We start from the raw sequence: 72,089 nt of genomic DNA, 5'->3' as shown, positions 1-72,089 counted from the left end.
GCTGTTGACAGTCCCATGTGGGTACCTTAAAGATTAAACTCAAAATCAGATAAGGCACACTTCACTCCCACTTGCACATTGTAGATTTGTATCTACTGCTCTCAGGCTCTGCTTTACAGGCACCTTTATTAGATTGTGTAGGCAGTCTGATATAATCCAAATGAGTAGGGAAGGTTGGTGAAAAAAGGCGTAACTTACTTCAAAGGCATTTGGAGGAGCATGTGGTAAATGTGAGTTCATATCAAAGTTTGTGCCAGGAAACTTCGCAAGGCCTCAGATTGTATAATCTGTCTGGGAGTCCCTATTAAGTCTTTGCTCCTACTAAGTGCTACCAAAAATGAGCTGTTGCATTTAACTCCCATCTTCTTGCCTTAATTCACATTGATGAAGGTCAGCAATGATGATGCTGCTGTTCCCATGCCCTCTTTTTTAGCTGCTTTATCCTATGTTGTTCATAAAGCAGGAATACTATGAATGAATATGAGTAGCCAGTCAAATTTTTCGTTGACAATTTAAGAAAACCAGAGGAAATCTATGTGGACACTATGAGAACATGTGAAACTGTACATGTATAGTAGAAACTCAATATGGAGACAAGAACCTTTCAGGTCTACAAGTCAAGTCAAGTTCATTTCTATAGCGCTTTTCAGAACAGACATTCTCTCAAAGCAGATTTACATAATTTAACAGTTAAGGTGAGTGATGTGTATTTATCCCTGATGAGCAGCCTGTGGCAAGGAAAAACTCCCTTAGATTTTAAGAGGAAGAAACCTTGAGAGGAACCAGACTCAAAAGGGAACCCATCCTCATTTGGGTAACATCAAGAGTGTGATTATAAATCTTTAAACAATACAGAACACTGGAGAGTGAGAACTAACATGAGCACTGGAATGTAAGATTATGAGTAAGTTTCTTTCTACAGTCTTTAACAGTAATTTGAGATTGTGGTACCAGTAGCTACTGAGCAACTCATAAAATAGCTCAACATTTGCGATAATCATAGATCCACCATCAGCTTCTCCATGCCAGAGCCTTTAAACACTCAAAGAGGTCCAATGTCCAAACTCCACATGAAGTGAGATCCAAATGGTGCTGGGAATCCAAATGTTACCCACTGCTCCACCATGCCTTCATTGACCCTGACAAAGGCTATGAATAATGCACCTTTGTTGATTTTTTTCCCTTTATGACTTTTATAACATTTAATAAAATATTTCTATTTTCCCTTTACAGCATTTCGCAGACACACTTATGCAGAGGGAACTGCAGAAGGGCGGTGAGGTTTCTATCGAAAAACATGCAACATTAGCAACATTCTAAAAATACCATCAGGCTAAAACCTTTGTTAGAGATGCGGCATTGCAGCCCGTAAAACAGAGTAATTCAAAAGTCTTTATGTAGATTTATTACTTGCTTTGTGGAGTGTTTAGTGAAGAAATGTATATTTGGTCTTTGTCAGAACACAGCCAGAGGAAATATACAGTGCATTTGAAAAGTATTCAGACCACCTTCACTTTTAAAAATGTTGTTACGCTGAAGCCTGATACCATAATTATTCAAATAAATGTTTTTCTCATGAATCTACACTCAGTACCCCATAATGACAAAGTCAAAACAGAATTCTAGTAACGTCTGTAATTTTTTAATTATGTGAAAGTAAGTTAAATATCACATGTACATAAGTATTCCTTTAATCAGTACTTAGTTGAAGCACCTTTGATAGTATTTACAGTCTCGAGTTTTATTTGGGTCTAACACAATAAACTTTTCACACCTGGATTGGGGGATTTTCTGACGTTCTTTATTGCAAATCTTTTTTAAGCTCTGTCACGTTGGATGGGGACCATCAGTGAACACTTTCAGGTCTCTAAAGAGATGTTTAGTAAGATCCAAGTCAGGGCTTTGGATGGGCCACTATAGGACATTCACAGTGTTGTCTCAAAGCCACTCCTGTGTTGTCTAGGCTGTGTGCTTAGTGTTGGTGTAATGTAGAAAAGGTGAATTGTCGGTCCAGACTGAGGTCCTGAGTGCTGTGGAACATGTTTTTATTTAGGGTGTCTCTATACTTTGCTCCATTCAGCTTGCTGTAACCCTGACCAGTCTTCCAGTCCCTGCTGCTGAAAAACACCACTACAGCATAATGCTGCCACTATCTTGTTCACTTTCGGGATGGTTTTGGGCAGGTGATGAGTAGTGTCTGATTTCCTCCAGACCAAATGTTTAATATTGAGGCCGAACAGTTCAATCTCAGACCAGCAGAGAATCTTGTTTTACATAGTCTCAGAGTCCTTAAGGTGCCCGATAGCAAACTCAAAATGGGCTTCCATGGGTTTTGCACTGAGGCGATACTTTTGTCTAGACGCTCTGCCATAAAGCCTTGATTGATGGAGAGCTGCAGTGATGTTTGTCTCTGAAACTTTGTCCCATCTCCACACATGATCTCCGGAGCTCAGTCAAACTGACTGAGTTCTTGGTCATCTTTCTTGCTAAGGCCCTTACTAAGAAAAGTGAATACTTTCCAGATGCCCTGCTTATTGCACCTCATTAAACGATAAGTTTGTGTGTGTATGTGCTTCCTCTTTCACATGCCTCAGCACAGGACAGGTGAACCTTTTGACCCACTAATCCCTTAATAATTATAATGGAACACTAGAACAGCAGCTAAGATATGTGGCAGCCATGTCATCGTCAGATATATGAATCCCGGTGAATATCTGGACATTGCATCTGTGTGTGCTGATTGAAGTTAATGTAGCTTCCTGAAATAAGGAAGGCTGAGCAGGAAGCTTTTGGCAGTCACTGTGCAAGCCAAGTGCAGGAAATGAGGGGTTTGTTGGAGTGAAACCGGAGACAAAAAGAGGGGTTGATATACTCCCTTTCACTCCAGCACACAACCTTTGTTATTTAGAGCTAAATAGACACATTTTGCACTTTTTGCACTGTCTTTTTAGACACATTAGCAGGAATGAGCATCACTTGCAACAAGTCAAGAAAGACTAAAAAGTTACCATGATCAAATTGGCTGGAACTCATTTCATATTCTAATATTCTGAGGGTGTTCTTTATTTACACAGGTCATATACATTGGCTGTAAAATGTCTCCAATTTACCCTGCTTCGAAACAAACCCAAACCACTCAGGTTCTTCCATTTGTGACTGTGAGGCAGTCTGTTAACATCCTCTCTTCTGTTGTTATGTAAGACAGAGAACACTTTTTGGAACACAGGTTCTTCCATACTTTTGACAGACAATATTTTATTTCTTACCATAATAAGAAAGGAATTTGTCATGGTGTGTTGGTGCTATAAAAATATAGAAACTATAAAAACTAGGAAAACAAAATAATAAAAAAAATAAAAAGAAATTAAAAATAAAGATAAACAAATTGTTCAATTAGTGCAGAGTATGTAAAAGTGAGGCAGTGCATATGATAATATTTTCCAAAGAAGTCTACAGGTGCAGGGTTGCAGTATAGTAGACTGTTCTTTGTGTTGATACAATGCATATGAAATGTTTGAGGTAATGTTAATGTTTATGTAGGCAGAAAAGAAATGAAGGAAGGACACTCAGCGATTTGTTTCCGAGATACTGGACTAAACATAGCAAGAAATAACATAAACTCAGTTAAGTAAAAAAAACAAACATTTGATGTAACTGCTAATTTGCGAGCATTACCTGGATAAACTGAAATTAGCATGTTTTCTTTTTCTAATGAACAGTAGATTAGTATCAAATAAAGTAGGTCAATGATATATTAATTTGCTGATTATTAATGTATTAACAAACTACATTGCTTTAGTCTTGTATATCACAAGCAAACTTACAGAGATCAGTCAAACTTTGAAACCTCGTGACAGTATTAGATAATTAATAAGTAATCTCATATGCAAACAAGACATTTAAATCCACATTTGATCACTGATTAAGATCATCTTAAAAAAAAAAACCTTCAAAAAAATATTTGCCTCGATACTTTTAATTTAATTAGGTAAATCAAATCAGCAAACCATTTCCCTCATAAAATAAAACATTTTATTTAAACGTTTCTCCCGTTTGAATAATTTTTTTTTTTTTTTTGCTTTCACATAATAATGATACTCAAATCTAAAATCTGTGTTCTGGCATTTACCCAGAAATTTTGTTGCAGTGGAAAGCCCCAGTACAGGGAAATGACTGCTCACATGCAAATTAAAGCCCAAAATGCTATATCTTGTTCTACATTAACACATAGTACGATCCAACACATAGTACAATTAATCATTTCACTTACAGCTTACACTTTACTTTTTTATTAAACATTCTGATAGAGTAATAGAAGGTAAGCTGTAATTATACAGTGCATCCAGAAAATATTCACAGCGCTTCATTTTTTCCACATTTTGTTATGTTACAGCCTTAATTATAAAATACATTAAATTCATTATTTTTCTCAAAATTCTACAAACAATACCCCATAATGACAACATGACAGAAGTGTGTCTGAAAATTTATTAAAAATATCACATGTACATAAGTATTCACAGCCTTTGCTCAATACTTTGTTGAAGCAGCCTTAGCACCAATTTTAGCCTTAAGTCTTTTTGAGAATGATGCTACAAGCTTGCCACACCTATTTTTGGGCAGTTTCTCCCATTCTCCTTTGCAAAACCTCTCAACCTTATAACCTGTCTTTGTGCATTGCTGCATTCATCTTTCCCTTAATCTTGAGTAGTCTCCCAGTTCCTGCTGCTAAAAAACATCCCCACAGCATGATGCTGCCACCACCATGCTTCACTGTAAGGATCGTATTGGCCAATTGATGAGCGGTGCCTGGTTTCCACCTGAGCTCACTGTCATTATGGAGTGTTGTTTGTAGAATTTTGAGGAAAATAATTAATTTAATCCATTTTGGAATAATGCTGTAACATAAAAAAATTTGTAAAAAGTGAAGCGCTGTCAATACTTTCTGGATGCACTGTAATTACACTCTATGTAATGACTTTACACACAACTAGCCAATAGAAGAACAAAAACAACTAAACAACTGACAAAGAACCTTAGTTAAGAGCAGACATTACCAATGCTGGTCTGGAGCACATAACATCTGCAAAAATCAGCAAGTAATAAATCACAGAACAATTTCTAAAATACTTGATAACTGTGTCGCTTTCACCATAAAGCCACAAGAATCTTCTAATTGGATTAGATTAGATTAGATTAGATTAGATTAGATTAGATTAGATTAGAATAGATTAGAATAGATTAGATTAGATTCAAATGTATTGTCATTGTGTTAGGTACATGTACAAAGCCAATGAAAAGCAGTGCATAAGTGGTCTATTTACTATAAAAAGCAGTCAGATAAATAGGGTATGAGGTCCATATATACATGGATGAGGGTGATTAATGTACAGAAGAGTGCAGTAGATAATAATATATGGTATATATAGTAATATACAATCTACAATATACTGTGCAAGGGTAATGTATAGACTGACACAGATATTATACTCAAATGACATGATATAGTTATGTACGTTCATGAATGTAAGTTATGTAAGTACATTATGTAAGTATGAATGTATGTATGTTACAGTATATACAGTATAAATATGGGAAGTATAATGTTATACTTCAGTCTGTTTGTGCGGCTCTGAGGCACCTGTAGCGTCTGCTTGATGGGAGAAGGGTAAATAGTCAATGGTTGGTGTGAGAGGTATCTTTGATAATGCTACACAATTAATAGTTTACATGTTTGTAACCATTCAATAATGATCAGGAATATTTTATGTTGTTATACCTCTGTGTTAAATTCGTTCAAATTATTCTGGTGTTAAAGCACAGCAACATCCATTGAAAAGATTTCACACTTTTCTTTCTTGTGTCCAAATTTTAGACTCACCAAGAGGGTGAGTCTGCCAGAAGGAGGACATGCCCTGTAAAAGTCAGCTCATTGTAAGATTTTTACCACCAAGCTTGACAAAATGGCCCACCATGAGAAACAAGGCCTTAAAAATAAGGAGTCAAATTAAAAGCACCAATCAGTCAGCTCAAAAGACCGTCAATCAGGACAGCCATTTTTACATAAACAAGTCAAAGCCATAAGTATATGAACAGTAGCAATGGGGATGTTTGTTGCTCCAGGGACTGAAATCCATCAGTGATGCCAGTGCTCTTTAACACAAGTGTTTAAACTGAGATTTACCTCAGTATCTGCCTCAAATTGTTGATTGTTGATTTCTGATTTGAACAGAAGAGGACATCAGATTGATTACCACAGATGTCCTGTTTCGAATATCTTCACCAACTAAACTATAAATAAACAGTATTTCAAATAAATGAAATGAACATTTAATTGTTGTCTCTTTCCTCATTTTGAATTAAAGTAATAATTTAATTAATAGAAAATATGATCTAAGACTGTGAAAATGAGTAGAATGACTGAAAAATACCTGTAATTCATCATCATTTATATTGTATTCTTATTTACAGTTTTATACCATTTTAATTAAATTCTTTTAGATGCATTTTTATCATGACACTGGAAGTATAAAAAAATTACACTAAATTAAAAAATCATAAAACAGGATTTAGAATTTTTATTTTATTTTTTCGATTTAATGCATTCAATGGAGCATTTCAGGTCTACCATTTCAGGTCTACCTGATTTATTCTGACGCCCTACCACTGATGGAGTTTTCTTACATTAGAGACCACTCTGTGCAGCTGGAAATCGGTCCACCTCAACAGCCCAAAGATCCATGAAGTTACTGAGCAACTCAAGAACTTTGAGAATGGATTTGGACTGTAAAATAATTGGGTTGTGTTAGTGAGCTCACCCTCATCCAACTCCATTAAGAATGTTTGCTACATTTTGAAAGTGTAGCTCAAATTTGTAGCTACATTCCCAATGTCTTAAAACACTATCACACCCTCAAGCACAATTCCCACATGACTGGTTTAATAATTGGCAGTGTCACTTATCATTAAGATTCCCATGGTGCTTATCTCAAATTCTCTGTGTAACATAAAGAAGCATGAGGAGTAGTTTTTTATGTTGTTTTTCCACTGTGTGCATTTTTAAAGCTTAATTAATAAATTAATAAATGAAATCTGTAGTGCATAAATACTAACCGAGGGTTCCTGAAGTGAGGAATCACATTTCACATAAGATTTTGACTTATTGCACTTAAAAATGAACAACAATAAAATACAAATTAAGTTTAAAAAGTAATTTAAAAATACTATTCCTCAAAACTTTCTCTGCTGTCAAAAAAATTATTAAACACTAAACAATGAAATTAATAATAAAAAATGTAATGTATTTTAAAAAAGATTAGACATTATTAATTTATTTAAATAATTAAATGTAAAATAAAATGTAATATTGCGGTAAATATATAGTGGGGTTGGGAAACTTTCTCTTGTTCATGGTTCATGCAGAATAGGTTTTATATTTTTATAGTTAGTAGCGCCTCCTGCTACACAGCTCTTTTGTGTACAACCAGTCAACAAGCTAAGATAAGCACCTGATGTTAGTGCTTGCTTACCTGTGGAGAGCAACATGCGGAGAGAGAAAAAGAGAAAGAAAGTTTATCAGATTCTCTCCATTCCCTCCAACATCTCCTACATGCTGCATCACAAGGCACAGCATTATGCTGGTTAAAGCCCCTGAGTCACTATAAAGCTCCAGAGGCTGCGAGAAGTGTGCTTCAAAGAGCATTGTAAGCTGACCCTACACACACACACACACACACACACACACACACACACACACACACACACACACACACAATTTCCAGCATTATATTACTGAGGCAGATTCTTTCTAATGTGTATCATGACATGAGAAACGTAAAAGAGCTGACTCGGTTTCTCGCTCCCAGATGTTCCAGATGTTGATAAACAGGAGCTTCAGGAATCCCCTGTAAAAAGCCACATGATGTTATGCGTCATTATTTTTTTCCGTCACCATGTAGAGAAAATCTATAATAAACCAGCATTCAAACAGTTTTTCCTTGTGATAGTGCTGATAAGACACTTGGGACACCAAGTACATCCAATGCAGTGAGCTCAAAGAAGGCTTCCATGAAGATACATTTCAGCTGCACAGGTGAGAAATGTTAAAAAATGAAATTCATTTTACACATTAAAGACTAAAGCAAATTTTTACAATTTGAAAATGTGTAATTTTACCTCTTTTGCCCTGTCAGTGTGTTTCTAATGGCTAAACAGTCATACATATGAGATCATACATATAAATCCACACCCAGACAGATTTGACCTGCTAAATGTAGGTGCACAAGTCAGCATGGGCACTATGACCTGTATCAGACAGTGATGCACTGTTTTATTATAGCCAGCATTCAAATTTTCAGCAATTTGTGCTACAATAGCTCTTCTGTACTGAACGGACCAGACAAGCTAACCTTGCTAATTACACACATCAATGAGCCTTGGTTGATTGACCATGCTGAACTGGTTTCCCTTCTTATTGTAGCAGACTATAATCAAATGTAAGAATTATATAAACACCCTTGGAAAGTTGCCTGACATTAGTCTTGACTGTTGTATAATTTCCATTCATTCAGCATTTTGACTGATAAACTTTATTTTAATGTGTAGAGAATATAATATAATCAATCAAATGGCAAACAAAAAAATAGTGTACACACTGAAGCGGCACACATGGCAGTGGTAATGCTGTTTGATTACTTGTTAACAGATATTGATATTGATTAGCGTAAAACAGATATTACTTTTCTATAACACACTGAATTGATGCTAAATGTGTTCCCTAATCATTGTCTACTTGGATTTTCTTGCATGCATTTTTTTTGCATGTTTGGTACACTTTATTGTTTCAGATCATTAAACTAATTTAAATATTAGTAAAAGATAACACAAGTTAACACAACATGCACTTTTTAAATAAACCTTTTATTATTGAGGAAAACAAAATCCAAAACTACATGGCCCTGTGTGAAAAAGTGTTTGCCACGCTGTTAAAACTGTGTTTTATCACACCTGAGTTCAATTTCTCTCGCTACACCCAGACCTGATTACTGCCACACCTGTTCACAATCAAGAAATCTCTTAAATAGGACCTGCCTGACAAAGTAAAGTAGACCAAAAGATCCTCAAAAGATAGACAGCATGCTGAGATCCAAAGAAATTCAAAAACAAATGAGTGGCCGGCCGACCAAAATTACCCCAAGAGCACAGCGACGACTCATCCAAGAGGTCACGAAAGACCCCACAACAACATCCAAAGAACTGCAGGCCTCACTTGCCTCAGTTAAGGTCACTGTTCATGACTCCACCATAAAAAAGAGACTGGGCAAAATTGGTCTGCATGGCAGAGTTCCAAGACAAAAACTGCTGCTGCTGCTGCAAAAAGAACATAAAGGCTTGTCTAGATTTTGCCAGAAAACATCTTAATGATGCCCAAGAATTTTAGGAAAATACTCTGTTGACTGACGAGACAAAAGTAAAGATTTTTGGAAGGTGTGTGTCCCATTATGTCTGGTATAAAAATAACACTGCATTTTAGAAAAAGAACATCATACCAACAGTAAAATATGGTGGTGGTAGTGTGATGGTCTGGAGCTGTTTTGCTGCTTCAGGACCTGGAAGACTTGCTGTGATAAATGGAACCATGAATTCTGCTGTTTACCAAAAAATCCTGAAGAAGAATGTCCGGCCATCTGTTCGTGACCTTAAGCTGAAGCGAACTTGGGTTCTGCAGCAGGACAATGATCCAAAACACACCAGCAAGTCCACCTCTGAATGGCTGAAGAAAAACCAAATGAAGACTTTGGAGGGGCCTATTCAAAGTCCTGACCTGAATCCTATTGAGATGCTGTGGCATGACCTTAAAAAGGCGGTTCATGCTCGAAAACCTTCCAATATGGCTGAATTACAACAATTCCGCATAAATGAGTGACCAAAATTCCTCCACAGCGCTGTAACAGACCCAGTGCAAGTTATCGCAAACGCTTGATTGCAGGTGTTGCTGCTAAGGGTGGCCCAACCAGGTATTAGGTTTAGGGGGCAAATACTTTTTCACACATGGCCATGTAGTATTGGATTTTGTTTTCCTTCAATAATAAAAACCTTCATTTAAGAACTGCATGTTGTGTTCACTTGTGTTATCTTTTACTAATATTTAAATTAGTTTGATGATCTGAAACTTTGAAGTGTGACAAATATGCAAAGAAATAAGAAATCAGGACGGGGGCAAACACTTTATAGCACTTTATAACACTTTATATATAAACCACTGTATATGTGTACAATTGCACAAGTACAATAGCTATGCTAATATAATAATGCTTGGTAAACATCCACATTTTCAAAATGCTGTTGCTGAGGCAGTGTCAAGTTTCAACCATATAAAGCTGACACAGTACACAGTGAAATGAGACTATGTTCCTTTAGGACGCTTGTGCTATATAAAACATCATTAAAAGCTCAGTAACACACAGTTGAGTAAGTTCAGTTCTGTTCTGAGATTCCTGATGGCTTGAGGGAAAAAAATGTTTCATAGTCTTGATATGAGGCCTGAATGCTTCTGAACCTCTTTCCTGATGGTAGGAGAGTAAAGAGTGTGTGTGAGGGGTGTGTGGGGTCGTCCACAATGCTGTTGGCCTTGCGAAAGCAGCGTGTGGTGTAAATAACCGCGACAGAGGGAAGATCGAGTTCCCAAACCAGGCAGCGATGCAGCTGCTCAGGATGCTCTGAATGGTCCCTCTAGTATAATCATCATCTAATGTACTAATCAGGAACTAATAATGTCCAAACCGTAACTAAGACAGGATTCCTGTTGTGTTATTCATTATGAACTTTTTTGGTTATTGCAAGAATTCACACCTTACTAACAGCTTAATTAATACTTACATGTAAACTCCATCAAATGTCTTTGTAAATATATACTAATAACAGTAACAAACCCTACTTTGATTATAACAACCTTAATATGAATTAAACATGCAGTTATTCAAGACAAAATCTGCAGCTGTGTTGGTGTTTAATATTGGTTCTGCAAGAGTGTCAATCTGGATTTGGTTATAAAAAATATTTTAAAATATAAGCCATAAAATTCAATACTGAAACAAAGACTAAATATGAAAAAAAAAAAAAAAAACTAAGAGGTAGTCCACCAAAATTCAGTTAACTGGTAAAAAAGGCATTAGTCATAGAAACATCCAAGAGGCTAAAGGCAATTTTCTACACAGTGCTACTCTCTTACTATACTTTTTTCTATGAATCCTCCAAACAGGACTTGCTATGGCTTAATATTTTTCTGCCCAACTGTGTAAAGTTTCCTGGCTATAGTTGTCATGTGAAACGAGTCTCTGATCTCAGCTGAAGAACTCTTACCTATTGATTAACTACCTTTTGATTGATGGCTTCCTGTAGGAAGAGTCACATTGTGCCATATTTTTACCATTTGTAATAATAGATTTAATAATGCTCTGCTGGACTTTTGGGGCGGTCAAGGAGTCACGTAGAGCTAAACAAGTAGAGCTACCACAGCATAACAGTTTTCCCTTTAAAGATCTTTCCTTTTGTCACCAATGTGTAGACTTAGAACTTACAGCACACACACACAGACAAAAAAAACACACACTTATTCCGCTGCTTGCCAAAGTGCAACCATCATCCCCTTAAAAAAAAAACCAGCATCTCACTTTTGCTGAGTTGGCCTTCCTAATAAATTCAGTGTTCATTCGTTTGCGTCAGGGTTTTATCTGAGCAGATGAAGGTGGTGTATTGCTTATAACCATGTTTAGAAAAAAGCTTGTGGCACTGAGGGTAAGCAGTCAAATAATGCATGCAATAATGTGCTTGAGATAATTCAATTCAAATTTATTTGTATACTGCATTTAACATTGCAAAAGTAACTCAAAAATTCTAGTAACACACTCAGAAATTCACAGATCAAAAAATTGTTATACTTATTCCTACAAACAAACCACATAAACTTGTAATCTGTTCATTTTAAGTAATACATTAGGCTGAAAATTGGCTGAATTTCAGAGAGAAAATCAGTGTGTGGCTGCATGTGGACAGTAAAATGATGTCCCAGACAAATTAATTGAGCAGTTTGTATTCATTAAAAGCTATCTATGTGATCAAATTACAATCCAATATAATTAAACACTGGTGATCTTTTCCTGTGATATACAGTACAGACCAAAAGTTTGGACACACCTTCTCATTCAAAGAGTTTTCTTTATTTTCATGACTATGAAAATTGTAGATTCACACTGAAGGCATCAAAACTATGAATTAACACATGTGGAATTATATATGGAATTATATACATAACAAAAAATTGTGAAACAACTGAAAAATGTCATTTTCTAGGTTCTTCAAAGTAGCCACCTTTTGCTTTTATTACTGCTTTGCACACTCTTGGCATTCTCTTGATGAGCTTCAAGAGGTAGTCACCTGAAATGGTCTTCCAACAGTCTTGAAGGAGTTCCCCGAGAGATGCTTGGCACTTGTTGGCCCTTTTGCCTTCACTCTGCGGTCCAGCTCACCCCTAAACCATCTCGATTGGGTTCAGGTCCGGTGACTGTGGAGGCCAGGTCATCTGGCGCAGCACCCCATCACTCTCCTTCTTGGTCAAATAGCCCTTGATGCCTTCAGTCTGACTCTACAATTTTCATAGTCATGAAAATAAAGAAGACTCTTTGAATGAGAAGGTGTGTCCAAACTTTTGGTCTGTACTGTATACTGTAGCGATGTTGGATACATTTGTAGAATGTTTCTTTATGAATAATGTACAATGCACAAGGATCAGGTTCAGTTCCTGATGCAGAAGAGATTTTCAGTAGGTTCCAAATACAGAGACTGAGATGGCCATTCCAAAACAGTCATTTTGTGTGTACTATAACCATTTCTGCTTTGAATTAAATAGATGTTTAGGGTCATTATCCTTCTAAAATGTCTGTCTGTGACCAAGTCTTAATCATTATTTTGGGGCCGAAATATCCTGGTGCTTAGCAGAACTCCTGATGCCACCTGTCTTTATAAGAGCTCCTGAACCACCAGCTGCAGCAGCCCTAAAGCATCAATGATCCAGCACAGTATTTTATAGTGAATATCAGACAATTATCAAGATACAGCATGCTGTCATGCTGTTTTGTTGCATTCAGGGAAACTGGTTGTTGGTATGGATATGGTCAGTTTTTTAAATGTTTATTTTAATTGAAATTCAGAAACAAAATGCAGAAGCTTGAGTACTGTATAAGTATCCAGTTACACTGTGACACTTTAGTTCTGGCATTTCTTGCAGTGTGCTGTTTAATCGGGTATTATTTGCATTTGGTATGGTAACATATGCAGTGGTGGACAAAGTACACTTTTTCTGAATGAGTAAAAGTACAAACAAGGGTTCTTAAATATTATTACAGTAGAAGACACAAAAGTAAAATTTTCACTTGAGTACAAATAATAATCTAATCTATAAGAACTAGTTTTCAATCGTTTATGCAGTTCAGTGTTCCATTCTCCTGCACATCATACATATTTGAGTTACAGACACAGAGTAAGAGTGGTCTTACTCTGTGGATTACGGTTATGGTTTCTTCTCATATAACACAATATATGTATTCACTTCATAGTATTGAGAAACATCATGTATTTTCGGGTGGATTGGCAGTGGAGTAAAAATAAGACTATCCATTAACATGTTGTGAAGTAAAAGATTCTCAAAATAAAAATACTCTGATAAAGTACAAATGTTCAATAAAGTAAAGAAACTTACACAAAATGTAGCTAAGTACAGTAACAAAGTAAAAAACTATTTGTTACTGTTCACCACTGAACATATGCATGTCTGTGTCAGATATCCTGTATCCAACCTGTAAGTTTCAAAATCTTATTTCCATGCTAAGGCTGTATATAAATGTATCCGTCTGTGGTATCACGTTGCCTTTTGGGCCCCTGGATCAAGATGTAATTATATCCGAAACAAATGTTAGGTCTGTTTTTCACACTTAAACATACAGCTGCAGTGGCTCTTAATGATTTGGCTCAATGGTTGCATGTATAGTAAAAAAAAAAAAATTGAGTTATTTTACTGAAGAATTATGTAAAGCAGTTTGTTGGACACGTGGTTTCTGATAGCAGTGAATGACTAAAAGTCTACACATGCGAATGTGTGTCAGGTTTAACACAGAATTATAAATAACCATAATTTGGGCTTCGGTGGACTGTTCGATTTTCTTTTTAGTCAATAATATTAAAAAGATTTAAGAAGCCGTTTTATTGTTGTAGCTGGTTGTTATTTTATAGTTAGATCTTTTATGTAATTGTTTTTCTAACTTTAGCTTGACTTGTATTCTTTTATTTAAGTATAAAAATGTGATAAAACAACTTTAGTATATAAATTATAACATTTTTAGAGAATTATTACTAGAGCTGCAACAACGATAATTAATCGATGATTAAATTTGTTGTCAACGAATACCATTATAGATTAGTTGAGCTGCTCAAGTTTTGGGTTAGCGTGACGTAAGATAACACAGCAGGGAAAAGTGTGCGTCCCATCCAAGGCATGGGAGAATTTTATATTAACACAACAAAGAACTTGCAAGTTATGCGAAGCTGAGCTTGTGTGGCATGGAGGTACCACAGTGATGTACGAACATGTGAAAAGAAAACACACTGCTGTCACAGATGAAGGCAAAACATCAGCAAAGTGAGCAAAAACTGTAAAATGCTCATTATGTGAAAATGGTATCATTTGATAAAGTGCTATTGTGTAAACTATTTGTTTGCTATCTTTAGGACAGTCGCACTGGATCTGTTCTGTCGTAACTCGCGAGCATCAGGTTGCGCGATCACCTCTTACGAGCATGGTGATGGATTCAATTCAAAAGGTGCGAACAAACAGTAAATCTAAAAACAGCAAATAGTAGTAGTAAACGAGTAAATTTTTTTGTCACTGTTGTTCGAATGATTATGCATTTGTACATCAATGCATATTTTTTCCTTTTTTTAAAAAATCAAGCCTGTTTGCTTGCTGCGTTTCACCGTTCCATTCTCTCTTTAAAGCATTTGTCTACTACAACAGTTAACGTATCTGTTTTCAAACGTGATTTACTGCGGCTTTAATACGTTTAAATGCTTGTTTTCACTGTTTGTATATTGAATTTATGCATATTTCCTTGAATTATTATACATAAAAAAATTATGATATATTCTAGATGCTTATATCTTTACATCTGAACGAAATGTCTGTGTATTTAAAAAAAATGTTAAAACAATGTTGTATTATATTTTATATAGATTTTTTTAAGCATGGTTGTCAACTTGGCATCTGCAAAATACAGTACAAATGTTGATTTACACAAATTGCTTCACCTTGCATACTCACATGCTGTTTTTGGAGTATTTTGTACAGAAAGAAACAACCCAGCATGTGTGAATTTGTTCAAAGTAGAAATCCCCATGCAGTCCTCAACAAGCAGCCACTATAAACTTTAAAATGTCTTAATGATAGTTAAACTCAATATGTGGCTTTTGCATTTTTTTTCTGTGCATTGAAGTTATAGATTTTACTCTTCTTCTCTCAGGATTTGGCAGTGAATGTTGTATATTACATGTCTGTGAAAGCTGGACTGCATTTATGATTAAACAAATTGCTTGTATGGCAGGAGCTCCAGTTTTCTGTGCCAACATTCCCGGCCTGAGATCACTAAAAGCATTGGTGCAATATAATTATTCACTTCACTGCTCACATAACACAATAGCTTTAAGTTCGAGCTTTTTAAAGATTCTGTTCTGATCGAACTGTTCTGGGTTTTTTTATTTTTATTTTTATTTTTCTTTAGCATTTTATTTTTTGATCCCATCAAAAGACTAAGATCAGGATTTCTACTAAGAGCTTGTTGAAATGAAAAGAATTTAATTTCAGTAGAAATAGTGTTAAGTTAAAGTTTATCACTGGACATGCTTGTAACTGTTATATCTGTGTTCTATTTTTGGATAAATGAAAAAAATTTCCCCATTTCACATTCCTTTAGCCAGCAGAAATTATAAGTGACTGATACTGCAAAACCAAGAAACGTGCCCTGACGTCACTGCATCAAATATTGTCCAGAATGTGGATGTCAGCACTTTGATCACCATCTGTAATGTGATTGACGTTGCACAGCTTAATTTTCCATATATGCCCTTTTAATTGCATTACAGAATCTGCATAAATATACACTGAGTGTGTGTGTGTGTGTGTGTGTGTGTGTGTGTGTGTGTGTGTGTGTGTGTGTGTGTGTGTGTGTGTGTGTGTGGTTAAAAAAACTGCTAAGTTATTCTTAAAATAAGTTAAATACAACCTTAGATGAACACATGACATATTTCACAATTGATTATTTATTTATTTTTAAATAATGCCAGAATGAAAACACCACTAAATAGAACTGCTTCCATATGAATTAAGAGGTTTAGTAGCAGCCAGATGACTTGATTAATTGATCATCAGCAAGTCTGACCACATCTGTTATATCTCTGACTCTACAGGAGTCAGTTTGCCAGGAAAATGATATTTAATCTATTACTTTCAGAACTTTTTGTTGTTCTCTGCAGTGACGGCAGTTCTTACTGATATTAACTGTATGTTTGAGGTCGTTGCTGATAGTACTGCATATTAGATAAGTATATGCCTGTATTTTTCAGCAATGAGGACACCATTAATCCTGACCAATTCTCCAAATTCATTTGCAAAAATGCATCCCCAAACTTGCAGGAAACCTCACTGTTGCCTGCAGACAATTATTATTGTACCGCTCTCCAGCCGTTAGGAAAACAACTTGCCAAATATGTCAGATTTTGACCCATTAGTCCAGAGCACCTGCTGCCATTTTTCATACCCAAGTTCCTATGTTTTTGTGCATTATTAAGTCGCTGGTTTCCATGGCATTTGATTCGCAATTCCTCCATCAAGACCACTTCTGGCCAGCCTTCTCCAGAGAATAAACATGTGCTCTTGGGTGCCACTGGTTTCTGTTAGTTCTTTGCTGATGGCACTGCTGGACATCTTCTGATGTCAAAGAAAAGTAAGAATGATGTGTCTTTCATTGGCTGTATTAAGATTTCTTGTCCAACCATTGCCAGTTTCTTCGTGCTTTTTCAAAATAGCTTAAACAGCACATCTTGAAAACCCAATCTGCTATCCAACTACCTTGCCTTGGTGTACAGTATACCTAAGTACAGTCTTCCACAACCTCACTTTAGTAGTAGTTTAGCAGAGTTAGTAGCAGAAATTGGCTGTTTTACAGTAAGCCTCCTACACAGTATGCAATAGTAAGAAAGTAATAGTAAACTAAAAGCCAAAGGGTGGCGGGCCACTTCTTAATCCTCTTAATACCACCACTATTTTAAGTATGTCCGAAACCAAATAAATGTCTCTTTCTCCGTAGGCATAAAAAAGTCTAACTCAGATGTATTAATGTGTGCAAAGCTACAGATGTGTTTTGCCAGTTGAACTTGCTTGTAACAGTTTCCCTCTGACGAATAAGAGGACAGAAAAATGCTGACGCTATTCTGTGCCAGCTAGCTGGCCCTATGAGGCGAATTCAAAATCTGATTGGTTAAAGAAACAGACCCATTTCTAATAATCTCTATGGTAAAAGGGCCAGCAGTACTGACTTTGAAGGCCCTGGACAGATTAGATTGACATGGCAGCACATAGAGGCTGAAATCTGATTGGACAAAAAATCTAACATCCACATACACGTACTGGAAGCAGTGCAGCCAAGAGAAACACTATGAAATGAAGAGAATAAACTGTTGGGAATCAATTAAAACAATTTCATGGAACAAATATTAGAATTTAGGTTGTAAATGTAGGTCAGTGCTTCTGATAGTAGAAAAGGCTTTGCAGGCCCTGACCGCCTGCCACTGCTAAATATTGATCTGATTTGAATTTTTCTTCTGTTCAATTACTTTCCATTTTGTTAATTGATTAAAATAAAATAACACTTTAATTTTTGAACTCAACCACAATATTTACTACTAAAAGTACCTTTACAATTACTACATTTAATCACACTCGTTGCATCCTTATAATGTCTCTCTTTCAGTCTCCCTTTCAGCAAAACATTTCTCCCTTACAGCACTAAAATAGCTCTCGCCATCCTTACAGAATCACCAAACAAATAGTACCGGGTCACTTTCTGCTGTATGCTTCAGGCCTTTTCTGTAATGTCTGGTAGAAGTAGAATGAGTAATGAGGTGTACTCATGTACAGCTGGTGGAATTTGAAATAGTGTGTGTGAGTGAGAGGGACAGAGAGTCTAACGTTACATTGCTCCCTTGACCCTCACCAGGTTTCATTTCTCTTGTTCCTTTCTCTTTCACTGGCATGTACATTTCTGAGAAGCAGGTGGGTTCCAAAAATACTTTTTTAGTTTTTTTCCATAAGCCAATCCTTATTAAGATCTTTCCTATGGCAGTAAAAGCAATGTAACTCAATTGTCATCTATATAATAAAGCAATATACTCATGTATCAGCTTCCATATACAGTATATATATATATATATTTGTAGTCCATGTGTGTGATAATTCAATTTGATTATATTTGTATAGCACTTTTAACAATGAACATTGTTTCAAAGCAGCTTTGCACAGATAATGTAGTGATAAAGAATAAATAAGGTTGTACTTTATAAGTGTAAGTTTGTCCCTAATGAGCGAGCCGGTGGCGACTGTGCCAAGGAAACGCTCCAGCAACATTACAGCTGAGACAGTGAGGAGCCTTGAACCTGGAATTGAAAGTGTCTTAATGCTAATTTTAATTTAAATTTTAAATTTTAAACAAAAGTCTGGATATGTTTTCTTATTTTAAGAAATCTTACCAAGTGTAATTATTTTACTGCTCTGGCAGATAATTGGCCTTGTTTCTAGTCTGTATCTTCTTAACTCATGCATTTATTTCTTATATTTAGACGGTTATTTTTTGCAGTGTGAAATCTTTCAGAGGTGGTGGCACGATTAAGAAGGTCTGGGGTTAAAGCCCTGGTATCACCAAGCTGCCAGTCTTAGGGCCCTTGAGCAAGGCCCTTTACTCTCTGTGTTCCAGGGGCACTGTAACATGGCTGACCCTCTGCTTTCACCCCAGGATCCTACATTGCTGGGATATGCAAAGAAATAACAACACAGTGGAAGCAATAAAGTCTTTTAAATAAATTAATTGCATATAACAGTTGCACACTGATTAATTCTGTGCTTGTGGATTTGGAGTTACAAGCTGAAATGGACTGGTGTCTCATCCAGGATGTATTTCAGCATCATGCACAGTTTTCCTGGCAGAGACTCTGAATAAATTTTCAATAAATCGTTTTCACCTATATATCTAAAATGACAAGCTAGTCTTCTGATATCCAGACCATCTCAATGTGTGTTTGTGTGTATCATTGTCAGTTACATGTCTGTACCCAGCTGAATTGTGCCTTACTGGATTTTCACTTTCCATTGACCTGGGATCAAAGCTTTTTTGAAATCCTACGAACAGCTCATATGAAGCTATGAACAACTATTATTCAAAATCGTGATCTGCTTTTCTCATCCCTCACAGACCTTCAGACTGATCCACAAACTTCCTCCTACTCATTGAGGTCCTGTGCTGCAGAGTAAAGTATACTCAGTGTGTGCTACAGAAAAACCTGTGTGTACCACACATTGTTGTTGACCCCCGCAGCTGAATGTGTGCAAGCTAATGCCTCACGCCTGTGTTTTCACTGAAGAAAGAGGTCACTCTCTCTCTCTCTCTCTCTCCCTCTCTCTCTCTCTCACACACACATCCACACACACACACACACACACACACACACACACACACACACACACACACACACACACACACACACACACACACACACACACACAGGAAACTACAACAAAAAGCATGCCTTCTCAATACACCGGAGAGTTGAACTGATGTTCTGGTTCATGTTAACAGCACCAGCTCACAATGCTTATGAATCGTGTGGGTGTTCCAAAAGGGCAAAAGAGGACAGGCATGAGGACACAGTGAAAAAAAATTAAGATTTAAGAAGGGGCTTGACATTTTGTTTTTAAATGATAACTTGCATCCTAATCAATGTTTTGAGCCTCTGTATCTGTCTCTTATTTCACATGTACTAAAAGCGACATGAGGACAAGGGCGACATTTTTTTATTAAATTTTTATTAAAGAGATATTTGGGTGGTACCACTGTGATATGCACTTCTTTACATTTTCTATGGGAACATATTTCCCAATGAACATTACTGCAAATCATTCTTAAAAACCATACACTTATTAAATTTTATTCATTTGTTTCATTTCCTATTTCTCATCAGAGTATTCATCTTTATACTTATTTTCCCAAGTGTTTTACACATACAAGTACTTTGTCATGGTGAGTGTACACATGTATGATATGTAACATGCTGAACAGACCAGACGAATGCACAGACTGTTAATATTAAGAAATGAAACAAGTAAGGGAAATTCTAAATATATTAGACTAGAAGATCCTAAAAAGAAGCATTTGTAAACCAACCAAAACATATGAAAATGCTAAAGTGAGACATTAATCATTCATTCATTCATTTTCTCCCGCTTATCCGTAATTTGGGTCGCGGGGGCAGCAGTCTAAACAGGCCCCCGCCTTCGACTGCCGCCCAATCCTCACAGCACCGTCCCTTACGGTCCCTCCTGCAGGTGGCGAGCCCACGGGAAGAGTGAGACATTATTGCAAGTTAAATTAATAATCAGGTATCTATCCACATGGTGATAGAAGCCTGAACAGATGTCATGTGGGCTGAGGATCATGGAAGTTAAGACATTGCAGACCAAACTCCAGCAAAAAGTTTCTGATGAAACTAAAGAACTCAGTGTTCCTTTTCCAGATATTTGCTGTGCCATAGAGAATACTTGCATTTAAATTCAGTTTAGTTCAGTTATATTTGTAATGTATTGGTTTTTCAAAAATGGACATTGTCCCAAAGCAGCTTAACAGAAATAAATAAATTCCGAATATAACATTCACATTTGTAAATCACTCCATATAAGTTTATCCCTAATAGGCAAGCTAGTGGTATCAGTGGTAAGGAAGATTTTCCTGAGATGGTATTTGGATTAAACATTAAGAGAAACCAGACTAAAAAGTGAACCAATCCTAATCTGGGTGACACTGAACATCCATTTCCAGTTACTGAAAGTTACTTACTGAACTTTTTTGATACAGGGCTTTCAGTTGGGAATGCAATCTTTTTTACGTGCCTAACATAGTTAAAATCTGAATTTCCCCAGGAAAGTATTATTGGCGGATTGCAAGTTTGTTTAGTCTCCGCCTGTCAGATAACCACCAGCCACGCCTCCCTCCTTCACTCAACACTCACGCTCAGCCTCTCTCTCCTACTAATCACCTACACTTGTCTAATCACCTACACCTGTCCTCCATTTACACGTCCCCTTTATAAGGTCCCTATTCCCCTTCACTCACCATCCGATCTACAGGTTACAACCATAGATCATTCCGGACTACCTACTGCTCTGTTCCTTGTGCTTCCACACTCCTGGCTACGCTTCTAAGAAAGCACTCAGTTAAGTGTGCCATTTTGCTACAGTCACATCTCAAACACTCTTGTGTTTGTATGTTTAGACAAATAAAAGACATTCTGTTTTACTCCCGGTTTCTGACGTCTATCCATGACAAAAGATAATACGGTAAAAAACTTATCTTGATGGATCCCCAACTGGCTCACATCTTGGATCCAATCAAGGACCTTGCCGCTGCTTTCCGGGAGGCATTCACTTCGGCTCCTACCAGCGAGGCTTTACCACCCGCCTCCGGCAGCCCGATGGCTCTTCCGGCTTGTATTAAGATCTCCGTGTGGCACAAATCTTTACCAAGTTCAACTTTCGGAGTGCTTACAACTTGGTGCGGATATGCAAGGACGACGAGTGGAAAACGGCCTTAATCAGTCCCTCAGGGCACTATGGGTACCGGGTCATGCCGTATGGACTGTCCAATTTCCCCAGGGGTATTCCAGATCTTTATGAATGAGGTGTCCCAACCGTTCCTCCATCGGTTCGTCATTGTTTACATCAATGACATCCTCATTTAATTCTAAAACGGAACATTGAGGTCACGTCACCCAGGTCCTAGGACAATTACGGGAGCACCTCCTCTACCTGAAACTGGAGAAATGCTAGTTACAGTCCAAGATACAGTCCAAGATACAATTCCTGGGGTACGACATCAGTCCGTAGGGATACGAATGGACCAGGGGAAGGTTAAGGCAATTCTGTACTGACCTCGCCTGGGTTCCACAAAGGAGCTTCAATGCTTCCTAGGGTTTACCAATTTCTATCAACGGTTTATTTGTAACTCCAGCTTGGTTTCCACCCCACTCACCTCCCTCCTGAGGGGAAAGACCAAAACCATTGGATGGAACCAGGAGTCCAAGGAAGCCTTCCTCAAGATTAAAAGGAGATTCAGAACTGCCGCTCTCCTACACCACCCGGATCCCCAGCTCCCTTTAATAGTGGAGGTGGATGTCTCCTCCACAGGAGCTGCCCTAACCCAACATACCGGTAAAAATTTTTGCCTGCAATCCAATGCCTTCTTTTCAAAGAAACTCTCTCCCAAAGAACAGAACTATGACATTGAAAATTGAGAACTTCTGGCTCTAGAAGAGTGGCGCCACTGGTTGGAGGGGGCAGCGCATCCGTTCACGGTGATCACCGATTACAAGAACCTCCAATACCTTTGGGAAGCTAAACGCCTTAACCCCTGGGAGGCCAGATGGGCTTTATTGGAGAGCCGGCCCCACCCGAATGCCCTGAGGGGAGAACTTTTGTTCCGAGGACTTGCCGTCAACCCCATTTGAAGTTGATCCACGAGGCCCCAGGTTCCGGCCACCCGGGTAGGAGACAGACCCTCCTAATGGTCCTACTGGTGGCCCGGGATGATCAGAGACGTAGCTAGATATGTTCAAAGCTGCTCTGTCTGTGCCAAGTCAAAGACACCATGCCACCTACCAGCAGGAAAACTGGTTCCCCTACCAACCCCACAACCGGCCTTGGTCCCATCTGGTTGTCGATTTCATCATGGATCTGCCGAGCTCTCTAACACCTGCATCCTAGTAGCTGTGGATTGCTTCTCCAAAGCCTGCAGATTAGTCCCCCTCCAAGGTCTGCCCACAGCTCCAGAGACTGCGGAGGAACTCTTCCACTACATGTTCCGGAATTTTGGCCTCCCGGAAGAAATAGTGTCAGACCGGGGTCCTCAGTTCACATCCCACGTATGAAAGGCATTTTTCAATTCAATTCAATTCAATTCATTTTTATTTGTATAGCGCTTTTAACAATGAACATTGTCTCAAAGCAGCTTTACACAGATAATGCGGTGATTAAAAATGAATATGTTCTTTATGAGTAAGTTTGTCCCTGATGAGCAAGCCGGTGGCGACTGGCGACTGTGGCAAGGAAAAACTCCCCGAGATGGCATAAGGAAGAAACCTTGAGAGGAACCAGACTCAAGAGGGAACCCATCCTCATCTGGGTTACACCGAATGTCCATTTGTGGCGGGTATACAATGTTGCGGGGTGCAGTGATGATGATCAAAAGCGAAGTGTATTTCTGAGTCAGTGTAGGAGACTGTTGACATCAGTGTAGGAGACTGTTGACATACAATCCAGGCCTGGATGAAGTGGGAAGATCCACGGGGGGGAGAGGGGCAGGAACAGTGGTCACTGGAGCCTCAGGAGCATGTTTAACTCGACCGAGAGAGAGAGAGAGAGAGAGAGAGAGAGAGAGAGAGAGAGAGAGAGAGAGAGAGAGAGAGAGAGAGAGAGAAGAGGGTGACAGGAAGAGAAGGATATGGATTATTAAGTGTACCTATTGTTGCATGAGAGTTAAAGTCACTGTGCAGTTTGGACTCCGGCAAGACTCGCTATAGCAGCATAACTAAAAGGGAGAACCAGAAGGCAACACAGACATGAGGGATCTCTGGGATAAGAGACGGCCCACCACACCACCATCAACAAACCTGAGTGAACACGTGAATGTGAGGGGACGACAGCGTACAAATATCCCAGTTCACCAAACACTCTATATCAATGTTCCCTCCAGATCTGAGCCTTTACCTGAGAAAAAATCTACTGATTAAAGGCTTGACTGAATAAATATGTTTTCAACCTCGACTTGAACTTTCAAGCTCCTTGCTGTTACCGTTAACCTCTCATCCAGCTATCACCCACAGACAAACGGTGAGGGTGAACTGTAGAGGGTCCAGTGTGTCTGGTAGTGTCGTAGTGATGAAGTCTCTGACCAGTCTTTCAAAGCACTTCATCACTACTAAGGTCAAGGCTACAGGTTGGTAGTCGTTGAGGCAGGCGGGCTGGGGCTTCTTTGGGACAGGAACAATGGTGGGCTGTTTGAAGCAAGAGGACACAACAGATTGTTCCAGTGAGAGGTTGAATATCTCAGTGAACACCGGTGCTAGCTGGTCAGCACAGGCTTTCAGAACCCGACCTGTGATGCCATCTGGTCCTGCTGCCTTCCTGGTTATCACTCTCTTAAATGCCCTCCTCACGTCATGCTCCGATATGGTGAACGTGTTTACCTTTCCGGCTCTCTCAGTGTGCATGCTGTTTGTGCCGCTAGCACCGCTAGCGTTGTTAGCTGCAGCCCTTTATTTACCATCTGATCTACAGGTTACGATCATAGATCATCGGACTACCTACTGCTCTGTGCTTCCATGCTCCTGTCTACGCTTCTAAGAAAGCACTCAGTTAAGTGTACCATTTTGCTACAGTCACAAATCAAACTCTCTTGTGTTTGTATGTTTAGACAAATAAGACATTCTGTTTTACTCCCGGTTTGTAATAAAATAATGTAATAAAAAAAAAAAATTCTGCATGTGTAATACTCATTTAGGCTGAAATATTTATATTTTGATATTCTGTATATAGAGATGAGAAGTAACAAAGTACAAACAAAGTTTCTGGTATCATTTCTTTTTTTTTAATATGGTAAATGTTTTTCTCATTGTGCCATTTTCAGTCCATCAACCTTTTTCTTGTCATTGTGCAGCTTTTTCAATCTACCACTGGTGTATCATTTCCTGGTTCTCACACACCACAGATATCTTTTCTCTGCTTGTGTTCTATATGGTGGTTGTTCAACCTGGATACATTATTAGATAACAACATTTGAAATACTTTTGTATGAATATATCAATATGATGTGAGGTCCAGTTACCAGCGTGACACTAATACAGGTAGTACTAATGGCTACTTTTTAATGAAGTACATGTCAGAGCCCAAACTTCTTTACTTTAACTTGAGTAAAAAAGTGTATTCAGAACTTCAACTTTTACCAGAGTCTTTTAAAACATGAGTATCTGTACTTCTACTTGAGTGAAGATGTGTGTACTTTTGCCATCTGTAACTGTATATCTTGTAATCTGATTTACATTTTAGAATGTAAACATGGAGTCTATATAACAGCAGTATGTTTAGAGTCCTCAGATGTAAAGTGAAACTGTAAAGATATAAGTTTTTATGATATAAGTAAATTGTACAGAAAAATAGGAGAAATATGATCTTTTCCTTGAGATTTTCCCCCTGAAACCAAAGAGTGCTTCCTATTACTATTTTGCATGTATGGAGAAATCTTGTAAATTGCCAGTGCTAGTCGTCTTATTTGGCAGCAAATACATTTAACTAACCTCATTTTATACTGATACTTAATTGATTTGGTTTGTGGTTAATTTGCATCAGACTGATTGAGTTTACCAAGCAGCACCACAGCACATGGGCCTGATGAAACAGAATTACAAGGACATATGTGATTCAGATTGTATAATATGCAGAACATTATCTGAATTGTGTCCCACACTCCCTGGAAAAAAAGGTTGTAATGATACAGTGTTTTAATAATTGAATGATGCTTTCTGATACTATTCAGTGTCAAGCTTTATTTGATCCAACACTGTACTGCCTGCTACACTTCACCGAATTATGATTCCCTGTGATGTATGAAATTTGCACACTGAGCAGAGACTGCATGCATCATTTGCAACAAAAGCGGCAGATCAAAAAAAAATTTTTTTTAAAGCCCAAGGAGGCACACGTCTGTTTCCAAATGGCCATGTTGCCTCAGGACTCGCCAGCTTTCGCCCGCTCTTCGCATGTTGACCCTGGGGAGCTTCTGAAAGACACTGCAACCCCCTTGGACCCTTTTTTGGAAGGATCAAAGCCTGGATGATCCATAAATTGTTTAATGCAGAAAGTGTGCCACAATGAGCTTGGGCCACACAATTACCTCATTACACACTTTCAGCCCCACCACCTCTTCTCTTTAGCACCCTCCCCCCGTGCAACAATACCCATCTGCTGGGACCTGAGTGTGGGCGCTGTGGAAGAAAAGAGAGAGCATCTGGTATAAGCCTTTCTGGGTCCTCTTTGTGTTAAAAAAATAATAATAATGTGCGATCATGAATGTATTTTAAAGGAGCACATGGTTGCTGAAAACGCTCTTGGTTTTGTCTCATAACTAAGAACACAAAGAATATATATATATATATATATATATATATATATATATATATATATATATATATATATATATATATATATATATATATATATATATATATAACAAGTAAACACAAGGGCAGAATTTCTAAGCCGATAAGAGGCCATTGGATGCTGCAAGATTGTTCTTTAAGGGGATCAGGAGAGCACCCATGAATTTTGATTTGTAGTAACTGTGAGCTAAACGTCTGCTTAAATAAATCTCTGGATTCCAGATGGATCATGGATCCTAGATCGAAAACATCACTGCCACCCCTTGCACTGTTACAGTGCAGTTCACTGCCTACAGCTTGAGAAGCAGGCAGTAAGACTTTTCTCTGACTTTCTACATTTTACACATGTACCAATGTATATTTAAAAAAGAAAAAAGTTTCTGTGACATAACAGCCATGTTCCTGTATACAGACTTTTTTTTAATCATTCAATTTCATAGGCAAAACTTTCAGTGTTGCACAGTGCAAGATCGCCCTCTTGTGGCGATTAAGGGAAACTGCCATATATATATATATATATATATATATATATATATATATATATATATATATATATATATATATATATATATATATATATATATATATATATATATATATTGAGAATGCTGAGGATATATTCATTCGAGATCTGAAAGGATCACAATATATATATTTGTGATAGAAGGGTGGAGTGCAGGCAGTGTGGAGTGGGTGAAGAAGAGTGATAGCAGGAGTGATTTGTGATAGAAGGGTATCTGCAAGAGTGAAGGGGAAAGTTTATAGGACTGTGGTGAGACCTGTGATGTTGTATGTATTAGAGACAGTGGCATTGAGTAAAAGACAGGAGGTGGAGCTGGAGGTAGCAGAGCTGAAGATGTTAAGGTTGTCGTTGGGAGTGACGAGGATGGACAAGATTAGAAATGAGTTTATTAGAGGGGCAGCACATGTAGGACATTTTGGAGACAAAGTGAGGGAGGCGAGATTGAGATGGTTTGGACATGTGCAGAGGAGGGACATGGGGTATATCAGTAGAAGAATGCTGAGGATGGAGCCACCAGGAAGGAGGAAAAGAGGAAGGCCAAAGAGGAGGTTTATGGATGTGGTGAGTGAAGACATGAAGGTAGTTGGGTTGAAAGAGGCAGATGTAGAGGACGGGGGTATGGAGACGGATGATCTTCTGTGGCGACCCCTAATGGGAGAAGCCGAAAGAAGAAGAAGAAGAAGAAGAAGAAGAAGAAGAAGAAGAAGAAGAAGAAGAAAAAGAAGAGCATCTTTGGATGTTTTAATTGTCTCACTCTAGTCTTTCCTGCATGTTCATCTAAATAAAATTACCAGTATATCCTCTTTTTTTTTTACCTCAGAAATATGGCTAAAATAAAAAATATTATGTCATTAAAGGATGCAACAAAAACTTTGGTAATGCTTTTGTTACATCTAGATTGAACTATTGTAATGCCTTACTGTCTGGATGTTCTAATAACTAAATAAGTGAGCTTCAGTTTGACTAGAATGCAGCAGTGAAAGACCTGACAAAAACAAGGAAATTTGATCACTCCTGTCATATTCAGTCTACAGTGGCTCCAAATTAAATCTCACATTGATTACAAAATACTACAACTGATGTTTAAAGCACTGGTCTCGTGCAACAGTATCTGTGCGAACATTTGTTCCAATAAGATCCAACACGCCTACTTCGATCAAAAGCTGCAGGCTATTTGTTGGTACCTTGAATATTGAAAACTATAACAGGGGGCAGAGGTTTTGCTTACAAAGCACAACAGTCATGAAACAGCCTTTACATTAGTTTTCAAGACTCAGACTCATAGTGTTTAAGTCTAAGCTGAAAACATTTATTTAGTCAACCCTTTTTTCAGGAGCTTTTTCTTAGGTAAAGTAACAGTTATGTAAAGTGTTTCAATGAACTGGGACATTGCTGCCAAAGCTAGTCTTGCCAGAGTCCCTACTTACACCCTGTTCACACTGTAGTGTCTTTAACTGTTATGTAACAATAAGGGTACTTAATAACCCATATTACTCTCGGTCAGTTATTGTTTATAATGAGTGATGTTTAACTCTCAGCTGTGAAACCGAGGCAATAGGCCGGGAAAAATGCTGTAATGCTGTTCGTTTACTATGTTCTGTATGTAGTTATATTGAAAAGGGAAGATAATTAATTGATTAATTGATGAAGGATGAATGAAAATAAAGTTCCTTAATGATGTGCAGACATGGCAGGAAATGTAACGTTAATATAAAGATGTCTCCTTTATGTAAATGTGTATTTTCTTACTGAAAATGTAAGTAATGATATTTGGTTACTATGAAAAATAGAGTTTGTTTTTATGAAGAAAAGAAATGAATAGCTTAAGTACCAACATGTCTTGCCAAAAGTTCTGCCATAGGACTTATACTGAGGGCGTTGAACTAGGTCCCTCTTGTGGCGTGATTTATATTTACATGCATCAGGCCTGCACTCCATTACCCGTTAACCTTGTTTCACACACTTGCTCAGCTCTTTGATTTCAGGATGCAAGTCATGTACTTCTTTGAGATTGTCATTTGCCCATTATGTAAGTTGTCAGTATTTTAGTGCCTTAGCTGTACAGTGGTGAGCTACACATTACCTTCCCCTGTGAACAATCCTATATTAATGTTATATTAAATGATTCTTGTATTATTTATTCCTTTCTAATTTGCATCTGATGTTATTGGGTCTATAGGGTTTATAAGAGTCTATTGAAAAATTCTTTGTAAGCATCTAGATTCCTTCAGAATGTCAACAGGAATACTTTATAGCCATAGGTTTGAAAAGATTTGGAAAAACATGCCACAACTGAGATGTACTGAGTGTGGAATATGTTGTGGTATGCGCCTAACCAAAAGTAGCCGCCAGGGAGTCGCTTTGCAGCGTGGCATGCCAGAATGTTCAACCACAGCAATAAACAATCTCTGATTTATTTCAGTAGCAATTACTTCATACACTTTGAGGGTTATTGTGTCATCAAGCAGCTGTGATGATTAATAGTGAAAAGAGATAACTTTAATGATGAGCATTACGTACTTCCTCTAATGTACCCGGAAGACACACACACACACACACACACACACACAAAAACATGAACTTAGGTTCGGGTAATTCGGGAGTTTCTTCGACCCGGGATAAGGTATGAACATTTTATGCTCAGAATTAATCCAAATCACTGCATGTGTTAAATGGCAAAACAAAGAAGACACAAAGTCCTGCAAAACTTTGTGTTGCAAAAGATGAGCATAGTCATCCAGAATCTTTAGCCATGTTAGGCACACACCCGCACACCCACGTGAGAGTGTGTGTGTGTGTGTGTGTGAGTGAGTGAGAAATGGCCACACTATTTTGAATATGAAACTGGCTTTGTTTCACTTAGTTTTCTGTAGGAAATGTTTTATGTAAACACAATGTTTATTAATTAAACAATCACCTACTTCCGCATAGGAAACAATGGCAGTAAAATGTAATACTCATTCAACATTATGTACTCGATTTTCAGATTCGCTTTAGGATCTAGTGATCACGTAAATCGATCGGATGCCATTCAAGATGTCATGAGCTGCACATTCTCGGGTTAATCGTAGCAAATCCCGGTACACATAATGACTTATAGTCACATTATATAGACAGTGGTAAAATAAATGTTTTTAGCATAGCACTGTTAAAATGGCTGCAGTCGAGTATTTTTGGCTACAAGGAAAAACACACATTTATATTACTGTGTTCATACAACTGCATTATCATTTTTATTGTAACAACACAGGCTTTTATGGGGGATGCCCCAAATAAACATCAAGCATTTTAAAAGCGGTATCAGTGGTTTGTCAGAGTCAGAGGTAAACCTGATCCTTTAAACTTTCTTATCATAGAAAATCTTCAGAATGGAGGGTTTTGTGGTTTATTGTAATATACTGTAAAAGCTGTATTTTAACTGTAAAAGTGATCCCTTTTTTTGGAAGTCACTTTAGGGCGGTTTACCAGTCTATTCTGATTTATTTCTTTACATTCTGTTTAATATGTGTATTTTTTTAGCTCAAAAAAATAACCGAGAAATACAGATAAATGACTTTTTAACATAAATATAGTTCAAGTAAATAATCAATAAATCTGAATGATCAAGTTACTATTAGAGCCTGAAATATCGTTGTTGCTGGTTTTGCCTTTCTCTATCTTAGGCACCATTTCAGACATTTCATGCTGTTTTATTTATGTAGAAAGTTTAAATGCCCACACATTACTTTTGCGAAAAAAAAAGGCCAGCGTGTAAAATGTTATGCCATTTAAAAAAAGCCATATTTTATGTAATAGCAATATTTGTATAATAGTACAAAAATCCTTTTGTCAGGTGTGTGTGTGTGTTCTCTTTCAGAAACCTGTGCAGTGTCAGGATGACCCCTATGGGTTCAATGCTGAAGTCGTAGATGGGAATTTTTCCAAGTGTCTCCGTCAATGCATCCCAATTGTGCCTGTCTACAGAACACAGAACATGTAAGTCAGCTATCATGAATGACTTGTTCAAATAAACTGCTGACAGTTATTACATTTACTGCAGGCAGCAAATAATACATTTACTTAAGTGCAGTCTGACAGCTAACGCATGGCCCGTTCACAAACAGGCCTATGTAGTGCAAAAAAGAGAAAAAAGATTAAATAAAACCAGATGTTCGTCTCCGTAGTGCTGTGATACGTCACATTCATGTAGCAGCAGTGGTGCTGCGAGAACGCACCCGAGAAACAGTTTAACCAGAAGAAATCAATCTACATATAAAATATTGGTCACAAATTATTGGCCCCTTTCTAAATAATAAAAGTATAAGTAAGTAATCAACTAATAATTATACATAAATTAATCACTTTTTACCAATTCAAATGTGTTAAAAATGATGCATTGCAATACAAATGCCAGCATGTTTCCACTGTAAATTAAAACTGTACACTTTACAGTTTACCTTTTTTTTTGTATTTTAAGACCGACTACATACATCAATGAAAGAGTTGCTGCTATAGCCGAGGATGCCTGTAAGTACACATTATATATGTTTATTATATATCAGGGTCTTCTGTTAATGTTTTTTATTTTTTTCATCTTTGCATCATTTAATTAAATTCTTTTCACCATTTTAGCTGAATCAAGACATCAGATGCAAGAGATGTCAAATGCAAACAACCATGGACTACCTACCTACCGTGGACTACGTCCTGTCTGGCCCCCGAACACTGATGTTGACAACAATAGCAATCGTCTAACCTTTACTGATGGTGGGACATTCCCTGTATTCATAGATTTGTTTATACATCCTTGTCAAACTTTTCGTATAACTTGAAAGTTTTTTTTTCTGGATTTTGTATTTAGATGTTGATTTAAACTAGACTAGCCTACCAGCATGTGTGCTAACAAAAGGTTATATATTACTTAAGCAAATGAAATCAAAGACAAATAAATAAATATTGAAACATTTAAAATGCATAAATAATTCTATAAGTTTATCCATGACTCTATAGTGGGACAATGTCCGTTGTTAACACTGGTTTATAACAATTGAACAGATTTCACACTTGACAACAAGGACAGAACAAAATGACAGTATGAATTCCACAAGGGCAAACAGTGAGACAGATTTGACTACGGTGTGTTAAAAGACATACTGAAACTCAGTCATTAGCCATAATCATAGTAGTTGCGTCATTTAATTTGACTTGAGATAGGTCGAGAATAGTAAAATTAACTTGTGAATGATTTATGGTTGTTCCTTGTAGGTGAAACTCCAGTAGCCATGGCTGTGGGTGGAATGAGAAACTACAAGCCTCCGCAGATGGAGAGCCTCGGACTCCTACACGAGGAAGTGTGGGACAAGCGACCAAGTGCAAAAAAAAAAGCAGGGAAAAGAGGAGGGAAAAAATCTCGTCGAAAGCATCGACAATAGCATTATGTTATGAACATATGCATTAATGTTTATATGCTTATTTTTATGCTGTACGTATATATAGATTAAAATATACTCTATGAATATTTTAGAACATGTGGCCTGTGTGCATTTTGGCTGTGTCTTGTTTACATATATATATATATATATATATATATATATATATATATATATATATATATATATATATATATATATATATATATATATGTGTGTGTGTGTGTGTGTGTGTGTGTGTGTGTGTGTGTGTGTGTATATATATATATATATATATATATATATATATATATATATATATATAGATAGATATAGATATAGATATAGATAGATACATATATACTGTATATATAGACACACATGTTTCATATATATATATATATATATATATATATATATATATATATATATATATATATATATATATATATATATATATATATACACAGTGAGGAAAATAAGTATTTGAACACCCTGCTATTTTGCAAGTTCTCCCACTTAGAAATCATGGAGGGGTCTGAAATTGTCATCGTAGGTGCATGTCCACTGTGAGAGACATAATCTAAAAAAAAAAAAAAATCAATATATGATTTTTTAACTATTTATTTGTATGATACAGCTGCAAATAAGTATTTGAACATCTGTCTATCAGCTAGAATTCTGACCCTCAAAGACCTGTTAGTCTGCCTTTAAAATGTCCACCTCCACTACATTTATTATCCTAAATTAGATGCACCTGTTTGAGGTCGTTAGCTGCATAAAGACACCTGTCCACCCCATACAATCGGTAAGAATCCAACTACTAACATGGCCAAGACCAAAGAGCTGTCCAAAGACACTAGAGACAAAATTGTACACCTCCACAAGGCTGGAAAGGGCTACGGGGAAATTGCCAAGCAGCTTTGTGAAAAAAGGTCCACTGTTGGAGCAATCATTAGAAAATGGAAGAAGCTAAACATGACTGTCAATCTCCCTCCGACTGGGGCTCCATGCAAGATCTCACCTCGTGGGGTCTCAATGATCCTAAGGAAGGTGAGAAATCAGCCCAGAACTACACGGGAGGAGCTGGTCAATGACCTGAAAAGAGCTGGGACCACCGTTTCCAAGGTTACTGTTGGTAATACACTAAGACTTCATGGTTTGAAACCATGCATGGCACGGAAGGTTCCCCTGCTTAAACCAGCACATGTCCAGGCATGTCTTAAGTTTGCCAATGACCATTTGGATGATCCAGAGGAGTCATGGGAGAAAGTCATGTGGTCAGATGAGACCAAAATAGAACTTTTGGGTCATAATTCCACTAAACGTGTTTGGAGGAAGAAGAATGATGAGTACCATCCCAAGAACACCATCCCTACTGTGAAGCATGGGGGTGGTAGCATCATGCTTTGGGGGTGTTTTTCTGCACATGGGACAGGGTGACTGCACTGTATTAAGGAGAGGATGACCGGGGCCATGTATTGCGAGATTTTGGGGAACAACCTCCTTCCCTCAGTTAGAGCATTGAAGATGGGTCGAGGCTGGGTCTTCCAACATGACAATGACCCGAAGCACACAGCCAGGATAACCAAGGAGTGGCTCTGTAAGAAGCATATCAAGGTTCTGGCGTGGCCCAGCCAGTCTCCAGACATAAACCCAATAGAGAATCTTTGGAGGGAGCTCAAACTCCGTGTTTCTCAGCGACAGGCCAGAAACCTGACTGATCTAGAGAAGATCTGTGTGGAGGAGTGGGCCAAAATCCCTCCTGCAGTGTGTGCAAACCTGGTGAAAAACTACAGGAAACCTTTGACCTCTGTAATTGCAAACAAAGGCTCCTGTACCAAATATTAACATTGACTTTCTCAGGTGTTCAAATACTTATTTGCAGCTGTATCATACAAATAAATAGTTAAAAAATCATACATTGTGATTTCTGGATTTTTTTTTTTAGATTATGTCTCTCACAATGGACATGCACCTACGATGACAATTTCAGACCCCTCCATGATTTCTAAGTGGGAGAACTTGCAAAATAGCAGGGTGTTCAAATACTTATTTTCCTCACTGTATGTATATATATATATAGTGAGGAAAATAAGTATTTGAACACCCTGCTATTTTGCAAGTATAACATTCATAATAACATTTGGTTTCAACCAGATGAGTATAAGTTCCCTTATGAGTCATGTATCTTATCAGGGTTTCTTCCTCATTTCCTTTTAGATAGTTTTAAATTTTAGGGATAAAGTTTTCGGTGGTAAAGATTTACATTTGTAATTATTTATTTCTGTAATGCAATTAATAATAGTGCTATTGAAATAAAATGTAATTTAACTGTAATGAATTGATTTATATAACTTTAGATGAAATTAATGATTTATCCAAGTTCTAATGTTAATATTAATGTGCACAATTACAATTTAGACTTTACTCCCCTTCAGTCTCTCCGTGTCACACACAAGGTTTATTCAGGATTCCAAATTATAAAATTACATGGCTCTTGGTACAACTGGTACAATTTTGGTATAGCTGCAGTCAGACCATTCATGAAAAACACAGCACTCAGATATCTTCAGATGTGTGTCACGCATAATTTTATGACATGCTTTCATATCAGTGGATAAATACACAGTAATGTAGCTTATGTAGGATTGGAGAAAGAATCCTTTAGGAACATGATAAGCACAGTGAAGTATAGAGAGATGAGCATCATGATAAGGGATTTATTATATATCATTGAAGGAAATTTCAACTAGATGCCCTCATAAGCTGCCATTCTTAAGGCTGTAAAACATCACATGGACTCTCTAAGACATGGGGAATTGAGGAGGACCTGACAAGAGGAATACCACAAAATTAAAAAAGGTTACATACTGTACTTCTCTAGTACCATCATTGTCTACAACTTTTTTTGCCAAAATACTGTTTGTGGTGTCCAACTACTTTTCCCCCTATCAGACTCACCTTTTAAACACGTTTTTGTTCACAGGTCAAAGTAAGAATCAGGTTCATGTGTGTGCAGGTTTAAAGTGGTTATACGCACTGTGAATGCATTAAATAAACAAAAACAAAGGTGCAAAATCTGACTGTATAACGCACACTATGTTTAATCTCTGTCTATCTGTCTGTCCGCCCCCTCTGGTTCTGCATCTGTCTGTCTGCATGTCTGTGCCTGTTTGTCTGTCTTTCTGTTGGTGTCTGTATTTGTCTGCCTGTCTGTATCTTTGTGTCTGTCATTCTGTCTGTCTATCTGTGTCTGTTTACCTGTCTGTTTATCTGTATCTGTCTCTCTCTCTGAGTCAGTCTATTGGCATCTTCCTGTTTGTCTGCATCTGTCTGTCTCCGTGTCCATCCATCTGTGTCTGTTTACGTGTCTGTATTTGTCTGTCCCTCTGGGTCAGTCTATCTGCGACTTCCTGTTTGTCTGCATCTTTCTGTCTCAGTGGCTGTCTCTGTCTGTCTGTCTCTCTGTCCTCTGCCTTGTTTATCCGCCATTTCCAGGCACTGTCTGCTCCGTGTCTGAAGCAGGGACCTGCAGGGGAGCTGTTGCTTTACTGCATCACAGTTCCTCACGATAGAGCTTTTCCTTTTCTCGTGGGTGTCAGTAGTTGGGGTCTGTGCATTGTGTGTAATGCTTTAGGAGGTAATAAATACATGTAGACTGTGCACATGGTTTCGCTGCTTGACTCAGAATGTACTGCACATGTAACTGAAAGGACACATGTAGTGCGAGCTCTATTAGACTAGCTCGCTAAGCCTAGCCTGCTAGCTAATGCAGCGATTACAACCCGAAACAAAGGAGTTACCCTCTGAATAACACCTGTAAATCAAACATTGTCACTGGCAACAAAATATGGATCGTCTCACCTCGTTTGGAAGTAAGTAAACATACATGAATCGAACGCTAACCTAAAAGCGAGTGTGCGCTAGCAAGCTAGCTAACAGTTAGCACCGGCGACGGTGGTGGTCCACTTCAGATAACTAACTAACGTCATCCCTGAAATGTGTTTACAAATTACCCCCTTCTGAAACTCTCAGTGCACCACATATAGTATTATATGAAGATATTCAAGTGTTTGTCCTGTCACGTGGATCAGTAATACCGTGTTCACACATGGCTCATGTTGTACTCATGCCTGTAAATGTTGCCCAAACTGCATGAATTCAAACAACTAGAAAAGAAAAAGCAAATGCTCTTGAACAGAAAGTGTAATGATCAATACTTTTGGTAACGTGGAGCAGAAGATGAGATGCTCATGAGGTCAATGTGGTTTGGGGTCCAGGTCAGTTTCTGTACGTCACCAACTCCTTCAGACCTCCAGCTGAGTAACACTACATCCACAAAATCAGTGTTCAAAATGCTTATTATATACTAATCCTATTAGTTAGTTGTGGATGAAAAACAGAGCAATCGGCAGAATTGTGAAACATCAGTAGCATATGAATGGAAGAAGAATGGAAGAACCAACTCATCCTAATGCTATAGACTGATGTTGTCCAATCTTATACAGCATGTGTGGGTGAAGTTTTTCATTCCATGCAACCACAAGTCTATTTAGTCAAGTTAGTCACAAGATAGTCCACTGAAAGCTGATCCTAACTAATTAAACAGAAGGGTATTGAGTGTGGTTTCTGCTCGACTGGAATGAAAACCTGCATTCAGACTGGCTACACTTTTTGGATAAGATCAGACACCCCTTGCATCGACCTACTTCATAGATACAGTAACCATTTTTACTTCCACTGGAAACTAACTTTGCTCTAACTACCTCTATGATGGTCTGACCATTTTCTGGGGTATCATACAGAAATGTCATTAATTATGCAATAATTTATTTAAATTGTTTCTGAAATACATGGGAATGTTTCCATGCTGAGTGTGATTATCGCTTGTCCAGCAATGGAGGTTGATCATCATAGGACCACTATGGAGTAGATATGATTTGAGTGAGGGAACTCTGACACTAATGGATGTACACATATGCAGGAATGCAGATGTTGGGAATATTGGGTGGAGGAGTGCAGGTGTTGGGAAAATTGGGTGCAAGAATGCAGATGTTGGAAATATTGGGTGCCACAGATGTTGGAAATATTGGGTGCAGGAGTGCAAATGTTTGGAATATTGGATGCAGTAGTGTAGGGGTTGGTAATACTGGGTGCAGGAGTTCAGGGGTTGGAAATATTGGGTGCAGGAGTTCAGTGGTTGGAAATATTGGGTGTAGGAGGTGGGATTATTGGGTGCAGGAGTGGGGAATATTGGGTGCAGGAGTTTAGGGGTTGGGAATATTGGGTGCAGGAGTTCAGTGGTTGGAAATATTGGGGGTAGGAGGTGGGATTATTGGGTGCAGGAGCGGGGAATATTGGGTGCAGGAGTTTAGGGGTTGGGAATATTGGGTGCAGGAGTTCAGGGGTTGAAAATATTGGGTGTAGGAGGTGGGAATATTGGGTGCAGGAGTGCAGGGATTGGGAATATTGGCTGCAGATGTGGGGAATATTGGGTGCAGGAGTTCAGGGGTTGGGAATATTGGGTGTAGGAGGCGGGAATATTGGGTGCAGGAGTGCAGGGATTGGGAATATTGGGTGCAGGAGTGTAGGGATTGGGAATATAGGGTGCAGGTGTGGGGAATATTGGGTGCAGGAGTTCAGGGATTGGGAATATTGGGTACAGGAGTGTAGGGATTGGGAATATAGGGTGCAGGGGCGTAGGGGTTGGGAATATCACCAATAATGGGTTAAGTATAATAAAGAATAAACCTCAAGAAAAAATGTTCTTTCCGAAACCTGGTTTTGGTTTTGGGTTGATAAAAGACTAGAGATTCATTGACACACTCTGCTCTGTGCATCTCTAAGGTTGGCTGGTTGGTGCTAGGCTGAGAATAAACCATTAATCATGCATATCAGGTCAACAGTGGTCCTGTAGGTTTCTGTGTTCATTGACAGAGATCAATGACTGACAGTCCGTGCATAGCAACCAAAGGCTACAGTCAGCAAGTGTACATCTTTAAAGAGACGTCTACTGTAGCTTTGTGAGGACAAGACAATTGTATACATTAAAATAACCTAATATTTTTACATTACATACTTTTTGTCCTCAACAGATGATCCCTTTGACAAGCCTCCTTGTCTGGGTTGTTCTTCATACCTGGTGGAGCCCTATGTAAAATGTGCTGAATGTGGACCTTCACCTTTTGTCCTCTGCCTCCAGGTAACTCAGCAACTTAACATCTATCATCATGCTTTACATATTTGTTTCACATGTATAATATGCATTTAGCCTTTGTTTGTTTGTTTGTTTACAGTGCTTCACTAGAGGCTTTGAGTATAAAAAACACCAGAGTGACCACAAATATGAGATCATGGTAAGAAAAGAAGATATTGAGAAATATAGAGATATTGGTAAACTGTGAAATACATAAAGAACTAAAGCATAAATTTAATTAGTAAAGACCAGTAAAGAAAAGTCTCATTGTCATCATCCTTTTAAACTTTATTTATTTATTTATTTATTTATTTATGATAGTTTTCTTAGAATGGTAGAGATTATACTCGGGGAACATTGGGCTCAGGTGTGCCTTATTACTTCTTAACCCTGTAGCTACTCTTTCAACCACACGTTTCCAAATGCACAGCCACCCTCCATGATCCCACACGTACAATTCGGTAGATGCAAAGAAAGAGAGGGGGGAAAAGGCAGTATACTTCAATAAGAATTGCAGTTATTTGCTATGTGTAATATACTTAATTTATACAGTTATTCATTTTTACATTCTATAAAGCAAAAATATTAACAGTAGTTTAATGTTCAACAACATTAATTAAATTAAGAGATTGCGCTAACTATAATTTTTTTTCTTGTACTAATACTTCCCTGTAGCTGTTACTTTACTGCAATAAGAGTACAATTGTTTTTGAATGAAACAGTATGGATTAATTTGTATCTTACTATTTTTCCCATAAATTATATAAATAAATATAACAAGGATATAACCGTTATGTTTCCTTTTTCCTAGACATCAGATTTTCCTATACTAGAGCCTGGTTGGACGGCCCAAGAGGAGATGGCTCTTCTAGAGGCGGTCATGGACTGTGGCTTTGGGAATTGGTTAGTATAATTTACATTCACACATCTAATTTGAGTTGGCAAGGTCAAAGGTTACACTACTAGGGTATAAGGGTATATTACTTAAGACTGATTATTATGTTATAATGTCTCATTATGTAGTCTTATGGAGTGATAGTACTAATAATAGCTCTAGCCTGACAAAAACACGTGGACTCAACATCTTTGATGGACCCTTGCGAGGTCTGTTCTGAGTGAAACCTGTCTTGGAAAATCTCTGTATGACCCTGGTCACTGAACTGTAACTCAGTTTTAGGGTGTTACTGATCTTCTTATAGCCTGGGCATCTTTGTGGTTCTTTGTGATTCTAATTCTCAAATCCTTCTTCTTTGGCATGAGGCGCCATGTTGAACAGGCAGTGGTCAGTATGAGAGAATTGTACTCAAAGCACCAAATTTTAACTGCAAGATACACACATTTGTATGGTCCTGACAAGCAGACAAAAACATGAACATAATGAATAGGACATGTGGCTTTACATGGTTAAGCGACGTACAGCTGTTATCACTTAGGGTGTACTTACTTTTGTTGCCAGTTATTTTGACATTAATGGCTGTATGTTGAGTTATTTTCAGAGGACAATAAATCTGTACTGCTACACAAGCTGCACATTCACTATTCTGAACTATATACAAGTTTCTTTTCTAGAGTATTGACCCATGAGAAGATACTAAAATGGTTGCTGAAATATGAGCAGTGTACTTTTGAGATACTGTGTGTGTGTGTGTGTGTGTGTGTGTGTGTGTGTGTGTGTGTGTGTGTGTGTGTGTGTGTGTGTGTATATATGTATATGTATATGTATATATATATATATATATATATATATATATATATATATATATATATATATATATATATATATATATATATATATATATATAATATACAAATCAAAATTCATGGGTGCTCTCCTGATCCCCTTAAAGAACAATCTTGCAGCATCCAATGGCCTCTTATCGGCTTAGACATTCTGCCTTTGTGCTTACTTGTTTACTTGTAATATATATATATATATATATATATATACACACATACACAGTACAGACCAAAAGTTTGGACACACCTTCTCATTCAAAGAGTTTTCTTTATTTTCATGACTATAAAAATTGTAGAGTCACACTGAAGGCATCAAAACTATGAATTAACACATGTGGAATTATATACATAACAAAAAAGTGTAAAACAACTGAAAATATGTCATATTGTAGGTTCTTCAAAGTAGCCACCTTTTGCTTAGATTACTGCTTTGCACACTCTTGCCATTCTCTTGATGCCTACTTTGAAGAACCTACAATATGACATATTTTTAGTTCACTTTTTTGTTATGTATATAATGAGCAGGTGTGTCCAAACTTTTGGTCTGTAGTGTATATATATATATATATATATATATATATATGTATGTATATGTATATATGTGTGTATGTATGTATGTATGTATGTTTAACAAGATTCTGGAAGGTGAGAAGATGCCTGAGGAATGGAGAAGGAGTGTGCTGGTACCGATCTTTAAGAATAAGGGAAATGTGCAGAACTGCAGTAACTACAGGGGAATTAAGTTGGTAAGTCACACCATGAAGTTATGGGAAAGAGTAGTTGAAGCCAGGTAGAGAGAAGAGGTGACCATCTGTGAGCAGCAGTATGGTTTCATGCCGAGGAAGAGCACCACAGATGCATTATTTGCTTTGAGAATGTTAATGGAGGAGTATAGAGAAGGTCAGAAGGAATTGCATTGCGTATTTGTGGATTTAGAGAAAGCGTATGACAGGGTGCAAAGAGAGGAGTTGTGGTATTGTATGAGGAAGTCAGGTGTGTCAGAAAAGTAAGTGAGGGTGGTGAAGGACATGTATGAGGGCAGTGTGACAGCAGTGAAGTGTGCAGTAGGAACGACAGACTGGTTCAAGGTGAAGGTTGGATTGCATCAAGGATCGGCCCTGAGCCCTTTCCTGTTTGCAGTGGTGATGGACAGGTTGATGGACGAGGTCAGACACGAGTCTCCCTGGACTATGATGTTTGCAGATGATATTGTGATTTGTGGTGAGAGTAGGGAGCAGGTTGAGAAGAGCCTGGAAAGGTGGAGGTACGTGCTGGAGAGAAGGGGAATGAAACTCAGTAGGAGTAAGACGGAATACATGTGTGTGAATGATAGGGAGGGCAGTGGAGGGGTGCGGTTGCAGGGAGAAGAGGTGGAGAAGGTGGAGGAGTTCAGGTACCTGGGGTCAACAGTGCAAAGTAATGGAGAGTGTGTTAGATAAGTGAAGAAAAGAGTGCAGGCAGGGTGGAGTGGTGAAGAAGAGTGACAGGAGTGATTTGTGATAGAAGAGTATCTGCCAGAGTAAAATAAAAAAGTGTACTGGACTGTGGTGAGACCTGCGATGTTGTATGGTTTAGAGACAGTGGCATTGAGTAAAAGACCGGAGGCGGAGCTGGAGGTAGCAGAGCTGAAGATGTTAAGGTTTTTGTTGGGAGTGACGAGGATGGACAAGATTAGAAATGAGTTTATTAGAGGGACAGCACATGTAAGACTTTTTGGAGACAAGGTGAGGGAGGCGAGATTGAGATGGTTTGGACATGTGCAGAGGAGGGACATGGGGTATATCAGTAGGAGAATGCTGAGGATGGAGCCACCAGGAAGGAGGAAAAGAGGAAGACCAAGGAGGAGGTTCATGGATGTGGTGAGGGAAGACATGCAGGTAGTTGGTGTGAAAGAGGCAGATGTAGAGGCAGATATATATATATATATAATATACACATACACACACACACACACACACACACAAACCCATCTCCTCTTCTTCTTTCGGCTGCTCCAATTAGGGCAGCAGATCATCCGTCTCCATACCCCTCTGCAGATGTTCTCTACATCTGCCTCTTTCACACCAACTACCTGCATGTCTTCCCTCACCACATCCATGAACCTCCTCCTATATATATATATATATATACATACACGCACAAACAGTGGAGTAAAAGTTCTTATTCTTGGTTCTAATTTCTAAACTTTTTGCATGTTTGTCACACTTTAATGTTTCAGATCATCAAACTAATTTAAATATTAGCAAAAGATACACAAGTGAACACAACATGAAGTTTTAAATGAAGGTTTTTATTATTGAGGGAAAACAAAATCTAAAACTACATGGCACTGTGTGAAAAAGTGTTTGCCCCCTAAACCTAATAACTGCTTCGGCCACCCTTACATAAATATACACACACACACACACACAAACACACACACACACACACACACACACACACACACACACACACACCCCTAATGTGTATTGATATATGCAAAGACTGTAACAAAATAAAATTGGTTAATTAAACCTTGTGTGTGAGTGTTTTTAAATAGTTGGATGGGAAAAGTCTGTTTATTCATCAAACCATCTAATACTTTTTTAATGTTCACATGAAATCTGAAAGCCCTGGCTTATCACATTTATATATATATATATATATATATATATATATATATATATATATATATATATATATATATATATATATATATATATATAAACTAAATATTATTTGCCTGCACTAGTTGTACTGTTGAATGCTAAAGTTTAATGCTTCCAGGCTTCTGAGATCTCAAACTTACATTTTTAATTCTGTTGTATAAATAGGCAGGATGTGGCTTACCAAATGCGCACCAAGACCAAGGAGGAATGTGAAGGACACTACATGAAGAACTTTATCAACAACCCGCTTTTCTCTTCGACTCTGCTCAGTCTGAGGCAGGTGGAGGAGGCTCGCATGCTCGATACTGCCATCCCATTTAAACGTAAGTGACCCGATGCAGTGTCAACTAAGAAAATGTTTTTATATTGGTATACAACCTCATTTCTAAGAAAGATTAGAGGCTGGGTAAAATGTAAATACAAGCAGAATGAAATGATTTGCAAATCTCATGTTTTATTTAAATACAACATAGAAAACATTAAAAATATGTAAACTGAGGAAATGTAAAATTTTAAGAAAAAAATAGGGTAAGTGTTACTTAAAAGAAAACAGCTGGAGGACTGATTTGCATCTAATTATGTTAATTGGCAACAGGTCAGTAACATGAATGGATGTGTTTATTATTCTAAACAAATTATTTTCTTTAGCCACTGATGATCCTCCTAGACCTTCATTTGACTCTCAGCTTTCCAGAGACATGGCTGGTTACATGCCAGCTCGTGCAGATTTCATGGAGGTCAGTGCCGTGTGTTTTCCACATACTACAATGTTTTGTTTTGGTTTTCTTTTCCGAAGGTAGAAACATGGGAAAAGAAAAGTATTACTTGTTCAGTTCTGTAAACAAACACATAACCTCAGGGAAAAACGGTTTACGTAAACGCCAATCAAACAACAAATGGGGGAAAAATAAGTGTGATATAATTAAATTTATGGGAAACTAAATACATTTAGAACTTCCTTTAGCAACATAAAAAAAAATCTGTAGAAGTTTATTAGTCTCTTACATTATTTTATAGAAATTTTAGCCCACTCTCCCTTACAACATTGTTTCAGTTCATTCATGTATAATGGCCTTCTTTTCCTCACATCAGGACTGTGACTTTCCAGCATTCAAGTCTCTTTCCTCTTCAGCCATTCATATGTTTATATACACCCCTCTATAACCATGCTTGACAATTGGTATAATGTGTTTGTGGTTTTTTTTCCAAACAAGATACTGTGCATGATGACCGAACATTCCCACATTGATCAGTTCAAAGGGTATTGTTTTTGTTTGTTCATGTTCTGTATAATTTTTGGAGAGATGGGGTTTATGGAAGCCAGTTTTTTCTGATTATGCTGCTATGAAGGTATATGTATAATTAGATTACTTTATTTAATAGGTTGATTAGGTAGTCTATAGACCATTTCAACGGCCATTTATTCAGGAAAGGAAGTGACACCTTCGGTCATTGGACGTTTCCACTTAGTTACTGCGCACATAAAACTCGGACCATTATGTTCGGCGGTCGCATGCTCTTTCAGGCCAGGAACTAACTTGTCTGAAATTAAAGTGTGTAGATTTTCTGAAAAATTTAACATAACGTGACGATTGGATTTCAGCAGTGAAGAGAGGATATCTACATTTATCTAAAACCAACAACACGTGATAAATTTTATATGAATTAGATTTAAAAAATAAAACAGAAAAACAAAACATTAGCCAGCATTGTATTGCATGTACCTTCTTGTTTATTTGTGACCACACAAAGGGTCTAAAGTGTCACAGATGAAGAATTCAAACCCTCTCACACACTGTTCCACCACAACAAGGATCACAGCAACATGGCTACTTCACATAATTATGTATGGAATATTTTATGATGGAACACAACAATTATTTTAATAAAATTCAGTAAAACGTTGACTTTCAGTTTGACTTTTTCCAGCCTCGTCAAACACAAGATAAACGTCCACAATGAAACCAAATGTTTCCAACTTTCCCTCTAAATAAGTGTTTGTGGTCATTCAGACTAAGATAAATGTGGCTTCTTTTTGTAGTTTCTCTTGTGTAGATGTGCTCGGTCTCAACCAGATAATGATATGTCTTTGGGTAAACGGGTAGTTCTTTGGGTAGTTCTAAGTGATAAGTTGTCGCTTCAAGGTCTGATTTAAGGGGTCGGGTAATTCCACTTTATCATCTATTTTTAGCTTTTATTAATATCTTAACTGTTCTGTTTTAGCAAGACTTAAAAACCATATGCTAGTCATTTTGTTTTGATGTGATTTAAAAATGGTGCCACCGAAAATACCAGTTGGACAGATATACATAGTATCATATAGGGTTATATGAATATATAGCTCTTTATATTTATGTCTATATGCCCATGATTGTTTATAAATGTTTATATGCATAGCACCGTGGTCCTGTTAGGCATCGTTGGAATGGTGGAATGACAATAAATCTCACTTGATCTTGAATTTAAATTAAAATAAACTTTTAATGTCGTACTACATCTGATCTAAACATTTCGTCTGGCCTGCAGGTCAGATCATGTAGCTCTTGGGGTATTTTTTCATATCGGATTGACCTCAGACCAAATTTCCTGCACATCCACTCCTGAGATGATTGCCAATTGTCTTGAAGGTCGCTCAGTTTGTAAACAATCCTTTTTACTGTAGTATTGTAAATTGCTTGGGGATGGCCTTATAACATGTCCTAGATTGATAAGCAGCAAGGTTGGCATCTCCGAGGTTAAGACTGATGTCTTTTTTAATTATCGTATTGTCGACACACACCTGAGTTCTCCCGAGCACCAACCTGCAAAACATTCTCATTTTATGGAGATTGTGAAACTTCTTGATGATTAACTCATTTTGTGCATTTTATTAATAGCACCTGGTGTTTAAATACTGTCCTAAACATTGTAGAATTCAAATAAAGTTGGTTTACTGCATATTCAAATCCCAAGGTTACCCAAGGTTATTGTTTGTTTACAGAAGTCCATGGGTTTGTGAGATTGAGTATGAATAGATGACTTTTTTTTCTAATTAATGAATACATTTTTTTACATTTGGTTGTCCATCTTTGTTGGAAATTAAATACAAAACCAGCCATAATTCCAGACTTTTTAATTTTTTTTATGAAAACAAACAAATGCAATTTATATCCTTTGTAATGTTTGTGTATCATAATGCCAATACAATCTGTACAGTTTAAATGACCATGCTGTAGGTTACTTATAGTAATTCACACCATAGATTTACAGTATGTCTCATATTTATTGGGAAAGAAAAGAAGGTTGAAATATATTTTTGCGAACGAATGTGTGACTAATGCAGTTTCTTGCTTTTTTTGTTTGTTTGTTAGGAATTTGATAATTATGCAGAGTGGGATTTGAAGGATATTGATTTTGTTGATGACGACTCTGATATTCTTCACGGTAAGAACACAACTCGATTCATGGAGTCCTTCTTATATAAAGTGAGGAAATGAGTATTTGAACACCCTGCTATTTTGCAAGTTCTCCCACTTAGAAATCATGGAGGGGTCTGAAATTGTCATCGTAGGTGCATGTCCACTGTGAGAGACATAATCTAAAAAAAAAATAAAAATCCAGAAATCACAATTTATGATTTTTAAACTATTTATTTGTATGATACAGCTGCAAATAAGTATTTGAACACCTGTCTATCAGCTAGAATTCTGACCCTCAAAGACCTGTTAGTCTGCCTTTAAAATGTTCACCTCCACTACATTTATTATCCTAAATTAGATGCACCTGTTTGAGGTCGTTAGCTGCATTAAGACACCTGTCAATTTTTTTTTCTCAATTCATTTTTATTTGTATAGCGCTTTTAACAATGAACATTGTCTCAAAGCAGCTTTACACAGATAATGCGTTGATTAAAAATGAATATGTTCTTTATGAGTAAGTTTGTCCCTGATGAGCAAGCCAGTGGCGACTGGCGACTGTGGCAAGGAAAAACTCCCCGAGATGGCATAAGGAAGAAACCTTGAGAGGAACCAGACTCAAGAGGGAACCCATCCTCATCTCGAATGTCCATTTGTGGCGGGTATACAATGTTGCGGGGTGCAGTGATGATGATCAAAAGCGAAGTGTATTTCTGAGTCAGTGTAGGAGACTGTTGACATCAACTACAGTCCAATCCAGGCAGGCCTGGATGAAGTGGGAAGATCCACGGGGGGGAGAGGGGCAGGAACAGTGGTCACTGGAGCCTCAGGAGCATGTTTAACTCGACCGGGAGAGAGAGAGAGAGAAAGAGAGAGAGAAGAAGGTGACAGGAAGAGAAGGATATGGATTATTAAGTGTACCTATTGTTGCATGAGAGTTAAAGTCACTGTGCAGTTTGGACTCCGGCAAGACTCGCTATGGCAGCATAACTAAAAAAGAGAACCAGAAGGCAACACAGACATGAGGGATCTCTGGGATAAGAGACGGCCCACCACACCACCATCAACAAACCTGAGTGAACACGTGAATGTGAGGGGACGACGACAACATACAAATATACCAGTTCACCAAACACTCTATATCAATGTTCCCTCCAGATCTGAGCCTTTACCTGAGAAAAAATCTACTGATTAAAGGCTTGACTGAATAAATATGTTTTCAACCTCGACTTGAACACTGAGACTGTGTCTGAGCCCCGAACACCGGTTGGAAGGCTGTTCCATAACTGTGGGGCTTTATAAGAGAAAGATCTGCCCCCTGCTGTAATCTTCATTATTGGAGGAACCAACAGATAGCCTGCACCTTTTGATCTAAGTAGGCGTGGAGGATCATACTGGTACAGAAGTTCACTCAGATACGGTGGTGCGAGACCATTAAGTGCTTTATATGTCAGTAGTAGAATTTTATAATCAATGCGAGATTTGATTGGGAGCCAGTGTAGACTGATTAATACAGGGGTGATGTGGTCATATTTCCTAGATCTAGTGAGGACTCTTGCTGCTGCATTCTGAACTAACTGAAGCTTATTTATGCACCTACTCGCACACCATACAATCAGTAAGAAACCAACTACTAACATGGCCAAGACCAAAGAGCTGTCCAAAGACACTAGAGACAAAATTGTACACCTTCACAAGGCTGGAAAGGGCTACGGGGAAATTGCCAAGCAGCTTGGTGAAAAAAGGTCCACTGTTGGAGCAATCATTAGAAAATGGAAGAAGCTAAACATGACCGTCAATCTCCCTCGGACTGGGGCTCCATGCAAGATCTCACCTCGTGGGGTCTCAATGATCCTAAGGAAGGTGAGAAATCAGCCCAGAACTACACTAGAGGAGCTGGTCAATGACCTGAAAAGAGCTGGGACCACCGTTTCCAAGGTTACTGTTGGTAATACACTAAGACGTCATAGTTTGAAATCATGCATGGCACGGAAGGTTCCCCTGCTTAAACCAGCACATGTCCAGGCATGTCTTAAGTTTGCCAATGACCATTTGGATGATCCAGAGGAGTCATGGGAGAAAGTCATGTGGTCAGATGAGACCAAAATAGTACTTTTGGGTCATAATTCCACTAAACGTGTTTGGAGGAAGAGGAATGATGAGTACCATCCCAAGAACACCATCCCTACTGTGAAGCATGGAGGTGGTAGCATCATTCTTTGGGGGTGTTTTTCTGCACATGGGACAGTGCGACTGCACTGTATTAAGGAGAGGATGACCGGGGCCATGTATTGCGAGATTTTGGGGAACAACCTCCTTCCCTCAGTTAGAGCATTGAAGATGGGTCGAGGCTGGGTCTTCCAACATGACAATGACCTGAAGCACACAGCCAGGATAACCAAGGAGTGGCTCTGTAAGAAGCATATCAAGGTTCTGGCGAGGCCTAGCCAGTCTCCAGGCCTAAACCCAATAGAGAATATTTGGAGGGAGCTCAAACTCCGTGTTTCTCAGTGACAGGCCAGAAACCTGACTGATCTAGAGAAGATCTGTGTGGAGGAGTGGGCCAAAATCCCTCCTGCAGTGTGTGCAAACCTGGTGAAAAACTACAGGAAACGTTTGACCTCTGTAATTGCAAACAAAGCCTCTGCAAAATTGGTACATTTAATATGCTGAACTATGGGTAATGCAAATCCATTGAAATTTAATGCAACATTTTTTTGTTTCACATCCAACATGATGGAGCACTGAGCATTTAAAAGTACTTGGTTTGGTCAGTTTTATCTACTATGCTTTCAAGATTTTTACACATTTCAAACTGACTGTCATCACTAAATGTCCTTATTTCTGATCGTTGTTCAAACAAACAATAATGCATACTATTTTACTCTTCTAGCTCTTAAAATTGCAGTTGTGGACATATACCATTCAAGATTAAAAGAAAGACAGCGAAGGAAAAAGTAAGTTTAAACTCTGCTTGGATTCTGCCCTGAAAACAGCTCAGATTCAGGTCCTGTGTTTTCTCCCAGCGCACCAAATTCAGCACAAGACTTGGTGATTATCTGTTCAGTTACATTCAGAGCAGTAAATGAGGTGCATTGCTCAGCTCTGTGACCTGCACTCTGAAGTGGATCTTCAGTGCATCTGTAATTCTTGTCATGCTTTTTGCATCAGGACATTGTAATGATGAAAGATGTTTGGGCTTAGTCATTTAGTTCTCTTGAAATACAAAGACATCCAATATAATCGTTTACAATTTCAAGACAAAAGTTTTAAAACCCATTGCTGTGATGATCACACTTTTGGACATTTTTTTATGTGAAGAAAGAAAGCAAAAATTGTTTACAATTTTATTGTAATTCCAGGTTAAGACAAATTAAGCTAATTTGGAAATATCATGCATGGCTACACAGGGATATCATTTGAACAAGAATCTCATCTTAAAACAAAGTAGACTTTGTATAGTGATAGTTGCATGAAGGGTCGAGTTTTGAGTCGAGTAAGCTAAAGCCACTACTGTTCTCTGACCCTCCTGCTGAACCTTCGAAACCATTGTCGAGAGGATCATGTTTCTGAGAACCAGACCGAATTAGGTTTATGATAATGCTGGTCTCGACAAGAAATCCTAAACCTGACACTCGCAGTAGGAGGGCTCATCTAAGATCACATTTCCGAGTTTAATGTAATGCTGGTCACAGGAATAGAACCTCGATCATCAGCTCAAACCAAAGCGCTCTATAAAACAGACTGGACCATTCCTTAGTGTATGTTCAAGCTGAATTTAACATTAAGTAGCTAGAGCTTTGCATCAAAATGAATGAGTAATAAGTAAAATCTAACGTCTGTCTTCAGCTCATTTTTTGGTCTATAAATTCTGCACAGTATGTTAATGGTTAAAAATTTATTTTTTTTCTCTTTCAGGATCATTCGGGACCATGGACTCATAAACTTGCGCAAGTTTCAGAGTAAGGGCTTTTTCAAATACAAACCAAATGAACCAAAATCACCATTGTGATTTTAGAGACTGTATGTCTTTTTTTTTTTCCCCAGAAAGCTGCAGGTCATTCAGGCCATTTGAATTTGTAAAGTATTAATAATACATGGAGTTGGTACATGACTGGTAGAAGATTCTAACCAAAGCAAAGCAGCAGCCACACCTAGTGAACTGCCCCCATTTACCTTAATATAAGCTCTAGGTGTACCATTTTGACAAAGGCTCTGAATAGTCATGTTGGACCAGAGCCAGAGCAGCATTGAATGCCTGTTATTGCTCTGCTATGAATAGTCCAGCATGAAATGAACACCCTGTCTCTAATGATAAAAGAGACACAGCTTCACAAGCTCCTATTGATTTGACCTCTCAGCGAGGTTAGAGCCAGTGCTCTCACTAAATTGAAACCACCTCTCCTGTCACAGCGCTTGTTGCTCCTCAAATTTTTTTTATCTTCTCCAGCTGTCACCCCCCCCCCCCCCCACCCCCTTTCTGTTTTTGCTCAAAACCCTGTTCGCTATCAAGGTTGGCTTTTCTGTTTGTTTATCAGCCCCGTGCCACATTCCTTATCTCCTTCTCTTTCAAGACAAAAGACTGCCAACAGTTACCGTGGAGCTGCAGGCCAGTTGTCATGGAGACTGGCTGAGATTGTGCATGTGTATGTTTGCACAGAGTGAAGCATACAGTGGCCAAGGCTTTGTAAAAAAATGTTGTGCAAATCTAGAAGAAGCAGACTCTCAAGAATTTAATGTTTTGATAAGGACCAATCAGTAAAACAGTAGAGTGAGACATTAGTAAACATCAGGGAAAAAAAAAATTAAGTGACATAATGCTTATGTCTGTGTGTAAAGTTATATAACTGACCAAACGTCCCCTCAAGGTTTGGAATATACCTCAGTTTTGGGTAAATCTTGCGGGTCCCTCAGTGCTTATTTTATTATTATTATTATTATTATTAAAAAAATAGATTTTTAACGTTCTTTTGGATACGTTTATTAAGGTGAAACTTGACGCATTAATTATCTGTTAAATGATGAGTTGAATATTATTGTTTGTGTGTCTTGACAGTACTGGAGAGGCGTTACCCTAAGGTGGTACAGGACCTGTATGATGCCATGAGGCGCTTCGCCAGGGTCGTGGGGCCACTAGAGCACGATAAGTTCATTGAAAGCCATGCATGTGAGTACTGCACATTTTTGGCCTTACATTTTATTTCTGTTGCAACATGTTGCGATGTATACTATGTATACTATGTATACCTTTCTCAGTTACCTGAGTGTTTTGTCATGTGATGAGATTTACCATGTGACCCTACTGTTAATGTAACACACAACAGTGTTGACCATGAAGGAACTGCAAGTGAGGCTAAATAGAACATCTTTGGCTTTCCTTTGTACGCTATAGTTATTTTTTTGTTGTTCATATGCTCTATATTAGGCTGCATCTCAAATTAAATACTGCTGCTTGTGTGTTAATTTCAATACAATCCATTTCTAGCGCAATTCTAATGTCACAAATCAGCTTTGCAGAAATCCAGATGCAGTTATAGATACCTAATAAGGATCAGGAGTCGAGAGCGGGATGGAAATACTGCATCACAACATGAACAGGAAACCCTAAAAGGTTTTAATGATTTAGAAAGAGAGCTTTTCTTCTGGATAGTAGGATTACAATGCATTGCAGCATACAGGTGGAAAAGTGTAAAGAGGATGGTATCTTGGCCTTAAGACGTTTGGGATCTATTTTGACATACCGGATAGTGTCGTGCCACGCAGTGTATGACAAAGGCAATGATTTTTCAGAATGTCAGTTGCCTGGTTTACGTGACATGTAATAGCCGAGTGGCAGGTGGAAAAAAGGTACTATCAAAAAAAAATTTTTGAACCTGGATGCAAAATAATTCATTATAAAATAATTTGTACATGCATTTACACAAATAATTCAGTTCCTGAAACTCAGAAACTGAACATTTTGATGTTTTTGTTTTGTTTTTTAAATCCCTGTCTCTCAGTGGAGTTTGAACTGAGGAGGGAGATTCGCAGGCTGCAGGAGTACAGAAGAGAAGGAATCCAGTCTTTCTGTGGTGAGATTAAGTTCTCTCATGACATTACTCACTGAAACACACAACCTGCTGCACTGACGCCATCAAAATGCCATACTACTCCTGTTCTCTTTTCCTCAGCGAGCATTAATCCAATCCAGCAGTAAGGGATGTAGTGCAGATTTATGATACTGATATATGACTTGAACCCATTTTTGCTCACTCAGATGCACTTTTGTTCTTTTCGGCTTCAAGTGCGTACATTGCGCAGTGAAAGTCACATGGCAGAGAAAATGGTTGATTTTGGATTTTTGTGCTAATTCAGCCATAAGGGTGGTATTAAAGTCAGGTGTAGAGGAAGTCTGGGGTGCAGTCAGCATTCCAATTCATCCCAAATGTGTTCAAGTTTTGAGGTCAAAGATCTATAGCAGGCTGCGCAAGATCTTTCTCTCTGACCGATGTAAACCATATCTTCATGGAGACTGCATTGTGCACAGGGGCATTGTTATGCTGGAACAGGTTTGGGTTCAAGTACAAGTGAAAGGAAAACGTATTATACAATTGCCTGCCTCCAACTTTGTGGTACCTGTTTGCAGAAGAATCATGTATCTCTGGAAAAGTCCCAATGCTTTTGTTTAAACAGTGTTCATATACTGTTAAAAGTTTGGAAACACCTAGTTTTTCATTTTTGAGAGGCACATGCATTTTCCTCTTGTAAAACTTGCCGAAGGTGTTTTTCACAAGTTGGATATTACTTTGTGATCCAGTTCAGCCCAGAGCAGTTTAATAGGATTTCAGTCTAGTGACCGGGCATTCATTCTATTATAGATAACACTCCAGCCTTGTGTTTGTTCTTTAAATAAAGCTTACAAAGTTTGGATGTATGCTCGGGCCATTCTCTTGTCTAGTGAAATCTATTCCAATGAGCCACAGTTTAGATGGATTTGCATGGTATTGAATTATGGAATGGTAGCCATGTTGGTTCAGTTTTCCATTTTACCAGGAATGAGTCTCCAACTTTCCCTGCTACAAAACAACCCCAACACAATTAGTTTCCACCTCCACGCTTGACTGTGGCTTCGGGGCAGACAGAATATCATCTCTCCAGTTCTACTTCTTACATTAGTTTCTTTGTTTGAGCCAAACATTTGAACTCATCAGTCCATAGAACTTTCTCCAGTCATTCACTGTTCAATCCTTGTGTTCTTTTGCCTTTTAGCTAGCGTGTTGCACATAAACCTAAAGAACATGCATGTTATTTAAAAACCATAAAATGCTATGTATTTCTAAACTTTTGATTTTTTTTTTACTCTTTTGAGCTCTTTCCAGATGTCTCATAAAGATAGACACGTCCACATAGACACAAACGTGTGTATGATAAACGTTTTACTAAATAATTTATAAAAATCCTTTCACGAGAATCTGTTTTGGGTAACTGTTTAACAACCACAAGTAGACTTGCATTGTATTCATTTTAACTAACTTCTTTGTTTCGTTTGTTTTCCTCTTATTGTACTTTAAAGACAGATGCAGTATTTAGAGATTAACCTGCAAAAAGTATTTATTTTAAATGGTTATCTTTAATTACAGATCAAACTCAAGATTGATTTGATTTGAAGTGAGATTTGATCTTTGCACATGTTCTTTTGATATGTGTTCTGTGATTCAGGTGCGAAGGTGTATGAGCAGGTGAAGCAAGCACGTGAGGATGAGCGGAATAAGAGGAACATGCTGTGTGAGGTTCTTCAGTACATTCATGACAGTCGCGCCTGCCAGCAGTGGCTCCACAAACAGGCTGCCATGTAAGATCTGCACCGTTTCCATTTCTGTCTATCTCTCTTCTACTTTTCTCCACTAGGATACATGTTTAATTCAATTGAATTTGATTTGTTTAGCACTCTTAACAATGGACATTGTCCCAAAGCAGCTTTACAGGGATAAGTATGTTATAAAATAAAAATGTAAATGCATCTGTTAGTGCTTATAAATTTATCCTTAACGAGTGACAGTAACAGTGAAGACAGTGGCAAGGAGAAACCTCCCTGAGATGGTATGAGGGAGAAACCTTGAGAGGAACCAGACCGAAAAGGGAACCTGTACTCATCTGGTGGCACCGAATGTCCATTCACATATCTAAAGACATACTGTAATAAATAGTGGCCTCGGACTTGAAAGAACTATTCATACTTTAGATTTTCACGAGACCTTGTGTGTTGTGCGAGTTTCCCTATTGGCTGTTCTTCAGGGTTTTAAAGTAAATCAACGCTAATATTGTGATCCACATAATGAAAGTCAGGTCAGTGTTTTCAGTGCATCCCATAACGCACCACAGACTCAGTCCGATAAATCATTATTCGCTGTACTATAACACTCTTTTAATGCTGCAGAGATTCTGCACTTGATATCCTTTGCGTCGCACAGCTTGTATTTGGCTTGTGGAAAAAGATGAGTTGGAACTCAGAGTGCATATGTGGCTGTCCAATCCCAACTGAATCATTCTGCACAAAGCACGAAATTATACAGTGATTTAGTGTGTGAGAAGTGGCTCTCAGCCAGGTGTGTGTGTGTGTGTGTGTGTGTGTGTGTGTGTGTGTGTGTGTGTGTTCATGTGCGCTATTGACTCGTGTTTTTCTTTCACAGTGATGCTGGCATTACTCCCATCATCACTACCATCACTACCTCAGGTGAGCTGCTACACACTCAACACCCTGAATTCCTCCCTCTCTCTCACTACACACAGGCTAAGATGCGTTAATTTATTCTCCCGTAAATATACTGAGCAAAGACATGTGCCACACGTATCTGTCTCTGCTTTCTCTCTCCCTCTCTTGCACTCCGCTCTCTCTTTTCTCTGCTTCTCCTCAATCTTCAGTTCTCAGCGAGGCCACGTCTGTGTTCAGTCTTGTTGCTATATTTGCGAATCATATTAATTGCCAAGCTGTTGGACATCCTTCAGACCAGTAATAAGATTTTATTCAACTGCAAATTCATTTAATACTTTTATAATAATAAATGTTGAATCATAAATGTTCTAATGTATACTGTTCGAGATCTCTCTACTCTCAAAAAAATGTATTATTTTGTTGCCGCTGGTAAAAACTTGCTGTCTTCGGAATTCCCAGGCAGAAGAAGTGCACCCCCTCTGAATTTGACAGGGTTGCCAGGCACAGAAAAACTCAACGATCGGGAAAAAGAGGTATAGCTTACTTTCTTTAATGTGCAGTTAAGTTCATAAGTAAACCCATTCATTGCCCATTTATTGAAGATCAAGTGCGCAGAAACTTTTAACCATGTGGTGTGCTGCTGTTAAAAATGATATATATAGTAGTAGAATGAAATAGAGCTGCATCTTGCAATAAAACTTGAATCCAGTTTGCATATGCAAATATTAAAAATCGGAGACAGAGATGAAAGAAGATAGAGGGCATTATTAAAGCAAACACAGGGCATACTGTACTGGTTAGGTCTCATTCAGTGCAATATGAATTAATGGAAAAATATGATGCTATGCAAATCAATATGGTACATAAAGTTTGCTTTTGTCACTTTGCTTCAGACAGACAGCAAAATATAAATTTACTGAAGTGCCTCCTAACGCATGGTTTTTTCACGAACAGGCCTTTGCAGTACAAAGAAAAGAAAAAAGTTTAAATAAAACCATGCATTCTTTCTCTGTTTAGTCTCCAGGAAGTTACAGCTCTGCCCCTGCCATGTTAATCTGTATTGTATGTGACTCCTTTAGGACACGCCTCGGTCTCCGTAGTACTGTGATGCGTCATATTCACGTAGCAGCAGTGGTGCTGAGAGAACGCGCTCGAGAAACAGTTTAGAGAGGAGAAATCAGTCTACACATTCAAATCTGGTCACAAATTATTGGTCACCTTCTATATAACAAACGTATAGCACATTTACTAATAATTACATATAAATAAATTGGTTTTTACTAATGCAAATATGTTAAAAATGATGCATTGCGGTACAAATTACAACTTGTATATGATGCGAATCGGTGAATCTTACTATCCCTAATACCCTAATGTCATTTCAACTATTAAAAAAGAAATTGCCCTAACTCAGTTTAAACATTTGATATGTTTTCTATGTTCTACCATGAAAAAAGGTGTACCAAACTTTTTTGGAATTGGGGTTGTATATATGTAGAATCTGATTTATTTTCCTTAACTATTCATCCATTTGACTAAAGGTAGTGATGGAACCTCAATGGAATCTAACACACTATATTTCTACTTTGCATGAAACACATTTCCTTATACTACAGCAGTGTTAAATTCTTGAATCTGATTGGTCAGAAAGTGTTTGCTAATGTTCCTGACAGGAGTTCCAGCAGCACTGGGATAATCCAGTAATGTATTACTTTACAAAGAAAAATAAATGTGGCTCTGGTGCGGTTTCCGGTAAGGAACGCTTTTCTATGGCGTGTCCGGTTCTTTCTACTGCGAAACTCTTCGAGACAGAGGTGTTACTGTACATATTGTTTTGGGTTGGGAATTTTTTTTAAACCTTCTGTCTCATTAAATAAGAGCTGATATGTGAATAAAAATAAAGTACTGTTGGAATTTTGCTGTAGTATAAGAGGAGTTAAACATGTCAGTCCACTGTTATAACGGTCACATCCCACCAATGCACTATTGATTATTTTGCTATATATTGTGACTTGACTTGTTTGTCATTATACTTGTTTTCAGTTTGTTCCCTTAGGGTATGCAAACGTTTGTACTCGATTGCATCTACTTTGAACCAATGCTGCATCATTAAATGAATAACAATATATTTTTTTGTCTTTCTCTATGTTTCTGCCTGCTGTTTAGCTGTGCCAGGTTGTTCGGCTCGTGCCCGGTGCGTACCTCGAGTACAAACAGGCCCTTCTGAACGAGTGCCAGCGGCAGGGTGGCCTCCGACTGGCACAGGCTCGCTCGCTCATCAAGATAGATGTGAACAAGACACGCAAAATATACGACTTCCTCATCAAAGAAGGCTACATCAACAAAGTATAACAGGAGTGAGTGCGAGCGCACTGTGCACTTCTGGCAGGCAGAGAGGTGACACACTGCACATGAGGCTCTGAGGACTGGAGATTATTGATAAAGACATTTACGTGTTCTGTTTCTACTCTGTGCCACTTTTTTTATTTTATTATAATATCTTTTTTAAGAATCTGCTCATGTGATACTGTGACTACAAACGTTTTTTTGATACAATGTTTCACCGTCTGTCTTGCATTTTACATTTCAACTGTTATCTGCTAAATGTATAATCATGTGACTTCGTGTTCAGATGTATTTAACCACATAAATACACCTGTTTTCAAAATAGAGTGTAAAAAGTGCTTTAAAAGTACATTGTAATATCTGGACAATTGTAAGGAATTTTCTGTCACACAAACCCAAACACACTTGTTGAGTAACATGTTCTGGTTCAGAGAAAAGGACAGCGGCAGCTTCAGGCTGCATCACACCCATCTGTGCAGATATCTGCATCAACATGCTAACATTCATTTTATCAGCCTATTAATGAGCACTGCTCATCTCCGCTCTGCTATCCCACGTGTTCTTCTGTTTCATGCTGTGTGAGCTGCTTGAAATGAGATCTTTCTTCCAAAGGCTTTTTTCTACCTGAAAAGACTGCTGAGTGCAGAGACCGTAGTTGAGTTGTGATTTCAGGCTGTTTTTGTGTATTCAGTTCTGACCAGATGCTTGGTGTATATAGATTATTTTCCTGCATTTTGGCTTTGTGATATATGAATATGCTCTTCAAGTGCATTGTGTGTCCTTCAGGAATAGTGTTGTAAAGACTGCAGAACTGCTAAATGTTCAGACTGGGATTGCAGTGTCAACATTTACATTTGAATTTATTGTATTGACCGCCAATATTGTGTGTGTGTGTGTGTGTGTGTGTGTGTGTGTGTGTGTGTGTGTGTATTGCGTGTTTATTTGAGTGTGCCCAAATCTAAATGTGTGTGTGTGTGTAAGTTAGTCAGTCAGCTTGTTTATAGACAGTCTCCTCTGGTTCTGCGGCTCAATTCACTCACCCACTTCTATTCACTGTGACAGCTGAGCCGCTTCCCTTTTAGCTGCACTTGATTTCTCCCAACTGGGATTTTTATTTTTTTTTTATGCCAAGCTTTTTACTTATGTGCCTTCCATATGAGAAAATCAGTCTAGATTCCCCAGACTTTACATTCGGTGCTGCTAATGCAGTCATCCTCAGCTGAGTCTTTCAACACCTCAGCCCTCAGCATAAAGGTGGATGAAGGCCACAGAGTCATTTACATTTTGGGGGGATATTAATGTAGAATTTTAGCCTACTTTCTCTATATTATCTCCTTTATCGATGTGTTAAACCGGTGCAGTGCAACCAAACATTAACATACATCTGGTTTATTAAATCAGCTGTATGACTGTGTGACCCCTGTCACAAAAGTTGGTAAAGATAGTAAAGTTCCTGTCTGCACCCAGATGCTTTTGAATCTGGTTCTTCTCAAGGGTTATACATTATATTTGTATCTACCTATACCTTTAACTTCTAGAACTATATACCTATCTCTGGGAGGTTTTTTCCTGTCACCATCAGCACTGGCTTACTCATTAGGGTGATTATAACATCTTATAACTAGGCATAACATTTTAACTGACGTGTGAATAACACTATTTCTTCATCATTCCACCTGTTAGTGGGTGGGATATATTAGGCAGCAAGTGAACATTACAAACACACACACCCCCATTGGCGGTCAGTACAATAAATAAAAATGTAAAGGTTGGCACTGCAATCCCATTCTGAACATTAAGCATTTATGCAGCCTTTAAAGCACTATTCCTGAGGGACACACCATGCACTTGAAGAGCATATTTATATATCACAAAGCCAAAATGTAGGAAAATAAACTACATTTATATACGTATTTATTTAAGAACGAAGTTCTTTACCTTAAAGTTTCTTCTGAAGCAATGACACTGGAGACTCCGTCCATAAATATGTAATACCAAAGTGGGCGGCGAACTTCAAACCTAGACTTTCAGCCGTGTACCTGAATCAATCCCCCTCTAAATACTCATCATTGATTTACGAGAATGAATACCATTACTAAAGCAAGAAACCCAATTACCACTATTCAACAAGTCTCTTTTCAATGCAGCCACAGCGGCACCACCCACATGCAGCATTTTTAACAAAAGCATTGATATTAGCATCATAAAATGATCCACACACACATTTTCTCTGCATTTTTTCAGTACATTATGGTTTTCCTGGGGATTTGAAATTAAGGCAAATGGTGTGTTTTTGTGTGTGTGTGTGTGTGTGTATAGTATAAATATGGTCCATTAATGTATAAATGTTATAAATGGTTCATGAAAAAGATTAACAACTCTTTTAATCTGTTTGGGCTGACCTTTCCTCACAATGCTCAGCTTTTCTTAAAAGTCCTTCTTTTAAATGTCCTTCTAAGTATATCAGCGACCAAATAAATTTCCTCTCCTGTCAGCCACTAAAGCCACAGAAATATCTTTGAGCTTGTGAAGTTTTCTACAGATGCACTTTGTGAGCTCTGATTACTGAGCTCTCTGACCATCCAATCAAAGGACTTAAAAATGTCGATGTTACTGGACACCTTCTAGATGGCCCCAGAGTCAGCAACTTAAAATCTGATTGTTAAAGCAACATGGATTGGAAGCTACAGGATACCCCCAGAGTACAGCAGATAGATTTAACCCTGAAATCTGATTGCATAGAAACTCTAACCTAAACTTGTACCTGTACCTAGCAGCAGCGCACCTGAAAGAAAAGCTATGAAATGAAGAGAATAGACTATAAGGAATAATTGAATACATATTCATGGACAAAAACATATTAAAATGATGTTTAAGCCAGTAGAGAAGACCATGCTGGCCCTGATGGCCCACTGTTAACTACACATCCTCCTTGAGAAAACGTCACCATATGAACAAGATAAACAATTAACTGTTTTTCTTTAAGTCTGAGGTCACTAAGCAAAATCATATGCCTTATTTTCTCTTTCAAGCCTTGTGATCTCATGTTTCATCTACTTCTGTAAAACAGAGTAAGAATTAAACATTTTGTATAAAAAAAAAGATGGCTTCAAGTTTCATTTGTTTAAATAGTTTTTCTTTTTAATAGGTTTGCATTGATTGAATCTTTCACCTTGCACATGCCAATTTTCCACCATTGCCTGAGTATGAAGACCAACCCCTTGTTGTGTTCTTCCAGTCAGCCTACCCTTCTATTTCTTTCTCTCTCTCTCTCTCTCTCTCTCTCTCGCTCTCTCTCTCTCTCTCTCTCTCTCTCTCTCTTCCTCTCTCACACACACTTTCTCTCTCTGTCATAATTGCAGGCCATTCAGTGATTATATGTGAATTTGTCTCTACAGGTCGGCTTTTCTGGCATTATTAAACATCAATTGTGGAGAGAGGTTCTAAACAGGGGGATGGTGACCACGCTTTTTAGCTACACACAAACACACACACACACACACACACACACACACACACACAGCGTGATTGCTGTCTATTGCCCTGTTGCTTGTGATGCACTGAGGAGTCGTGACTAACTCAGTCTAAGCACCACCCTCCCCGATGAAGCCTCTTTCTGAATCCTGACAACATAATCCTCATTCAGCAACAGATTGGTGTTTAATATTTTATGATGACAGGTTTTTTTTTAAAACATTTCTAAACATTCTTTATTATATGCCAATTGTTCTCAGCTGTTCTAAAGGGATTGTAGCATAATGTATGAATGTGTTAAAGCCCTTCTTGCCCATGGTCTCACACACACATACACACAAACCACACAGTGGCTGTAGGCGTATTCACTGCTGTCTCAGCTAGACACACGTGCAACCGTGGGATCAGACACGGAGCATCATCTCCAGCTCTGACCAGAAAGATTTTTTTCCACCCACTCTCGAAATGAGAGATACATCAGCAGCCAAAAATAGGTGGTAAAACTATTCATAGCGGTATTAGAAAAGTGCCACACTGCCTGACACTCTATTAGATTATAACAATGGATAGGAATAATACAGAAAAGAATCTTTCCAAGCTATATTTCAAAACCATTAAATAGCATATAGTACAAAATATCCAAGTGACCATATTCAAATATCTATAAATAAAAGAACATTTTAAGTGTCCTGGTTATACCACAGAGCCATAACAGTAACTCTGATGCTGTAATGCAAATGACCGATTTATACAAATGAGCATATTTGTTTCTATAGGAACAACTAATCCATACACTTTGACTTAAAGTCTCATTGAGACAGAGTTCTTTTTTTCCTTTTTTGCCTTTTCGAGAGATCTTTATTGGTTGACATGTTGAAAGATTTTGTAAGGAAATTATTTGACATTTATGAAACGAATTTCCAGTGTCGGTATGAAAGGAAAAGAAATTCACAGGTTTTCGGTAACATGGCTTTAAAAATTATATTATTTATAAGAGAACGGAAATTCAACAGATATTATAAACAAGTAAAAGTAACCATAGATGGATAAAACATGATCCATTATTTTTTTATTAATACCAATTACTATCATTGGTAAATTACTGTCATAAAAGAGGAATAAAGCACTTCAGGACATGCTGTTAATGCAATATTATGAAACTTTTGTGCCAGACCACATCACACTATCCCATTATTGACAGTTTTACTATTACAGCACACCCCATGGTGTATTGATTAAACAGGTTATATAAAAAAAATGTTAAGGTTCAATGCACCATAAAAGGATAGTGGATATACCGTCATTTGTAATCCCAGGGCTTTGACCTGTGTGATCTCAGCAGTATGTCGTCTGTGTGAACAGCAGATGAACAGCAGATGAAGGAATGTTTGTGAGACGCTGGATTGAGTTTTCAGCGTGCCTTGACACACCACTTCAGTTTCTATTCCAGCTTTCACACTGGAATACTGACATGCATTAGGCACAGCGCATGACATTCCTGTCCAAACATTTAATTAGACATCGGCCTTGACGCAAGCTTTCTAGATAATCTACCAGCACTGATGATGTGTTGACACTTTTACTGCCTCAGGTCTGTTGTATGTTAAAATAAATGTTCTCATAGACTTTGGTCAAGTCAAGTCAAGTCAAGTCAAGTTTATTTGTATAGCGCTTTTCACAACAGACATTGTCTCAAAGCAGCTTTACAGAAAACAACAGTGAAGGTGAATGGTGTGCGTTTGTCCCTGATGAGCAAGCCGTGGCGACAGTGGCAAGGAAAAACTCCCTTAGATGATATGAGGAAGAAACCTTGAGAGGAACCAGACTCAAAGGGGAACCCATCCTCATATGGGTGACATCAAGAGTTTGATCATAAATCTTTCAACAATACAGAACAATTTGTGATCATCATAGATCCAGCATCAGCTTCTCCATGCCAGGGCCTTTAAACACTCGGCATCTACTTCTCCATGATCATCCATAGGTCCATAATCTTCACGAGGTGGGACGTGACTGGAGCTGGCCAAACCTCAGGATGCCTCGGGATGGGGAGAGAAAGAGAAGCAGTGGAGAGGAATTAGCGTAGCTGCTGTTCATGATATTAACAGCACAAGTTGATAATGTGCATGTAATCATATATTCTGGAGCACAAGGTTGTGATGTGATGTGTGTGATGTGTGTTATGTGTAGGCTTTGCTAAAAAGATATGTTTTTAATCTACACTTAAACTGGGAGAGTGTATCTGAACCCCGAACACTGTCAGGAAGACTTTTCCAGAGTTTAGGAGCTAAATGTGAAAATGCTCTACCACCTTTAGTGGACTTTGCTATTCTAGGAACTACTAGAAGTCCAGAGTTTTGAGATCTCAGGGAGCGTGACGGATTGTAGCGTGTTAAAAGACTGGATAGATACATGGGAGCCAAACCATTTAGTGCTTTATAAGTGAGTAGCAGTAGTTTGTAGTCTATTCGAAACTTAATAGGAAGCCAATGTAGGGACGATAAGATTGGGGTTATATGATCGTGTTTTCTTGACCTAGTAAGAACTCTTGCTGCTGCATTCTGAACTAACTGAAGCTTGTTTATTAATGATGCAGGACATCCACCTAGTAATGCATTACAGTAGTCTATTCTAGAGGTCATAAACGCATGGACGAGCTTCTCTGCATCAGATATAGATAACATATTTCTTAGCTTAGTGGTCGTGAGTTCTCCTCTATTTCTCTCTGATTCTATAAAAAGATTTGGAGTTGAGCTTGACAGAGGAAAACTCTCTCGTTGATTAAATGGAATAAGAGGCTGATGGTGATGGTGATGGTGATGGTGACAGTGCTGACAGAATTGCTGAAAATATCGCACTTTCATTCCAGTCTGCAAAAGCATGTTACAGCACCACTGACTCACTGTCGCTGGCATTTTAAAGTCAGTGAAGTTCCACTGTTGTCCTGCAGCCCGTACCTCATTCAAACTGTCATTCATTCATTGTTGCTTCCAGAAAAGTAATACTTTTCTCTTTTTTCCCATTCAGCTTTAGTGTGAATGGCTTGCATCTTGTTTAACATCTTTTTTCTAAGCTTTCCATTGGTCAGCATGTTTCACATATGTGTTATGGGGAGTGGTAGCTCAGTGGTTATGGTGCTGGGTTACTGATCGGAAGGTCAGGGGTTCAACCCCCGGTATCGCCAAGCTGCCACTCTTGGGCCCTAGAGCTCCGTATCATGGCCAACCCTGCGCTCGACCCCAGTTTCCAAGCAAGCTGGGCTATGCGAATAACGAATTTTACTGTGCTCTGATGTATATGTGACAAATAAAGGCTATTCTATATTTTTTTTTAGGGATGTACTGTAACTGAGGCCGATGCGATCTCACATCTCGATGAATAGCCAATGATACGATACATTGAAGATACATATGAAGCAGCCGCTGATGCGATGTGATACGATTCCCTCCATTATGATGCAGTGTGATCCGATTTTGATTTGGTTCTACACAATGCGATTTAATGCAATACGTTGGAAAAATATGACGCTATGTAATTTAGAGTTGTACAGATAATTTCCTTTTATTACTATGGTTCAAACTGGCAGCAAATCATACATTTATTTAAGTGTCTTCTGACTTCTAACGCATGGCCCTTTCTCAAACAGGCCTTTGTAGTGAGAAAAAAGAAAAAGATTAAATAAAGCCAGATGTTCTTTTCCTGCTCTGTCTTCAGGAAGATGCAGCTCTACCTCTGCCATGTTAATCTGTATTCTATGTGACTCTCAGGACACGCCTCGGCCTCAGTAGTGTTGTGATACGTCATATTCACCTATTGACGTATGCTGATATTTCCACACACCCCAAATTCATGGGGAACAAATATACAAATGTACGTACGTTGGAGTGCACAAAGTTTAATAATTGACTATGAACTATTTACAAAATGACTATGAACAAAATGAACTAATCACATTTAAACTCATGCAAACTCATTCCATCTCATGCAAATATAATGAGTAGAAACTTGCCATCGGAGATGCCATTCTGTTTAACCCCACATGAAGATCAGTTGATTCTGTTGGGTTTTCTCAACATCTTGATTTTGTGTCATGCTCTGCAAAAGCTTACAAAGCAAGTACAGGAGCTTGTTGTCAAACAACACCTGAGGAAATGGGGCACCATGAAGACAGGATAAAGAACAGGACACTTGAAAATTGATAACAGGACAAGGAGCCTTATTCGTGAAGATGACAAGGAGCTACAGAAATATCTTGCAAGTACTGGTCACTCCCTGAACTCAACTTCTCACTGGAAAAATATCTTCCAAATTGTCCTAAATTATCCCAAATTATGTGGTCCAATGAGACTAAGGTAAACTTTCGGGGCATGAGTCTTAGAAATGTTGGGCACAAAAATGAGATGTCTTATCACTCAGAGAAAACCACAACCAGAATGAAGCACTGTTGTGACAGCATCATGTTATGGGTTTGCTTTTCTTCATCTTAGACTGGAGCTCTGGTCACGATTGGAAGCATCGTAGATAGCTCAAAATAACAAACTGTTTTGCCATGTTCTGTCCTTTGTTTGACATTAAATCCTCTACTTTAATACATTTCAAAAACCTACAATTAAAAACATTTCTAAACTTTTTTAATATCTGCTGTATATTGTGTTTTTTTAATACAATATCTGGGAGTAGAAACATTTTCTTCATTGTGGGTGGGATACGGTAGTTTTACACTTTGAAGCAGCTCTTCAGTGTTTGTAGCATGAGACATTTGGAACTGAGGATGATCTTTCAAGAACTAGATTTTAGTAGTTTACTTGGCAAAGCATTAGCTAGACTTCCTCCAGTCCGAAGCAAAGCTTTTCCTCTTTCCTCTCAAGCTGTACTGTGGAAATTCGACCCTTCTTGTTGGCCTCCTGGGGTGCTCTCTCAAGCCAAAAAAACTGGGTGAGCCATTGACCCTTTCAGGCTTTTTCCTCTCCTCCCTCCTAAGACCTCAAAGTCCAAACAGTAAAGGCTTTTATTTTCTCTGGCCAGATAAAATACCTGAGAAGAATACGCTTCTTATGCTCTCTACACACAAGACTGAAGCCTGGCATGGGAGCAAGCATTTTACATGAAGTTCAATGCACTTGTGTGAACTCCTGTGTGAGGTTCAACAGTCCAGATTATAACCCAATTAACACTCAGTTATTGCCTGAACATTTGGATGCTCAAAATGCAATTTGATATAGTTTATTACATTATGTACAGTATAGTGAGAGGGTTTATGGATGTGGTGAGGGAAGACATGCAGGTGATTGGGGTGAAAGAAGCAGATGTAGAGGACGGGGGGGTGGAGAAGGATGATCCGCCGTGGCGACCCCAGTGCACCACAATGGTGCTGTAACATGGCTGACGATGTGCTCTACATAAAGTACACGTGACAAGTATAAAGCACGTTTCTTTACCTTTTTCACAGGGAAGTTCATTTCTATATAGAATTCTTTTATATGTTCAAATAACCCAAACCTTCTTCATTTATTCACACAGTTGATAGTTTATTCAGTGCACCTATTCAGTTTAGTTACTTTTTATTTGCATAGCGCTTTACACCATGGACACTGTCCTATTATACAAGAAATAGATTCCAAGGAGTGAAAACTGCATCTATTTTTTTCACATGAACATACTCCCCTGCTACATTTATGCACGTATCCCATTGTTTAACTGATGCCTGGAAAGATTCGGCATAGAAATATATGCTATTAGATCCTAGGGCAGTCTTGTGAATGGTTGTGTTCACGGTTCCACAAAAAGACTTTCGTGCAATTTCACAACAGGTTATAAATCAGGATCAGAGGTTCCACGCACAGCATATAACCATGTTTGAAACATTTACACCATTCAAATGTCTTACTGCGGCTGAGCATCTCATCGTTGTACTGTGCTTGAAGTCTTAATTCACAAGAAACTTCATCATCAAAGTTCCAGTCATGCACTAACTGTTGTCTGACATCTTGATTACAGGACTGGCCGCGATGTGCACCGGCTATCAGTAAAATGACACACTTACTACTGTGTGTGCTAGCACCGTGCTAGCATCTGTTTTCTAAACCTTAAACCTTGTACCTAAAACACTTATTAGTTATAAAATCAGATGCAGCATTATGGATATTATTATTGACTGTAGACTGTGTTTTATGATCGCACACTTCCCCATTCATCAAAGAGATTTCTCATAAACAAACCCCACTGAACACATTATTGACAACATAATACATATTACTGACTACACATTTACATTGCATTTACATTTACATTTATGGGATTGTGGTTTTCCCCACTAGCACAAGAAGTAGTATTATAGTGGACCAAAATTCAAGACAGTCTTAGTTTTACAGGATCACTAAGTGTGTGTGTGTGTGTGTGTGTGTGTGTGTGTGTGTGTGTGTGTGTGTGTGTGTGTGTGTGCATTTTGTCTACACTACACCGCCTGTTCATCCCTCTAGCTAAACAAGTAGATTAATAGTGGATTAGATCCCAGTCTCACGTTTCCAGGATTTCTTCCTTCTCAGCAAACACAGCTCTCTCTTTCTCTCTCTGTGTGTGTGTGTGTGTGTGTGTGTGTGTGTATTGAGTGTTTATTTGAGTGTGCCCAAATCTAAATGTCTTTACACACACACATAACGACCCTGTTTCTTTCAAGCTTTTCCATGCACTGTTTGTGTCTGATCATGGCAACGTTGTCGCCCTGGTATTTTTGCTGTGTGTGTGTGTGTGTGTGTGTGTTTTTTACACTATATCCAACTCTTTGCCTCACTTGCACAAAAAGTAGTATAATAGTGGAAAAAATTTGAGATGTCTCACTTTCTCAGGATCACTAAGTGTGTGTGTGTGTGTGTGTGTGTGTGTGTGTGTGTGTGTGTCCTCGGCTTTAACAGCATTAGTATGAGGAGGGGAGGGCGCCCCGTGCTGGTTACTGAAGCGGTGTGTGTGTGTGTGTGTGTGTGTGTGTGTATAGACCCGGACACGTTTCACCGCTTTTAGTCACACTGAAACGCGTCTCTCCAGCACGCAGCGCGTCTCTGTCCGCTCCGGATGAAGTGTGTGACGCGGATCGGTCATGACCAGAGCAACCTGAGGCTCATACACACTCTCTCACGCACTCACACACACACACACACACACACGCTCGCGTCTCGTGCCCAGGTTCCAGGCTTCACGCGGAATCTCGCAGAGGTTTTTTAATAATCGGCGCTTGAACCTGAGCAGGTGAGTTGCGCGCGCCGCTGGAAGCATCTGGAACACAACCGAGCGGCGTGTGAGGTCGCGTGCAGTGTTTGTTATTTATTGATGTATTTATTTGTGGGTCTCTTGCGAATTGTACGAAATGTTTAACCTTTTTTTAAAAAAAAAAAAAAGCCTAAAAATTAGCATTTATTCGGTGCCCGTTTTTACACTGGAATACTGCTCTTTCTCGACACGTGATGCACGTGATGTTCGTCTAAACGCAGAACACTTTAACACGCGTCGCTTTTTCTTGTGTAAGTTTATTGGATCTACACTAGGATTTGTACAGGGGGGCGGGGTGGGGGTGGGGGGTGTAGTAGGTCGTGGCTACGTGCATCACCGCATCCTACCCTACTACCAACCCACCAATGCTCTGGTAACTATGGCAACCCCTGGTGTTGTACTTACAGCTTGATTATCGTGGTAGCTTGTGGTAGTATAAGTCCTGGTCGATTATAAATAGAAATAATAATTTGTATTATAATTATTATTAATAATAATGTTTTTTGTTTTATTATTATGATGTACTGTTATGTCTCAGAGTTCAATTCTGGGAGCTTCCATTTATAATCCGATCCGAATTCATTCCTATAGTGTGAGACTGAAGGGAGATCTCCCCAGCATTCACATTCCTCAAGCCTAATTCACCTAGCAATAAATAGTCCATGATTGCATTGGACACTTCATGTCTCCATTAGATAATGACAACAAGCCTGGGATTAATCATAAGCCACATGGAACTGGTACAAACACTTGTTGAAAAGACTACTGTGTATAGTCTGAATCGATTCTACTTCCTGTTCTGTCCATGTTTGGTCTGGAAGAAAGGCTGCCATTTTGACACTAGGCTCAGGTTCCTCCACAGTTTTCTCTCGTTGCCCGTCGTGTCTGCGCAGGTGGAATCGGACTCTCCAAAAAGCACAACCATATACACTCATAGCTAATGTGTGCCTGCGTATCTTTTGGAGTGATACTGATGACAGTTTAAGGAATATAGCATGTGTGATGTGTTTGTGTATGTGCAGTCATTACTAGGAGTCATTACACACTGCTGTTGGAGTGTGGAATGAGTGTCAGATACCTACTCATTTAAGAAGGTATCTAATCAGAACGATGGATAAAATAATTTTAGGTCAAGAGCTTCAGTACACTTCAAACATCAAAATGGAGAAAAAGTGTGATCTTGTTTGTCGGTGCCAGATGGGCTGGTTAGAGTATTTCAGAAACTGCTGATCTCCTGGGATTTTCACACAAACAATCTCATGTTGATGAGAGAGATCAGAGGAGAATGATCAAACTGGTCTAAACTGACAGAAAGTCTATAATAACTCAATCACTTTTTACAGCTGCTGTGAGCAGAAAAGCATCTCAAGAATGCACAACACAGCAAACCTCATGGTGGAAAAGCTACACAAGCAGAAAACCATATCAGGTTCTGTCAGCCAAAACCAGGAATCATAAACAATTCAAAGACTAACTTAACCTAGACAGATAAAGATTAGGGAGAAAAGTCACATGGATCTTTTTCCAGTACTTAACGGTCCAGTTTGTGTGTCCATGACAGCCTCAGCTTTGTGCTCTGCGCTGACAGGAGTGGATCCTGTAGCTCATACACAACAAAGTTCAGTGTCTGTCGATGCTGAGATGATTTTCTGCTCACCATAAGCGATTATTTGAGTTACTATAATCCTTCCTGGCAGCTTGAACCAATCTGTTTTTCTCCTCTGACCTATTGTATCAACAAGGCAATTTCCACCCACAGAACTGTCGCTCACTCAATTTTTTTTTTCCCACACTATTCTGTGGAAACTAGAGATTGTTGTGTGTGAAAATCCCAGATCAACAGTTTCTCTCTTAAACCAGCCCATCTGATACCAACATCTAGGCCATGATTAAAGCAACAGATTAAGATTCAGTTTAAAGATTAACTGAAGATCATGACCTGTATCTGAATGATTCTACGCCCTGAACTGTGGCCAAATGATTGTCTGATTAAATAAAATGGTCTAAAAATGCATGTGCGAATGTGTTCCTATGTAAAAGACAGCAGCTGCACAGGGTGAAATTAGGACACACAATCTTTTGCATGCCTGGTTTCTTTGGCCTATATGCAATTCCATGTTGTTGAAGCAACGCTTATGAACTCGTGTTAATTTGTGAAGTGTCTCCTTGCCTGCCCTAGCTTGCCATGTGACCAGCCATGTAAGTCATGCAACAAAGGTTAAAACAAATCGTTTCCATAGTACATATATATTGAAATAAATCAGGGATATGGACCCCACCACCACCAGCTCTTAAAGACTTTTAAAGAAAACATATTTATATTATGAGAGAAACCTCCTGAGAGTGTTGTTTGGCAGAAAATCAGTCAATAATAAGTCAAATCTAGGGTCTAGTGCGATGTGGGATTGTAGAGATAACATGGGTTGATAGGTAGACAACCCGAAACCAATTTAAACTAACCTCAGAATAAAATCCACTCCAATGTGACTTTTTGCTGCACTGATGATATAAAGAGAAAAAAAAGCACTCTCGATCCTTCGTATAAAACATTCTGAAACGTGCTTTAACATTTAGAAAGAAAAAAAAAAGAAGAACTAATATATTTGTATACCAAATTGGTTCTGAATTATATTGACAATGAGAAAAAGGCTCCACCACCCCACCAAGAAAAAAGCCCCATAGTTGGTCATGCATGTGCTTTTTTCTGCTAGAGCAGAATCTGGGAAAGGTTGTTTTGTCCATGTGTGACCTGTCTGGTCACCGGACCACTGCAACGCAAACAGCAGTAAGATTTGTTTGTCACTTCAATGGAGTCACAGTATCAGGTTTCTGTCCGTTTGTGTTCCCATGCCTACCTTGGATTTCAGCTCGACACACAGGCACCATAGCAACACTTCCAGAACATATGTGGTGAATAATGATTGACAGGACAATGACGAGTGGTTCGTCTGAGCCCGATTCAGAAGACAGACGTTACCGCAAGTCGAACCCTCGCAGAATTTGTAATCGACTGATTTACAAAACAAAAGAGGTTCAAAGACACTCGCAGCAGCTGGACTCGCAGATTGAGCGTGACACGCTGATTCCCAGCGCACCCGAGAAAAACAGATGGGATGAGATTATTAAAGGGGTACGTAGGCATCAGATTGACTGCGAATAAACATACTTAGAGGAGTTGTTGTGGGGGAGAGGATGGCTGAAGCCGCCACATGTTGCTCCTGACACACCGGCATGGAAAACATGATAGTGTGAGGAGAAGGCACAGTTGCTGCCTGCACAGCCATCAGATTCAATGCATATTTACTGTTTCTGCTCTGATATTTGTTGCCTGATAATCAAGTTGAGAGAAGCTTTCATCAGAGTGCAGTGGAGCCTGCTGGACCCTGAAACACCTTGCAGGGAAGTGATGAAGTGTGATATATTACATTTGCAGAGAGCTTTAATTAAATGAGAGAGAAAGAGGGAGAGAATAAAAGCAGTAGTGATGGAAAGATCAGATCATTTTAGTGAATCCTGTTCATTAAAATGAACTAATTTTTTGTCTGGGTCATTAAGTTCATTTTGTTCCTTTGATAAGAAATAAAATGTTACATTTTAATAAGCAGATCCCCAACACGCCTACATACACCAGCTTCCAATAATGTAAATATGACAATGCAGTAAGGCTACAGCTATGGATTGTTTTAATAATCGTGTATTTTACAGATTATTCGAATCGAGGATTTGGATAAGAGGTACTTTTTGTTTAAAGCAATACTAAATATAAAAGAGAAAATATGACGGGTTTCTTAAAATTAAATTTTATGAAACCCGTCATAATTTTTATTGTATATTTAGTATTTCAGCAA

The 72,089-nt window shown here is 38.4% G+C and overlaps 3 protein-coding genes across 3 annotated transcripts in view; all 3 read left to right on the top strand.

Moving 5' to 3' along the window:
- The first annotated feature begins 29,647 nt into the window (after positions 1 to 29,647).
- LOC310730147 (uncharacterized protein) lies at positions 29,648 to 32,605 on the top strand. Its single transcript, XM_083548966.1, has 5 exons — positions 29,648 to 29,723; positions 30,957 to 31,075; positions 31,557 to 31,606; positions 31,712 to 31,846; positions 32,345 to 32,605. Exons 1-5 carry the CDS (start codon positions 29,676 to 29,678, stop codon positions 32,509 to 32,511), a joined length of 519 nt encoding a protein of 172 aa, XP_083405092.1. The 5' UTR covers positions 29,648 to 29,675; the 3' UTR covers positions 32,512 to 32,605.
- Positions 32,606 to 35,907: 3,302 nt separating this feature from the next.
- tada2a (transcriptional adaptor 2A) lies at positions 35,908 to 58,275 on the top strand. The gene is made up of 15 exons (XM_083548928.1): positions 35,908 to 36,365; positions 38,586 to 38,692; positions 38,787 to 38,846; positions 39,498 to 39,589; positions 43,237 to 43,394; positions 43,720 to 43,808; positions 46,422 to 46,494; positions 49,360 to 49,423; positions 50,385 to 50,428; positions 51,523 to 51,633; positions 52,466 to 52,537; positions 54,165 to 54,297; positions 55,136 to 55,179; positions 55,618 to 55,691; positions 57,325 to 58,275. Exons 1-15 carry the CDS (start codon positions 36,341 to 36,343, stop codon positions 57,508 to 57,510), a joined length of 1,332 nt encoding a protein of 443 aa, XP_083405054.1. The 5' UTR covers positions 35,908 to 36,340; the 3' UTR covers positions 57,511 to 58,275.
- Positions 58,276 to 67,875: 9,600 nt separating this feature from the next.
- dusp14 (dual specificity phosphatase 14) overlaps positions 67,876 to 72,089 on the top strand; it is a 13,630-nt gene continuing 9,416 nt past the window's right edge. Inside the window, exon 1 of the mRNA XM_083548963.1 lies at positions 67,876 to 68,220. The gene's annotated coding sequence lies outside the window, so the exon portion shown is untranslated. The remainder of the gene's footprint in view (positions 68,221 to 72,089) is intronic.

Source organism: Silurus aristotelis, assembly GCF_946808225.1.
Source record: "Silurus aristotelis genome assembly, chromosome: 8".
In the NCBI taxonomy this organism is placed as follows: Eukaryota; Metazoa; Chordata; class Actinopteri; order Siluriformes; family Siluridae; genus Silurus; species Silurus aristotelis.
The sequence above is the reverse complement of the archived record's forward strand: the minus strand, read 5'-3'. Positions and strand labels throughout refer to the sequence as shown.

Bases quoted from the DNA above. Each gene is read 5' to 3' on its own strand.
- LOC310730147 (XM_083548966.1), top strand. From the start codon at position 29,676: ATGAACTTAGGTTCGGGTAATTCGGGAGTTTCTTCGACCCGGGATAAG. The intron at 31,607-31,711 runs GTAAGTACACAT...TCACCATTTTAG, and splicing joins TGCTATAGCCGAGGATGCCT to CTGAATCAAGACATCAGATG. The intron at 31,847-32,344 runs GTGGGACATTCC...TGTTCCTTGTAG, and splicing joins TCGTCTAACCTTTACTGATG to GTGAAACTCCAGTAGCCATG.
- tada2a (XM_083548928.1), top strand. From the start codon at position 36,341: ATGGATCGTCTCACCTCGTTTGGAA. The intron at 39,590-43,236 runs GTTAGTATAATT...TTGTATAAATAG, and splicing joins GACTGTGGCTTTGGGAATTG to GCAGGATGTGGCTTACCAAA. The intron at 43,809-46,421 runs GTCAGTGCCGTG...TTTGTTTGTTAG, and splicing joins CTCGTGCAGATTTCATGGAG to GAATTTGATAATTATGCAGA.